This window comes from Danio rerio, chromosome 8 (genome assembly GCF_052040795.2).
Source record: "Danio rerio strain M-AB ecotype USA chromosome 8, GRCz13ab, whole genome shotgun sequence".
NCBI classification, from domain to species: Eukaryota; Metazoa; Chordata; class Actinopteri; order Cypriniformes; family Danionidae; genus Danio; species Danio rerio.
In genome coordinates this window covers 29,681,016-29,753,104 of record NC_141028.1, presented here as the reverse complement: position 1 = coordinate 29,753,104, position 72,089 = coordinate 29,681,016, and the positions used below count along the sequence as shown (strand labels likewise).

The 72,089-nt window shown below is 35.6% G+C and overlaps 2 protein-coding genes across 2 annotated transcripts; both read left to right on the top strand.

The window, feature by feature from the left end:
- The first annotated feature begins 14,075 nt into the window (after nt 1-14,075).
- mov10b.1 (Mov10 RNA helicase b, tandem duplicate 1) lies at nt 14,076-42,183 on the top strand. The gene is made up of 22 exons (NM_001044342.2): nt 14,076-14,250; nt 14,769-14,868; nt 20,164-20,366; nt 20,439-20,677; nt 20,828-21,071; nt 25,161-25,286; nt 25,829-25,988; nt 27,914-28,068; nt 29,745-29,918; nt 30,020-30,167; nt 30,329-30,496; nt 32,623-32,720; nt 32,810-32,907; nt 32,997-33,095; nt 33,177-33,279; nt 36,785-36,902; nt 39,297-39,488; nt 39,830-39,901; nt 40,851-40,976; nt 41,048-41,136; nt 41,224-41,342; nt 41,956-42,183. The coding sequence occupies exons 1-22, from the start codon at nt 14,102-14,104 to the stop codon at nt 42,015-42,017; spliced, it is 3,042 nt and encodes a 1,013-aa protein (NP_001037807.2). The 5' UTR covers nt 14,076-14,101; the 3' UTR covers nt 42,018-42,183.
- Nucleotides 42,184-44,661: 2,478 nt separating this feature from the next.
- Nucleotides 44,662-70,732, top strand: mov10b.2 (Mov10 RNA helicase b, tandem duplicate 2). The gene is made up of 22 exons (NM_001044340.2): nt 44,662-44,896; nt 44,984-45,089; nt 46,325-46,515; nt 50,484-50,722; nt 51,350-51,599; nt 52,803-52,937; nt 56,627-56,786; nt 56,867-57,021; nt 58,246-58,422; nt 58,506-58,653; nt 58,767-58,934; nt 61,789-61,886; nt 62,877-62,974; nt 63,099-63,197; nt 63,438-63,540; nt 65,053-65,170; nt 65,291-65,482; nt 66,655-66,726; nt 68,085-68,210; nt 68,580-68,668; nt 68,757-68,866; nt 70,671-70,732. Exons 1-22 carry the CDS (start codon nt 44,745-44,747, stop codon nt 70,730-70,732), a joined length of 3,048 nt encoding a protein of 1,015 aa, NP_001037805.1. The 5' UTR covers nt 44,662-44,744.
- Nucleotides 70,733-72,089: the final 1,357 nt, after the last annotated feature.

Below are 72,089 nucleotides of genomic sequence, written 5' to 3'. Positions count from 1 at the left end.
GTTGCCCATAAATTGTTGGACAACAAAATGTTTATTGCACTCAAATTTGACTTCAAAAACCTCTGGAAACCATTTATAAAAGGATTAATTCAAATAACAATCACTGGAAAAGGAGCAAGAGAGATGAGCTCAGATATATATCAACTATAATTCATTGTGCATGCAAAAAAGGGTCCGCTCAAGGACAGAAAACAGCTCAAATCACTGAAAGGGTTGTACACTCAATGGCAGGGATCAGATTATACTACTGCTACATAATTGTCATTCAGAATTTTATTGCCATTACTGACATATCAGCACAGTAATGGTGAATAGGATAAACTAAATAAGCGGTATAGGTGACTTGAATAAACGAAAAGCTGAGTCAATGAGTGTTTGCCAGTGGAAGAGGATCCACTGCATAAAAAAAACAAAAGCAAATGTCAGAGTAATTGGTGGTTCTTTTCTACTGTGGCGATGCCTGATAAATCAAGACCAAGCCAAGTGGGAAAGTGAGATATCTATATGGACAATGCCACTACCACTACACATAGTGATTTCGGCACTATTTGATCTGGTGTCTCCAAATTGATAGGTGGTACATGCTTACAGGACACTAAAGACAAAAGTCTCAAGAGCAACTCTAGAGGCAAGTTTACTTACACTGCTCTTCCTAACTGTTACACTTAACCCTTTAAGCACCATCCCCTTCCGAGTCACGGCACCAACATATCCCAGCCAGATCTACTTGTACCACTCCGGTTGGGACTCAAACTGCCATCTCGGGCATTGGATGTGGGCATGCAAACTAAGATGCTAAAGACACTCTCTAGTAATATTTGTTTGCGCGCCTGCTGAAGTTTCTACTAGCTGGCCTGAGTTGAAAGAGATTGGCTCTTTCATTGAATTTCTATCTATCATCCACTTATTTCACAATCATTAATATGGCTGTGCTCCATTTAGAAGAACTTATAATCAATTTGAAGGATTTACACTCCAGAATGAGAAGTTCAAATGGATTATGGGTGTAGAGGAGCAGAAAAACTATTCCTTAGAACAGTGGTTCTCAAAGTGGGGGTCGGGACCCCCCGAGGGGTCGCGGGGCAATGAAGGGGGGGTCGCCTGGTGATTTCCAAAAATCTAGTTATTTTTATTAAACCAAATGAATGAACATATTTTATCCATAACTATACTGAAAATAAAAATAGTCGTTTATAGTTACTATATACTATATAGTTACTATAGTAGCTTATAGTTATTAGTTCTATTGGATTGCGACCCCTGGGGTAATTACATTATATTAAAGGCAGCAATAGCGTCAGATGCATTTTGATTTTATAACATCAGGTTATACTTTCTGGGACATTTAAAGCACTGACACAAATTTAATTGGTGTGTCTGCATCATTGCATGCAAGGTTTCTGTATTTATAACCACCTCAGAGGATATTGGGGGTCGCGAGTCACTGGCATTGTTATTTTGGGGGTCGCGGGCTGAAAAGTTTGGGAACCCCTGCGTTAGAACACACCTTTACACTACTTGGATGTTCCGTGCAAAATTTTCACATGCACCATAAGAGACATAAAGGTAAAAAGAATCCATTACTAAAGTCACTCAATCCAAAGAGTCCATTGAGATGGTCAGGTTTGAAAGCTACAACATTTGGAAAGACAATTCCATTTGCTGTCATGGTTGACCTTCAGACATGAGTTTGGAATGCAATAATCAGAAGTGTAAGCTCAAGAAGAGTAAACAGTTCAGGCCACTATCACAGAGAAAAGCATCAGCACCAAAGTCAGAGTTACACAGAAGAAAGACCAGACAGACCCCCTCTTTGATCCATCATGGCTTTCTTGGGGAAGTGAAGTAGAAAACAGCTCTTAACCTTCTCATGACTTTCCTAGTTTTACAATCTGCAATATAGGCTCGCTCACACACAGACACCATAACCTGCCCATCACCACTTTGCATTCCTCAACAAACGCTCTTTTCCTCTTCTCTCCTCTCATCTCCCGCTTTCCCTCCTCCTTCCTGCTCTCTTTCCCAATACTCAGAGGAAGAATAGCTCGTAAACAGCGCTGTAAATAAAGGTAAAGCTTGTAAACAGAGATTATCAGTCCAAACAGTCTATAAAAATGGAGTCTTAAAGCATCAAAGTCTGAAAGAGATGGACATCTTTAAAATCCTAACATGACAGGAGACATACATCCTTCATTAAAGCATCTTGGTGTCCAACTTTTTTTCTATTCCCCATGATGGTTAATGACCCTCACACTTCAAAAAATTACTCTATTGGAATTAAGAACTTACTTTGAACCAGACCATGAAAAACACAAATTACAGCAAGAAGTATTTCTGCAGCCATGTGGAATATTATTCTACTGAAGGGAATGTAAAGAGAACATAATCTTTAAAAACAGTTTTGGATATAGATTTGTTCTTGATACAAATTTTATGTTAAAATAGCAAGTAACATGATGGATTTAAAAAAGCGCGAAGCCAAACAAAGCTCTCGCCATTCAAAGTCCATTTAAAACTGAGTTTCTCAAATAGAAAGAGGCTACAAATGCAGTTGCATATAACCACAAATTCAGTTCTTCCCTACACACACAATCAGACATGGACCACAGCACACTTGGCCTTGTCTGACATGCACACAGTAGTAAGACAACGGCTTATATGGCTGGAGAATTTCTCCACAGGTGGAGATAAGGGTATAACGATGGCGTGTTGGCCCAGCAGGGTGCACTCATCCTGGGGAGGGCAGGCAGCTGAAGTGGGGCTCTCCAGTCTGTCTGGGTCATAAGAGGAAAAAGCAGGAACTGATAAGAACCTCAAGCAGCCTCTTTACCACAGACAGACACACTCTTAACATCTATCCAGCCATATCGTCTTTATCACAGTGAGAGGCAGAGAGAGCATGCAGGGGGTAGAGAATAAATTAGGCTACAACACATACTCTCATCTCCCCATTTTAACTGCTTGGATTTTAATTGTACACTTGTTCACTATACAGTAGGTGAGAGTTCAAAGTGACTATTACCGCCGCGTCATATACCGCCGCCGTTTGAAATAGGAGCCGCTTTGTTTTTAGTGTATGACCGCAGTTTGTGAATGAGCCGCCAGGGGGCGCAAAGGGACGGGATGCGAACCGACAGAAATAGCCCACACAGCAGCCTTAAATATGCTATTGTGCTTGTAAATGAGATTAAACAATAAGTCAACGCCTTATAATTCCTTTATTAATCATTTAAAATTTGTTAACACGATTTATTGTTATTCTAAACTTTTTAAGTGCAAAGAGGATTCTTTTTGAAAAATAGAATTGAAGAAGTTAAAGACAACTAATATGAAAGCACAAACATTCAGTACAAATATTCTAAGTATGCCTAAATTAAAAAATTAAAGCAGTCTTTTAGCCTAAATGTAAAGAGATTTTCAGTGTTTGCTATTTTGGTAGGACTAACACAAGACCTTTTCATTTATGTTTTAATTTACCTTTTTATTTACATTTTCGTCATTGAATATATTACACTATTTAATTTTATGTCACAATTATTGTACATAATAATAAACGAATAATGAAAAATAATAAAAATAGGCCTTATGTATTTAAGGACATGTGGTGAAACACTAAGAAATGGTCAGGCGCATGGTCTAAAGAGCTTAAGTTGAATACTGCTTCATGAAATAATTTTGCCCCAGGACATATCTCGCAGGTTTATTTTTAATAATTTTCAGTTATTTTTTTTTTGTTTCAAAACAACAATGTTCTCTTTAAAGTTCTCTTTAAAGTATAACTGTTGTTTTGTTTTTTTTACTTAATGGCCCAGTATGTTTAGTATTTTAATTTCAATTTCAGTCACCTTGCATATGCATTTGAAATATAATGCGCGCATAACCGCGGAAAGAAAAAAAAAACTGTCAAAGGTTAGAGCTAATTCATCAAAATTAGCTATATTAAAATACAGCATGTAAGTTAATACAGGCAGAGTGTGAACAAACTCAAGGCTTAGATATGCGCTTGCCTTTTAATGCATTTAAAAAGATTTGCGGCCGTTTTATAGGCTACAGGCGACTATGGTGTATAATGTTTCTTTTATTATTTTTTATTTTGTATGGTAAAGAACAATGCACTGTATGTTATTAATATAAACTTAGGTTAAAATTTACTATTGATAAACGTGACCTACCTCAATCAGATCACTTAAAGTATAATAAAATAATGTTAACGTCAATGTTCTTCTTTAAAGTAAAATTGTTGTTTTGTTTTTTTACTTAATGGATCAGTATGTTTTGTATTTTAATTTTTTTATATATATATATATATTTTTTTTTTTTTAACTTTAAAACTTTAAAACAGATTGCTATTTTTCTAATGACATATGATTTAATAAATTTGTATTTTAAAAATTTCTCTTGTTTGAATTTTTTAACTGCACTTTTAAGGAAATATTTTAGTAGCCTACATCAAAAAGTGTGGTTATAATGACATCTGACTGGCTAATCCAGCAAAAAAGTCACTAAAATGTAGTATTTAAATCTCATAGTTAAATGGAAACTGAGGCGTATAACTGCAAAAAGGTCCACTTGAGAAAAAAAGAACCATCCCTTTCACCAGGCTGGCAACGGGCCTCATGTGTGCGCATGAGTCGATATGTTGCCTTTTTATAGTCTACATGCTACTATGATGTATAATAATGTTGTTATTGTTGTTTTGTCTGGTAACCTTAGGCTAAAACTTATAATTCATAAACGTGTTAGAAATAAAGCATGAAAAACACGTTAAAAACTATTTCTTTTGCGTATAATCGGGAAAAAAGTCATACAGTTGGTTAAGAGGATATATTTATTCTGAGGAAAAAAAGCAAATAGAAATACAAAAATAACTGAATGTTTTCTTTTAAGTTGTCTCTAATACTGAAGACGTCGGTGGGCGCTAACAGAGGTTCGTGTGGACCGTAGAAATTCCTTCACTCTGTCCTTTATGCGTTTGCTGTGAGCGCTGGTCAGGTATATATATATAAATAAACTTCACAGCCACAAATATAAATAACACAACTTGTACTAAAACTGGGCGAGGATTTGAAAGAATACGATGCTTGTTATATAATTTAAAATGTTTTTCCTCTTGTCCTATTTCTGCATACAAATTTTTTCACTCGCCACTCTGCCAGGAACTTCGTCGCTGGAGAGCACCGTCAACGATCTCAATCTTATGGCTCATTCTTCACGAATATAGAATTAAAATAATGGCGCGTTAGGTTTATTGTGCATCCCGCGGGCGCAACCAACAAGGGTTGTGCATTTTAGTTTAACTTTTTGAGCGTTATAAGCAGTTCGGTGTTAGTTTTTATATAAATATATCAAGCCGAAACTAAACAGCGCATTCTCTCCGCCTCCTCGTTCATAACCAGCTGGACACGCTACTGAAGCAAGCAGGAGAGATAGCCTACTCCGTCATTCATAATCTTAGCTGATGTATCCGAGTCGAAAGAATATATTAAAGAGGAATGTTCTTTTAACAGTCCCGATACATTTAATCTTTTTATTTTATTTTATTTTTTACTTTTTTTCCTGTAATTTCTCTTCATCAAATTATTTTTTAAGCTGCTTGATTATGTTAAAACAGAAAGCAGAGCCCGTCAATTGAGAGCGATGCATGTCATGTGTTGCATAATTGCCTTTTTTCCTGTGCGTGCGTGATCAATTTCTGATCCTTTTTTGCTTGGGCTCTCACACACAACCTTTATGTCTGCTGTGTCTTTAATATGGTGTGTAGATTATTATGCGTTATTGAAACATCAAGGGGGACGCAGCAAAGTAACTTATAAATTAAAATTGGATTATTTTATGCAACAGCCTTACATTTAAAAACGGAAATATAAGGGCGATTATAAGCAAAAAGACCTCAAGGCTAGATGTTTTCTTTCCTTTTTTTATTTATTTGTTTATTTTGGCGCATGTGTGTGATAGGAAAGCTAGTGTAATTAGGCAAGCCATCTTTCCCAGACTCGGGGCAAATTCCGCCTTTCCTTTCACTCCGTTCCGAAGCCCCAGCTGGCCCTCCTGCCATCCACTGCGTAAAACATATGCTGGATAAGTTGACGGTTCATTCCGCTGTGGCGATCACAGACTAATAAAGGGACTAAACCGAAAAGAAAATGAACGAACGAATGAATGAATAAATTAATAATAATAAAATAAAAATAAGGTAATAATCATTAAACACAAATGCCGCGTAAGCGGCCTTTTTACTTTTAGAGATGGTACATTTGAATTGCCTCTTCCCACTTCCCCCACCTCAAAATTGAAAGTTGCAAAGAGAACTATAGCTCATTTACACCTTGATGTAGCCTCAATAGCAAAGAGCATAGCCCATTTACATCTCAACACAGAGCAAGTTTAGCGGAAGAATGTCAAATCAGAATCATGCAGATGAAGCACACCAGCTACTACTTTCATGAAACTATTAAATGTGTATTGTCATAAATTTGCTTATTTGCAGCAGCTGTTTTTCGCGCAACAGAATTGCGGCGTTGGGAAGCCGTCAATGAATAAAAACAGGGTCAATAGTAAAATCGGCTTTGCATTGTATCCCTATTACCTATATCAGTGCATTGAAGGCCTTTTATGGTGTCATCACGATAGAATAGCCTAAGTTATATTGAAATAATTTAAAGAACAAAGTTATAAAAACTCACATTACATAAATAAACAATTAAAAATATGTTTAGGTTGTCTTTATTTAATTGCCCTCGTGATGATGGTGTGCTTTATCATTATGTGCGTTTTACTTATAACGTGATTCAAATGATGGATCTGCGACAGAGAAACTAGGGGTTTTGGGAAACATGCATCACTATATCCTTTTTTTCCCCAAACTGTGCATAGTTCAGCCTCAAGTTACTGTAGCCTACGTCTTTTTTTGGGAAAGCGCCCCATGTCCGCTAGTGCCGCGCGCCTCTTTCTCTGGGCAAAAGGGAGTTGATTTTTTAAATATTAAATATAGAACAAATATTTTAGCACATCGAAAGTAATTAAATTACCTGTCTTTTGATTAAAACCTTTATGCAAAAAGATCAGAAAAAAAGGCAATATATGCGACATGACATCGCTCTCATGCCACGATTTGAGGATAAATTCGCTTTTAGGTGCTGCTTTGAATAAAATAAAACTATTAAAAAGCACATTAAAGACACTCATAAAATAAAACATTAATAAAGGAGTATCTTATGAAAAAACAGCAATTGACGGGCTCTGCTTTCGGTTTTAAAAGAATCAAGCAGCTTTAAAAATATAATTTGCTGAAGAGAAATGACAGGGGAAAAAAGATTAAACATATCGGGACTGTCAAAAGAACTTTCCTCTTTGATATATTCTTTCGACTCCGACACATCAGCTAAGATTATGAACGACGGAGTGTCTCTCCTGCTTCAGTAGCGTGTCCCGCTGGTTATAAACGAGGAGGCGGAGAGAATGCGCTGCTTAGTTTCGGCTCGATATATTTAATTAAAAACTAACACCGAACTGCTTATAACGCTCAAAAAAGTTAAACTAAAATGCACAACTCTTGTTGGTTGCACCTGCGGGAAGCACAATGAACCTAACGCGCCATTATTTTAATTCTATATTCGTGAAGAGTGAGCCACCCGCATATGCTAAGTCAGTCCTGTTGGTTGGGACTCTCTGCTTTATAACTTATTAGTTTATTACAACAATCACACTTAGCTTTGCCATCGTTCTTCACCACATATAGCCACTCAACACATCTTGCGGTCCATCTTTAATGTTTAGATTATTGAAGGTGCTATTGATGTTTTGAGAAAAAAAATGAATAGTACTGAATCTAAATTATTAAAAATAAACTTGCGGGACTTCGTTTATGTCCTGCGGCAACATTATTTTTATTACACTTTAAGTGATCTGCTTGAGGTAAGTCACGTTTATCAATGGTAAGTTTTAGCCTAAGTTTACATCAATAACATAATGTGCATTGTCCTTTACCATACAAAAAAAGTAAAAAAAAAACATTTATTTATATTTTAAATGCATTAAAAAGCAAGCGCATATCTTAGCCTTGAGTTTGTTCATACTCTGCCTGTATTAACATAAATGCTTTATTTTAATATAGCTAATTTTGATTAGCTTTAACTGACAGCCTTTTCTTCTTTTTCCGCGGTTATGCGGCATTATATTTCACACGCATATGCAAGGTGACTGAATATGAAATTAAAATACAAAACTTACTGAGCCATTAAGTAAAAAAACAAAACAAAACAGTTATACTTTAAAGCAGAACATTGACGTTTTGAAACAAAAAAACGGAACTGAAACTAAATTATTAAACCTACCAGACTTAATTTATGTCCTATTTTCATTATTTATTTATTTTCATTATTCGTTTATTATTATGTACTGAAACATAAAACGAGATAGTAAAATATAATCAACAACGAAAATGTAAATAAAAACGTAAATTAAAAACATAAATGAAAATATCTTGTCTTAGTCCTATCAAAATAGCAAACTACATCTCTCTATATTTAGACTAAAAGACTGCTTTATTTATTTATTTATTTATTTAAGACTACTTATTTGTACTGAATGTTTATGCTTTCACTTTAGTTGTCTTTCATTTCTTCAATTCTATTTTCCAAAACGAATCCTCTTTGCACTTAAAAAGTTTACAATAAACCAGGTTAACAAATTTTAAATGTAAGTTGAGGTGATCGCAAGTTCACAACTGTGAGGTGATGTGCTCTACCGGCAGGATAATCTATATTATTTTGCTGTTTTTCATATGCGCACGTTTAAGATTTGAGATAATAACATTGCCATGATAGTCAAAGAAATCAAAACATTATTTTCACCCCAACGCAATTTAATCGGGCACTGAAGGCTAATAACTTAATTCTTATATTTGCTTTTTTACTTCTCACCATGTATCTATTCTACAGCATTCAGTATAGTGTAAGAGCATGTCTATTACCAGAAAAACTAAATTAAAATTATATTTTAATTGAACACATCACATCACACACAGTAAGCTACGCCTACAGAACAGTCTGTTTAGCATTGTGAAAAGGCAAAGCTGAATATCTGTGGTTAAAGTGCCACCCAGCGGTCAAATGCTGCTGGCGCATCAAGTACCGCCGTCGCCGCGGTATGAATGGCGGCACAAGGAACACATTGAAGTAGTAACATCTGTACAATCTTAATGTGCAAAATCAATCAGTGCGATTTAATTTGATTATGTAGATAGTGTTTGATAGCAATACATTACCTATACCCAAGGGGTTAAAGTTAAATAAAACCTTAACAGTTGAAATAAAATATTGCATATTTTGAAGGAACAAAATTCCCTATAGACAGGGTATCCGCAGGGTCTTTTAAAATTTTAGGCCTAAAAAAGTCTCAAATTGACAAAAAAAATTGTCTCGCAGGTCTAAAATCATTTTAAATGGGTCTAAATTTTTCGTTGTTCATGTAAAGCTATCCAATCAATCCAACACACATCCAATCACCAACAAATACACCTCAATAAAACATTTGTAACAGTCTGTTGTGCATACATTTAGTTTATAAAGAGTTTTTTATGTTGTTAATTAAAAATAGATATATAACTAGGGTATGCTTGTTTCCACACGTTATTTAAAATATGTGGCTTAGAAATAACTAATTAGTATTATAGGCAAATCATATTAGATATGGCAAGTACATTTTTTTTCCCTTATGGGCTATTAAAGAAATAAAACTCTGAAATTTAATTCTTCATGGTGTTTAAAAGTCTTAAATTTGACTTTGTGAAACCAGCAGAAACTCTGCTAGATGAGAAATGAAAATAATGTGAATGAAAGGACCTTGATACAGTGAATGCCAATTTAAAGACTGATGCTGGTTCTGATTATGAGACTGTATAAACACCCATAAACATTATTTTGTCTATTCCTCTTCGTCTTATTTTTATCTGCATTAAATTCATAATGAAGTTAAATCTAAATAAGGTCTATTCTTTCACAAATTACAAGAATAAATAGCACTTTAAAACCATAGACAAATTGAAACAAATCTAGAATATCAGGCGTACTGTATGTGGAAGACTTAAAGAATATCAATCAGTATTATAGCGCCACTCAGTGGCTGAATTCAGAAAGGACAACAGACCTCTGCCAAAATTTTATCAGTGGTTTATGCAGTTTATTAACTAGCACTGACCCTTAACTTACCCACCTAAATTTACAGTCGAAAGTAGAAAATGGTTTCAAATAGAATTTAAAGCACATTTACTGTAGGCTCAGAACCCATGCAGACTCTTTTCACAAGAAACGATCATCAGCTTCTTAAATCCTTTAAAGTTTTTAATATTTAGATTTTTAAAGTATGTATATTTACAGTTAAAGTAGGAATTATTAGCCACCTGTTTATTTTTTTCACCAATTTCTGTTTAACAGAATTATTTTTTTTTTGCACGTCTAATCATAATAGTTTTAATAACTCATTTCTAATAACTGATTTATTTTATATTAGCCATGATAAAAGTAAATAATATTTTACTAGAACATTTTTTAAACAGTTCTATACAGCCTAAATTGACATTTAAAGGCTTAACTAGGTTTATTAGGTCAACTACGCAAGTTAGGCTAATTAGACAAGTTATTGTATAATGATGGTTTGTTCTGTAGACTATCAGAAAAAAAAATCAGGCTTAAGAGGCTAATAATATTAACCTTGATTCTACCTGAAATAAAACAAATAAGACTTTCGCCAGAAGAAAAAACATCAGACACATTGTGAAAATTTCCTTGCTCTGTTAAACATAATTTCTTATATATATATATATATATATATATATATATATATATATATATATATATATATATATATATATATATATTAAATAAAATTAAAAGGGGGCTAATATTTCTGACTGTGTATGTATTACATAATTTTGCATCAATTTCCGCTTGTGTGAGGTGTTTGTAATGCAGCGTCTATGGGGGCAGGACAGTAAATTTGACGCTATTCTCTCCTCTGGCTGCCGTTATCAGTCTCCCATTATTAATTTTTTTAATCTTTTCTGAAAGTCTAGAATAGATAACACCATTGTGGACTTTTTCTTTTATTATTTCAGCAAATGGGATTGTAAAACTTAAATAGCCTATTTGTTGTACTCACCCATTCACTGCGCTCTAAGTTTATGATGACTTTCGCTACTGAGAAATTCGGAAATGTAAAAAGAGTCAAGTCACAGTTGTCATGTTCCAAAGATTCGTTTCTGATTTTAAACATTCGATTCGGGCTCTTATAACTTTCCTCTCTCAAGCTCAGTGTCTTGGCCGTCGAGTGGGGAGTCATATGCTTCATTGCGGCGTGTCTAGTTCTTTGCGGGTTTTTGCGTTCAAAACACTGCTCCGTTGAGCTGCCCGGTTTACCCTCTGAACTTCGTGGGACGAGGTGTCCGTGTGTGCTTTCGAAGTGTCTAGTACTTTCACAGAAACACAGAACACCGGGATCGACAAATGCAGACAACCCACCTCCCCGGGAAGCTCCATTGGATTATACTATCGGAAATCAGGTGCTGCATCAAAATGGGATATATGCACACCGACATTTAATTTTCACTTAGCCAGCCTGATCGCTTCCGGTGAACTGCCGTGCCTTTACAAAATAGCTGAGTTTAAGAGCTTTCTTTGAAGATCTGTGATCTTCACTGTCTGATTGATTACAATATAAAGTGCTTCTGGACATAAAGTACTGCATTAAATTAAACTGTTTCACTTTAAAACATGGAAGTGTTTTTTACCACAGTATTTTCAATGTCTCTGCGCTAGCCTGCTACTGATGGCACTTGCGTTTAAACGGACGTCTCGTTTTTTGCTTGAACAACTAAATGAATGCTTAAGTCTATTTAACTAATTGTATTTCAATTACATTGCAACATCAATGCTATAAAAGGAACCTTATGAAATTAAACGTTTTTTAATTCAATGTTTTTAATTCAATTTCTATACAATAAATCAAAAAGCTGGTTTATGAGGAAAACAGACAAACAAAGGGTGTAAAACTTGTTACAGTATTAATCTATTTGTTAGTTCAAGCTCTTTAAAAAAAAAATTAAAAAACAGAGACAACCTTTTACTTTATTTATTAATTCATTCATTTTTTTTCGGCTTAGCCCCTTTATTAATCAGGGATTGCCACAGCGGAATCAACCGACAACTTATCCAGCATATGTCATTATGCAGCGGATGCCCTTCCAGCAGCAACCCAGCACTGGGAAATACCCATACACTTTCATTCACACACATTCACTACGGCCAATTTCATGTTTTCAATTCTCCTATAGAGCATGCATTTGGAGTTGTGGGGGAAACCAGAGCACCCAGAGGAAACCCACGCAAACAAGGGGAGAACATGCAAACTCTGCAGACCTTCTTGCTGTTTGGTGACAGACAGCGCTACCCACTGTGTCGAAACGACTTGTTAATTGCTGAAATTAACATTAACAAAGGGTAATAAATATTGTGTAAACTCTCAGATTTGGTTAAAATTGATAAATAACTAATAAATGGTTTCAAACTATTTAAATCTAAAAGTGATTAAAATATTAAAATGGGTTTCCTCAAATATCCTGTTTAGTTCTGAAGACTGCAGGATTCCTGGCATTAGTTTGAGAGCATGAATTAAAATCATACATTTGGTCGGTTATTTTATATTATGTGAATTCGAGTTATTTGTGTGTGTGTGTGTGTGTGTGTGTGTGTGTGTGTGTGTGTGTGTGTGTGTGTGTGTGTGTGTGTGTGTGTGTTCTTCATGTGGATTTACAGTACATGATGCTGCCAAATAGTCAGACCATATATATCTGAGGGAAATGTGCATAAAACACAAACATATATATGTATGTACATATATGTATGTGTCCATTGTACAATTGCTAACACCACAAATCCCCACCCCGCAGGTTCTCAACTTTGTTGCTCAGTCTCTTATAAATCACTCGAGAAACTGGGACACTCCTCAGTAGCCTACAAATCATGGTTTCATCTAAAACTCTCTTTAAAACTAATTTAAAGAAAGAAAAATAAACACACATTCCTAAACTCCCACCTACACCATTTTTACATTTTTGGGGTGAACTTTGCCAACACTTGGTCAGGAACCATCTCAGCTTGCATCATAAAGGTTGCATCCAGATACTATAGCTTTTTTCCAGAGCCATTTCAGATTTTTTAACAACTGTACATTTTTAAAGAGCCATTGGGGGTGTGTATATAACAAAACCTTTATTTAATAATAAATAAAAAAACTTTATTTATGTTCTTGTACAGCTAAAATAAATAAATAAATAAAAATAAATAAATAAATAACTCATCACAATGTATGAACAAAGAAAATTTGTAGATTTTTTTTTTCTTTTTGCCATCGCCACTAATAAATGTTGTTTGATTTTTCACATGCGAGGTTACCATAGAAATGTAAGTTGCTTGCCCTTTGATGTCACGATTTAAGCAATTAAGAGCAGAATCACTTTGATTGAACGTGATTCTAAGCTCTTTAATTTTCATTGGTTAAAATGTATTTTATTGTAAACTGAGTTCTTATTCGTTTTGCAGTAGAAAATAAAATAAAAAGGGAATTGTTATTGTATTTCCAATAGGAAACTGACTTTCTGATGACAGTTATAATTTTTTTAAACTTTAAAATATTATTGAAGAGAGACAGCTGGAGAGCCACATACCTATTTTTGGTCAAAGAGTCACATGAGGTTCCCGAGCCTGCTTCTAACCTACAGAGAGCGCACTTGCCGCTCCGAGCACTTATTATTAGAACATTATAAATCATAATGATGCGGGGTTTTTGCATGTAAACTTTTTTATTTTTGACCACTAGTGCTTTGTACATGATCGACATGATTCTCTTTTACCAACAGATGTAAACGAAGTGTTTACCTTGTTGCGTTTTCAATGTAGAGGGATTTTACAGCGTTCGACCTTAGGTTTCGTTTCCTCCCTTCCTTTCACTTCCGACGAAACATCTGCGCTTCTTTCAAATAGTGTTGCTCATAGCTGTCCACATATCTGTAGGCTACATCACCACAAAACAACGCTTTCAAAGAACCATGAGCAGAAAATACAGGAAAAAACTCTCTAGAGATGATATTCGCGCCGTTGGCTTTGACTTTATAGAATTTCTGGATGACAGAGAGACGAGATCCACTACAGATAGAAACACTCTCAAGGAGATCTACAATGAGCAATTCCGAGACAGGTAAACAGCTGTTATTATTATTATTAATAATAATAATAATAATAATAATAATAATAACGTGATGTGAATGCATGTTAAATAGAACACTATGGTATTTACAAGAAAATAATAGTTTAAACAGATTATGACGAGTTCAGATGCAAAAAACTAAATGCTAATTTTCTCCTAAAATGAGCACTATTCTCAGCTTTCTACATCCGTCTTTAGTTTTTTCACTTTAAAGTTAATTAAAATAACATATTCATCACTTTAAAGGTAAAATTACTGATCAAGAGAAGTAAATGCTAATTTTAAAAGAAAATGTCAACTTTTTTGGTTTTTGCATCTAAACTCTTCATAATATAACTATAAACTCAAATATTTAATTATGTAAATTTACATTTTCAATAAAACGACAAAAGTTTGTGTGATAAAAAAAAATGGAAATTAATAGAGGATACAGATTTTATGATTTATTGTGAAACAACTTAGTTCTGTTTCTCTTTTTCTTTTTTTTTTTTTCTTTTTTTTGTCAACAGGGATGGAGTCAGAGATCCAAACTTCTCTTCAGTTCTCTTTGCTTTGACACGTTCCAGCAGAACTCGAGTCACCAGATCAGAAGTTTTCTTTGACAAAAAAGTAGGAAATTTTTATTTACACCTGGCTGACAGTCTGCATTGTATTGTTGAGGCCTATTCAGTATGTTTTCTGCATTGTCAGGGTGAATCTGCATGTGGGCTTTGGTAAAATGGAGTATATGTGGCACACACCCATAAACACGTAGTCTGGACTTGATTGCTGTTAGGGGTTTATAAAGTTGTTTAATTGTATTTAATTATAAGATTACTGAAATATTTTTTGCAATAATACTGTAAGGTTTATGGCTTATGCATAGAAACGAATGTGAACATCGAAGAGTATACTTTCATTTTCATTATACTGAAACCGTGAATCTGATTAAATTGGTGCTTTCTTGAGCTAATGATACTCATTTTATCAGATGGACATTGACACTGAAGTGTCAGTACTGACCCTTGACATGCAGCAGTTATGCAACTGTTTGAGTTGTCAGGTTCTTGCATTGCTTGTTTGGTGATTAATCTTTCAGGTTATTAATCCCACAGCTTACTATAAATTCATACCTGCATTGCTTTGTGTGACATCAAATTAATTTAGTCTTTATGGCTGTGATGTCTCAATTTCATAATAACATGATTTCAGATTTTTATGTATTAATTCCATGATAACTGTCATGTGCTACGATGCACTGTATTGAAATCAGTGTTGTAAAGTAACAAAGTACAAATACTCAAACTACTGTAATTGAGTAGTTTTTCTCAGGAATTGTAATTTACTTAGTAGTTTTAAAATGTGTACTTTTACTTTCCCTTAAGTACATTTTTAATGGAGTATTGGTACTTTTACTTCACCACTTTTCTTCAACCTGCAGTCAGTACATTATTTTTTCTTGTCTATGGGGATTAGAAAAGTCCAACCTAAAATCAACCAAATATCAACGTCTAATGATGCTACAGCTTAATTTTATGTGCATGTTACCATTATGACATCTATCAGATGTTGGATTTTAGTTGTACAAGTACCTGAAAAATAATTGTCAGTATTTGACATCAATATGACATTGTTTAAGATGTTAGCTTGACATTGGATTTTGGTCACTTTCTTAGACAACCTAATATCAGCCAAATATCAACATCATTTGACATGGTTATTAGACATCAAAATAACATTGTCTTTAGACACTGGCTAGACATTGAACACAACCTAAATCTAACCTTATGATGTGTGCCTGCTGAGCAATAACTTTTAAAAGTATGGTTTTTCATAACTCTTTCCACCACTGAATGTAACATTCAAGGTAATATTTTTTTCTATGGATAAGGCAGTGGTAGAGATGAGAGGAGTAAACCAAGATTACTCAAAACATCCTTTATCTCGGAACTTTTCTGGCTGTCTACTGAATGTTTATAGTATGTTGGAAAATTCTCCCATCTGTCATTTCAGACAAGGTCATCAGGGCCTCTGGAAAAAAGGATTCAAACCTATTGCTTTCAATAAAGAGACACAGTATAAGAGAAAGACATAACATCCATGCAGTTATTTAGAAAATAAGAATATAATGAAGATTAGGTGTGTTTAAGTATTGTGGGAAATAAAATGTCATAAGGTCAAATATGAGACATAACACATTTGTACAGAAAAGTTCATCTAATTATTCTGTACACATCAAAATAAGCAAATAATAGATAAACTATAGATAAATTATCATTTTATTTTATGAACTTTTTTATTATTGTTATACTTTTGACAAATGGGTAAAAAAGGGTTTGAGGTATAGTTGTTGATATGTTGTCAAACTAATCAATGTTCCTAAAGTTTTAGAAACTTGGTATTTTGTCTGATTAAAATACTGGAAGATACTCTAGATATTTGCTCTCTTTCGATTCATTAAGTAGAGGAAACTTCCCCTCAAGCATTCTTGTGTTTAAAAGACATCTAGATGTCTTAACATACAGTATATCTTGGCTAAAACAAAGGCTAAATTTGGGATTTCTGTGAAAATCTATTAGACGTTTAACAACAGACTGAAGATGAGGATGTATAAGATCTACAGGATGTTGCAATGTTCTTAAGACATCAACACAGTGGGGAATGACTAAAAGGACATGGTTGAGTGTCCATTCTAACACCTACACCATACCAATGCAAAAAAAAGTAATTGAGGTCTTCAAGGGGAATGGAATAATGTTTAATATAGTGCCCAATTTATGGAAGCATAGTACACACACACACACACACACACACACACACACACATACACATACTGTACACATACACATACACACACACACACACACACACACACACACACACACACACACACACACACACACACACATATATATATATATATATATATATATATATATATATATATATATATTTACATATATATATGTGTGTGTGTGTGTGTGTGTGTGTGTGTGTGTGTGTGTATATATATATATATATATACATATATATATATATATATATATATATATATATATATATATATATATATATATATATATATATATATATATATATATATATGTATGTATATATATATGATTTATTTACTTATTTATAAAATAGTTCTGTCTGGTTCTCGAATCTGGTTGCCTAATATCTGTGCGATATTCCTGTACTAACCACACTCATACACCCTCTCACCATCACTCCGCCCAACAGATCAATAAACTCACTACAGTTTGACAAATATTGCAGGTGTTTGTACTTTTGAGGCATTTAGATGAGAATATAGTTGTTAAGATTGCATCTATGTCGTTTATTTAAAAGGACAGGGCATTTTTAAATAATTATAATTTCGGAGATACAGCACGTTGGCATCCATTAGCCTGTCATACTGAGCAGAGCAAAGATGGTGACAGAGACCGCAATATAGGGATGTTCGGTTTCAGGGTTTTTGGAGTGAACTCTCCATCCCTACCACATAATAAGCCCTTAGAGAAGAAAAGATTGGCGTATTTTCAAACTAAAGCTGATTAAATCATTATAAAACTGGTAAGTGAGATTCTAAGTTGATCTCTCTCTTTTGTATGTTGCAGTGCTGTATTTATACCATGTTAATTGTAGTGTATTAAGTGTGAAATGGGACTCACATATGAGTTATACTCTTTGTATAACCCTAAGTTACTTTTTGGTTTGCCATCTGTTTGTTTCTAATGTGTCTCCTGTTTTCGTTACTGCAGACTAGTTCAGTAAAAAGAAAGAAGAAATGCCCTCATGTGTATTTCCTTCTCACAAACAGAGAAATACTGGGAACAATCTCTAGACTGATGGCATTTCATGCCATTCAGCTTTATAATCTTAAAATTTGAGTTAAATCACCTGTTTTGTCATCATTTAGACATTACGCTAGAGAGTCATTCAAATACTAGCTCTAAAATAACATTTGTAAATGAGCAACAGTTTCTGAAATGTGAAGGAATGGTGGAAGAAAGACACTAAGGCCTCCTACCAATGCTGATATACAGCCATATCACACTGCTACTCGTGTGATATTGCTCTTTTATATATATATATATATATATATATATATATATATATATATATATATATATATATATATATATATATATATATGTATATATATATATATATATATATATATATATATATATATATATATATATATATATATATATATATATATATATATATATTTTTTTTTTTTTTAGCCATAATTTAATTTATTATAATTTATTAATAGTTTTCATGTACAGTTTACTTATTTCGTTATGTTAGGTTGTGTACATTTGTTGATTACATCCCTACTTTTTTGTTTGCAATGGTTTGCTACACCTTTATTAGACAATTTCTTATATTATGATATAGAAAAGTGAAAGATAGAAAGAGCAACACAGTCTTTTGACTGGAGTTTGTTATGCTGTTTGAAAAATTCAATAAACATCTTTAAATTGAAAGAAACCCGAGTAATTGCCCAACTGATTTTGAAATAAATATATATAAAATTTCTATTATACTATGCTTCCATATGGGACACTATATTATTACTATGCCCCATACATGGAAGCATAGTATACTGGAATTTTTTATATACACTGTTGAAGTCAGAAAATTAGCCCCCCTTTGAATTTATTTTTTCTTGTTTAAATATTTTCCAATTGATTTTTAAGTAAGCAAAGAATTTTTCACAGTATGTCTGATAAAATTTTTTCTTCTGGAGAAAGTCTTATTTGTTTTATTTTGGCTAGGATAATATTTATTTATTTTTATTTTTATTTTTAAAAACATTTTAAGGACAATATTATTAGCCCTTTTAAGCTACTATTTTTTTTTCAATAGTCTACAGAACAAACCATTGTTATATCATAACTTGCCTAATTATCTTAACCTGCCTAGTTAACCTAATGATCCTAGTTAAGCCTTTAAATGTCACTTTAAGCTGTGTAATTGTCTTGAAAACATCTAGTTAAATGTTATTTACTGTCAACATGGCAAAGATAAAATAAAAATAAGTTATTAGAAATGAGTCTATAAAACTATTATGTTAAGAAATGTGTTGAAAAAATCTGCTCTCCACTAAACAGAAGTTGGGGAAAAAATAAACGGGGCTAAAAATTCTGGGGCTAATAATTCTGACTTCAACTGTATATATCTAATTATTATTATTTTTTGTATTGGTATTCTTCATGAAGCTTAATTGAAATGCATGCATTGTTGTGGTTATCAGCTTTTCTCTTAATAAATCAAACTCAGTCTGAAGGTTATGAATATCAGAAGAATATACTTTATTTGTAATATTTTCCAAAAAAGCAGAGACAGCCTGGAGCAGACCCATCTCAGTCTCTCCCCAGGACAAATCCAATGTCCCTCAAGTTTGCTATACCCTTTATCATTGCTTCCTCCCACCTTTGTGTTTTCTCAGCTGTTTACTGGTTCAACAGGCCTCTCCCAGCTCATACTCCTTTACGACCCCTATTTAAAGCCCCCTCTTCTTGATGGCCCTTATAATGTACATATCTAATATATTCATCACTGTTTTTCCACATACAGTTCGGATTTGGTAATCATGACTAGTGTTCATGTTTTCAAACATCTAAACTGGATACTTCTATTCCATACAGTTTGTGTCTTTTCAATTATACATTTCATGCTTTTCTGACACAGATGGTTCTCATTGTATGCCCAAGTCCTCTCTCGTGCTCTTTTATAACCCATTTGCCTTAACCTGTTACCTGTTTTCAAAGACATATAATGGCAGATTCAAAAGGCCCTCCACTCACCCAATTAATTGTGTTTTCACATAGGTTTAGTAAATAAAATAAATCTTCTTCACATTTGCTTGGAATATCCAGAACATTAACAACCCTATTGTGGAATTTATAGATTCGAGTGAGGCAAAATGATCAATGGTCCAGACCCTATCGCAGCCAACAAAACCATGCTACACCCCATCTTAATGATGCTATTTCACGACCATCCACTACCCGTGTTTCAGACCCATCATCAGTTCCAGAGCCAGAAAATAGAGTCATAGCAAGAAGAAGGCTGGCAAAAACCATCATGCGCCAAGGAAACAGCGAAGACATGTAAGGTTGTAACTTTGAACGTTGGATACAAACCATCAAAATGATCAAAACTAACAATGTTTTCCTTCTCAGGTCTGTGTTTTTTGCTGATAAATATGGTGTAAGGGTGTCCTCAGAGCTGCAAATAGAGGATGGCAAGATTCATTGGTGTGTGGAAGGGGCAGAGGTTCATGAGCTAAAGCTGTTTGTGGAGAACACGGGTCAGGAGGCCATACTTTTCACATGTTTCTCTGCTCTTCACTACCTACAGTATTTCACTCTCGACGACAGCCAGAGAGTCAGAAAGGATAATCCACACCGTCTGGAGCCAAGTGAGTCCATTTAAACTGTTTAATACAGGAGAAACTGGTGCTGGTGTTGTTTGGGGCATTCATATGTTAGCATGCTTTTGCCCTTGAACATATTGGGCTTCAGTACTTATGTGAAACAAACTTGTTGTCTTCTCTCTTGATGTTTTAAAGATGAGACATATGAAGTGATCTTGAGATTCAAATCAGATCAGATAGGAGTTTATCCAGCCACTCTGGCGTTTGAGTTCAAGGAAAACCAAGACACCCGTCCTTTCCACATTGTGCGCTTTATTGAGGCACAGCACAGGTCCGAGCTCACGGCACAGCTGGGTCCTACAGAACCATTCAGACCTAAGAGGCTTGACACCAATCAACCAATGAAGTGGAGCATAGATGAGGGCTTTAAACCTGAAAGGTGAGAGAAATCTCTGCTTGAGTTTTCAGTTCATTTATACACTTCTTTTCTGCTTCATTTGCTATAGCTGTTCATCAGGGCCCGGTTTTTCAAAAGTAATCCACTAGGATTTTGGATAAGGGATTGGATCAAATCTTGAAAATGGGTTTTTCAAAAGAAAAAAACGGATTACATAATCGGATTAGATCACGTAATCCAATCTTGGTTTTGATCCAGATCAAACCTTTTGTAGGAACTCATCGGCATATTACAGTGGTCAACACAAGTTGAATCTGAAATCTTGGGCATCTCCAATGGTCTCATTCATTGAACTAGCTTGAGGGCTTATACCATCAGGATAACAGAGCACCAATTGATTTCGGGCTCCTCTGACCAGTACTTCTCCGCAGATGTTCTAGTACCCTTCGGCTAACTAGCCAATGATTAATTAAATCAGTTAAATTAAAAACAATGGCCCTTATAGGATCTTCAGCGGAAACCATTTTACGAGACTTTTAAATGACTCCTGGTCATGTGCTCGCCTTGGGCACATCCTGCTAGATGCACAATTTCGTAGAGACAAAGAGATCTCTAGAAACATTAATGCATATGAATAAAAGCTAATCTCTTAATGTTAGAACTAAGGCAGATGTATCTTTGAATAATATGCCATAATGTTCCTCATATGCTGTTTATTCCAATCAACTAGGTTAATCAATGTGTTGTTTTAACACTTATAACAGAGTAAAATAATCTGTATGTGTCTGAAATGTATGATGTCTGGTATTGGACGAAAGCTAGTGACATTTGCAATGCGTTGGTGTAAATGAAAAACTAGTAGTACAAACAGTATTCATCTTGTAACGTTTGATGTAAGATAGTTTCAATCTTGCAAGAGTTCTACCACGTGAAATCTACATGTAGTCTGTTAATTTTTGACCTTTCCTACGTCAGTACGGGGCGTGGCCCCGCCCTTTATGCCAACTGCTCATTGGCAGACAGTGCCATGGGGACGAACCAGACCAGGTCACTTAAAAAAGCCCTGCGACAAAGAAACTTTGCTTTTTGCATCAGCTAGCTTGCGCATGCTTTTGCTCTCTGCCCCCTTTCGCCTGCCCGGACACCGCGCCACCACGCGATTGGGTCACCACGAACTTCCACGCAAACCTCTTAAGTTTCGGGACTCACGAAACTGCACGAACTTCCGCAAAACCGACGAGAGGGTGCTCGCTGCAGAGCCATTTGAGCAGAGCTGAGCTCCAGCGAGGGGGAGCATGAGCTCTCGCTCTGCCTCCTGTAAGCTGTTTTAATGCGTACACCAACCCCACCCCTAATCCTACCCCCAGTGACATCACTCGTAGAAGAAGTGCAAAAAAGGTGGAGCTCAAGCTCAAGCTCCCCCTCGCTGGAGCTCAGCTCGCCCAAATGGCTCTGCAGCGAGCACCACTTGAAACTGACTCTCAGCAGTCCGTCACCTAGGTAACCCAGGACAACAGCCATTCACGAGCGCGTGCATCCTCTGAACTGCCTCTGTGTGTATGTGTGAATGTGTGTGTGTGTGTTTGTTTGTTGTTTGCTTATTACGTAGTTAGTTTCATGTATCGTAGTGTAGCTCAATAAATCTTTGTACTCATTTTGTAAGAACTGTGTTCTTGTTTATGTGCTACTAAGTCATTGCCTCGAGCTGTAGATCTTGTTACCTTGCTAAAAGTTAACCCAATACTGTGTTATGTTATGATCGTTGGCCACGTAAATAATATAAACAAGATTGGTAAGATACGATGTCTTCTATTTGCGGGACAAATGGTAGATAACGTGTGAATCTTTTGATCTGATTCAATCTGACTCATTTGAGTCGAATCAATGATTCGAATCTTCAGGATCCGATTCATTGAAATGAGCTAATTAATCCCTGATCGATATTAAACGTAGGTTGATCCCCTACATATTAGTTTGGGTTTTTCAGACCTTTTTTGTAGGATTTGGATCACTTTGATCCAAAAAACCTGGATTAAACTGATCCCATCAGAAGGGTGGGTTTAGCGTGGATTTCATGCCCAAAATGTAATGAAAACTTTAAAAAATTATTAAATAAAACTATATTTGGATCATGTAGTATCTTACGAGATATACTATTTATTCATAAGGTTTTAATTTTATTTGTTCATCTGTCAGGCTATGTATAGTGATTATTGGCTTTAACGTATTTAGCCTTTCAGTATAGGCCTACAGCATAATAGAAAGAGTTTGGCCTCATAAAATAATCCCCCAAACAGCAAACAGCTGTCAAAATTTACCAAAACAATTCATTTTATTCTGTTACAAATTGATATATATATTCATCACAATGGAAAGTATTTTTGTGTTTAGAATATTTATTAGTGATGCATGCAATGATTACAGAATAACAAAAAATTCAAAGAATGGCAATGCCTGATTTTTTAAATCACTTTCAAGAATTGCAGAAAGAGACTGGGCAGAAATATCCTCAATGTACAGTGTTGTAGATCTCAGATGAGCGGACTGCTGGAAGTGGATGGGGTGGGGTTTTTCTTGCTTTTATTATTTATAAAATTTTCTTAGTTTTCATTTCAAATAAAAATAAAGTTATATTTACCCCACACTGGCTATTCTACTTGTTGCTCTTTACATAGGCCTATCTATCCATCTACATTGTGATTGAGCACTGGTAATCCAGATTTAGTGATCCTGAAAAGTTCCTATCCGGATCAGATTGATCCAATCCAATGTTGCTTTGAAAAACTGACTCAAAAAGTAAGCTGGATTACGTGATCATGGATCGCAAAAACAGGATTACTAAATCTGGATCAATTTTATCCGCATTAAACCTTTTGAAAATCCGGGCCCTGATTACTTGTCATTGTCAATCATTGTATTTAGGCATTGAAACGTGATCAATATGATCTGCTGAAGTTTAAACGGACCATCATAATGGGGAAGAAATTTGACTTTCAATGTGGTAGGGTTGTCAAACAGGCTAGTCTTAGAATTTTTTGACACTGCTGATCTACTATTTTCACCCAGAGGCATCTCTAGGGTTTAAAGAAATAATATCCAGTGAGTGGCAAGTTCTTGTTGATGTCAATGGAGAATGGCCAGACTGGTTAAGTTGATACAAAGGTAACAGTAACTCAAATAGCCCTCCTTACAAGTACAACCGTAGACTGCAGAAAGCCATCTCTGAATGCACAAAACAGGCAGAAGCAGGAGGGCTTTAACAACTAAACACTTGAAACTGAGGCAACAATGCTCACAGGCTCAAAAAAAAATGCACTGTAGAATATTGGAAAAAGGTTGCATGGTCTCGTTTTTTTAGGGAAATGTGCATGGTAGGTCAAGAATTTTAGTGCAAACAACATGACAGCATGGAACCATCTTACTTGCTATTTCAATGGTTCTGACTGTTGTTAGTGTAAAGGTGTTGATAAAATTTTCTTAGCACACTTTGGACCTCGGTAACAATTAAGCATTCTTTAGATGCCACAATTTATAATCGCTGACTCTGTTCATGTTTTATGACCACAGTCCAGAAGAGCTCCTTTGGGATGTGGTAAGAATGATACACTGTAAACCCAACAATCAACTTTATCAAATGAAGTGAGTGTAGTTAACTCAAAATTGACTGAAAGTTCATTCTATTCGTTTGAAAAGAGTTTTGAACTCAGTGTTGAAGGTAACGAGTTAATTAAAGAACTCATTACTTCAACTTAAATGGAGCAAGTTCACATTACTCGTATAGATTCGTTTTTTAACTCAAATGGTTTGTAGCAATCGGTTTCCTCAAACGATTTGAGTTGCCTTAACTTATTGGGTTTTACAGTACTCAGTTGGTTTGAGTTCTCATCATTTATTGAGGTTTACTTTGCTGAAATTGCTTCTTTTACTCAAATGGATTAAGTTCACATGGATGTGCATAGAATGCATGATGCTACTTTAATGAATGGTGCAAAGAAAGAAAGAAAAAAGTTAAATCTAGTGCTATTTAAGCTGTCCTATAGTGGCTATAAGCTACTAAGGCTACTATAGTGAATTGTGTGTAAACTTATGCTGAAATCAGTCTTTTGCCTTGTTTTTCCCTCTCATCTGCAGCTCTTCTCAAAACTTCCTGAAATTTGTGGTGCCACTGGACAACTACAATTGTCCTTCTTACACCTCTGCCTTAATTGAAGTCCTGAAAGGCAACCGTTCTTCTGGAAAACAGCTTCAGGAACATCAGTGAGTGGTCGATATTTTTTGTTTAAATTAGATCATACTGCTGGCTACTCAGTAATACTAGGCATAGACCGGTATAAGTTTCTGATGGTATAATAAACTTTGATAAAAATATCACGGTTTCACAGTTTCACGGTATTGAGATTACTGCTCTAAAATAAGTTCTTTTTAAGAAAAAACAACATTATTTTTCACAATTGACCACAATGTATTTTATTTTAGGAAACAATTAAATATATTGGTACTGTAAGCATGTCAGGCTAAATAATTCAAATAAATCATTGACTTCTGCTATGTTTTTTTTTCAGTTTCAGAAACACAGATTTCTTTACAACACATTAAAAAACACATTACAAAACTTACATATACCTTAGGCATGCTATAACAGAAAGTATTAGCGGTTATAAAACATTCACTTTTCCAAACCGTGGTAAACCTTGAAACTGGTTATCGTTCCATACCTATCCAGTAAGAAGTTCTCTGTATGAACATATAGATTAAAAAGCCATTGCTACTGTTTTATTTGTGCATTTGTTGATTTGTAGGTTAACTCTGGAGAGTGATTTGAGTTTTAATAACTATATGGACCGCTTTGATTTGCTTCTGTACCTGGAGGAGGATCAGATGCGTATGGACATCAAGAGATATAACAAAAAGGATGTGTCTATGGTGAGGGATCGAGATAAAAAACTGCTGGTCTTAGAGGTGAGGGGCAGTCTCTTACTGTTTGTTATTAAAGTGTGGGTTAGTGTGTTGGTTCAGACTGCACAATTTTTTTGTCATAGCCATGTGTCATTTTCTGTTCATGTCACAAGAAAAGAGCATAAAAGTCCAAATGCATTCCTATAGTAAATTTAAAAGCAACCGAGTTGTGCCAGAGTGCTTTACAAGAAAAACACAAGAAAAAAACACATGCATCATATGAAAAAAAAGAAAACAATGAAAAAAAAACATTATAAAATTATAATTGACCTTAATCAAAAGCCAGAGAAGACTTGAAAAGATTTGAAAGCAGTATTAAAACTGGCCAGCAAATGTACAAATCTCAGAGGCAAACTATTTCAATTAAATGTAACAATGATTTCTTACATTTGTCTGAACCCTGTCCTGTTGGAAAGAGTTAAAAGGGCATCCATGAGAAGCATATAGATTGAAAAAAAGAACTTGACCTAAAATGGACCCTTGGGTCACACCACAATGAGAGAGTGTTTCCCAATGCTTACTGAGAAGCCACAAGAAAAGTCACAAGGCACAGACAACAAACATGTCTGATTAAACATTACCTCCTAACAAATCTTTGCTTCTGTCTTTAATCACATGCATGATGTCATGGAGAAAGTGAAACTAATGGCTAACTTCTGTAAACAAGAGTGTACATGAGCAGTGGATACTTAAATGGTGTGGTTTGTTCAATCTTGCAGTTTAAAGACCCAATATGAAAACAGTCAATTTTTCTTCTCCTGTGTTGACACTTTTGCTAAAACAAACAGCCTGGACAGAGTTATCTTATTCACTAATAGACAGATTCAGCATGCCTAATAAGCCAAAAATCCCCTGATAATGGTGTCCAACTAGTGCACAAACTAAAATGAATTACAATGCAATATTTAGTTTTTCTGCAATAGATCTAGTAACTCTATTTGGAAATAAATATTATATTTTGGGTCATTTTGTAGGGAACTGAATTTGCTTAATAACAGCCAAATTACATTTACAATAAAACAGAACATTTTTTGTTCACAAATGAATCTACAGTTGATGTCAGAATTATTAGCCCCCCTGAATTATTAGACCCCCTGTTTTTTTTTTTTTTTCAAATTTCTGTTAAACAAAGAGAAGATTTCTTGAACACATTTCTAAACATAATTGTTTTAAAAACTTATTTCTAATAACTGACTTATTTTATCTTTGCCACCATATCAGTAAATAATATTTGAGTAGATATTTTTCAAGACACTTTTATACAGCTTAAAGTGACATTTAAGGGTTTAACTATGATAATTAGGTTAACTAGACAGGTTAGGGCAATTAGGCAAGTTATTTTATAATGATAGTTTGTTCTGTAGACTATTGAAAAAAAATATCTTAAAGGGGCTAATAATTTTGTACTTGTGTTTAAAAAAAACAAAAAACAAAAAAAAAAAACGTTTTTTTTTTTCTAGCCAAAATGAAACAAATAAGACTTTCTCCAGAGAAAAAAAATATTATCAGACATGCTGTAAACATTCCTTGCCCTGTTAAACAATTTGGGAAATATTTTAAAAAGAAAAATAAAATTCAAGGGGGGAGGGGGCTAATAATTCTGACTTCAACTGTATGAGAAGAATGATGGTACTGAGACAGTTGATGGTAAACATTGACTCCAGCTGTATAAATTAAGTACTATAAAAGTGGGTTAAAAAGTTAAAAAATGGGTAACATACAGGTACAGTGTTTGGTTACCGACATTTCTCCACTGGTGTTCAACAAAAGGAAGAAACTAATACAGGTTTTAAACAATAGGAGTTTGAATAAACAATTCAAATTATTATTGTTGTATATATTTTTAAACGAACATCCCTTTAAGTAGTGTCATAATTGTTGGAGATGCTAATGTTTTGAGATCTAATTGTGTATATCTTGTGTTAAAGCTCCCTGGTGTCTCAGAGAACAGGCCTTCAGTCCTGAGAGGAGATCACCTACTTCTTACAAAGAGCGAGGAGCTTCAGAACTCAAATGTGACCAAATACAAGGGCTATGTCCACAGAGTAGAACTGGATCAGGTCAAACTGGGCTTCTCCAAAAGGTATGAGGTGTGAAGATTTTATGACCGGTGTCATTAGAACAAAAGAAAGCTAAATTTTAACTAAAAAAATGAGAAGAGCGGTCAGCCTATAAACATTTAGAATAATAACAAATAATAGACAAGTTTAATTTCTATTGCCTATGTGTTGTTATTTATATACATTTTATGTCACATTGTGGCAAATAATTACATAACTTGAGTAATTCAATTACTTTTGAAAGCACATTCATTAAAAATGTCATCTTAATTCAGTTATAATGATGTAATTCGTAATTCATTACTTTTTTGATGTAACTTACCTAACACTGATTGTTTCAAATCAGCTTTACAGAAAATGTTTTTAAATTACACTCAAAGGTGCAGTAGGTGATTGTCTTCAGAAACATTTTTGTTGTGCTGGTTAAAAGTCTCTTCACAGTCCACTAGTACTGATTAAAGTAAGTGATCTAAATGTGTTTTTATGTACTTTTATATTCGGGGTAAGGCATAAAACTAAAAAATGTTCATCCAATTAAATATTTTCGGGCCAACATCTTCCTGTATGCTGTATTGAAACTTTTGAAAATCCTGAATCAATATTGGAGTAACTTTTGCATGCTGGAGTAAGGACAACACCATAGCTGAAATATTGCTGTTAGACAGGTAATGTTATGTTTTAAAAACTATTATAGTCAGGCTAAGCTTATGTTAGATTGTGTTGTTTTATAAATGGCTTATACGCACAGACGTGTTGTTCAGCCAATGAAATCTCCCGGCGAAAGATTGATGTGATTTTTTTCAATTTTATCAGGGACCTTTGACAGCATCGATGATGTGGATTTTTATTTAGTTTAACAACAAAACATCAGTAAATAGCGCTATCCTGCCTAACCTGCTTTATTGAGCTGAAGTTACATTTATATTCACATTAATTCATTTTTGAACAAGGACAGCCTTTCTATACTGTTTACCACGCTACTCTGAATATTCGCTCTGAAATAGCATGTAAGTATGGCTTAGTAATAAATGTAATTCCTGCACGTCGCCGGCCAAACACTAACTAACTGTTACATTTCTAACTGGCAAATGACATGAACCAGTGGGTTGTCTGCTATTGTGGCGCATTGCGCGCATTTGCGATTTCAGGAGGCGTGGCTTTGAATCACAGTCCCTCCCCTCCATCCAAAGGTAATATGCTAAGCAGTTAGCATTTTGGCAGATCACCTACTGCACCTTTAAGTGAAATTCTCTGAAATTAAGAGATGTCACTGAACTACCATAAATAATAAATCCCTTCAACACTGCAAATTAGAAGAAATAGACACGTGCACCAGTACATATCAGTACAATATGTGAAGGATCGTTTGACTAGACTGAATACTGACTTGCCATTGACAAATATTTGCCATGTTCATTTGGATATTTTGCATTACTTTAATTTGTTTACAAAACATTTCAATACAACTATATGTATGTTATGTACACTCAAAAATAATTTTTGCAGCTTGTTCAAACAACTTATTTAAAATGAGCTAATATAACACAATTTTTTTGATTTTTGAGAACTTAATTGTTTTATTTTCGATCCAATTTGTTAAGTTAACTTAATCGATTTGTGTTGAGACAACATGAATGAGTTGTGTGGAACCCTGCATTTGTTTTTAAAGTGTATGCATGTGTATGTTCTCTGTGTAAAGGCTGCTTGAACGATTCATAGACAATATGAAATTCAGTGTGGAGTTTACAATCAACCGTCTTCCATTGAGACTGCAACACAGAGCAGTTCATATGGTGGTCCAGCACCACCTCAAAGATGTGCTGTTCCCTGTGGCCTCAAGACGCCTGAACCCTGTGTCTCCATCGGCTCTGAGGTCAGTAAGACCTATTTGTGCTGAAATATACTACAAAATCGTATTTTGTTCATACATTATGGAGTATTTCAGGTTTTATACGTGTGTTTATGTGTCTCTAGACTCTTTGATCAAAAGCTTGAAAAGAACCCTGAACAGAAGACTGCAGTGTGCAACATTGTGGCCGGTACATCCAAACCAGCACCATATTTGGTTTTTGGACCTCCTGGCACTGGTAAAACAGTCACGATAGTGGAGGCCATCAAACAGGTAATACTGGTTATCATAATGCAAACTCCAAACACGCACTCAAAAGATACACCTGCATGTAGTAGATCATCTCGTTGTGTACAGTATGTGTATTGTATGTGTACTTACAAAAGATAGCATCTTTTGTGATTGCTTTTTGCTCTGTATTTTTCATCTCTCAGGTGGAGAAGAATACAGGTGGTGCCCGTATTCTTGCTTGTGCTCCATCTAACAGTGCTGCTGATCAACTGGGTGAAAAGTTGATTACTAGTCAACATGTTGATGCACGGAACATATACAGAATCTACGCTAGCTCACGCAATCCAAAAGAGATCCCTAAAGTACTAGAGGTTAGTGCTTGTGTGAATTAATGAATTATTAAAGGTACATGAACAAAAAAGAGATAATCTTACAAAATAACTCACAATAAAGGCCCAGATTAGTATCCCAAATGTATATGTTAGGAGAAAATATTAAACAAAAAATAAAAAAATAGCAAAAATCAAGAGATACAAAAAAAATTTCTAATTTTATAAAGATTTTGTAGTTTGTGTTTTTTTTTTTTGCAATATTTTGCTTGAATTTAATTGTATTATTTTTCTATTTCTTAAAATGCTAGGTGAATAAAAAAATATATTTTGTATATGATATATATGATGTATTGGTACTTTTACTTGTGATTTTCCTTCAAATTGCATCCCTACTTTTTTTTTTTTCTTGTCACCAACTTGATTTTACCAAGTAATCCAGTTCCTGGATTAACATCTATGTTGTTCCTTAAACAACATTCCAATCAGCCAATCAAAATTAAGGCATACCGTTAGTGCTTAATTTGTGAATTGTGAGGTCCCAGAACAGATTGTGGTAATGGATTCGGCATGCTATCCTAGGATGTAAAGGTGTTGTGGACTAAAGTGAAGAGTGTTGGGGTGTCTTGGAACAAAGTGAAAGTGAAGAGCGGCCGGGGGAGGAGGGCGGGTGAGGAGGAGGATTGGTAACATGAAGTGCCGGATCAGATTTAAGAGGTGCCAAATCCGGAACCGGCGTGCTCTGATACAAATTAAGCCCTGGACACCATTTATGTTAAGTTTAGGCTTATAGTTAGGGTTATGAATGTCTACATGGGAATTATTTACAGTTATAGTTGGGTTTAGAGGTAGGGAATAGCTATGAATTACATTTTCGAACACAAAAATGATGTTCCAGGATCAACATAGATATTAATCCAGGATCACATTGTACTTGGCAAAATCATGATGTGCTTTTTTCTTGTCTATGGGGATTGGCTGAGAAGAATTGGACCTGAATTAGATTCTTGTCCAATCAAATCACACATAGAAACTAAATCGCATCCTACTAAACAACCTCGAGACATGGGCACTTTATAGAGTGTTTAGAGTGCATGTCACTGATAACTGAATATGATAACTGAAATCACCAAATGGCCATATATACACACACACACATATATATATATTATATATATATATATATATATATATATATATATATATATATATATATATATATATATATATATATATATATATATATATATATATATATATATATACATACAAATAATAGTAATTAATTATCATTTAATCTTTATGCTTATGTTATGCTTATGTTTTATAAGCATATTAAAGTAAAATTTATATATAGTCAAATATAAACACAAGTAGTAAAATTATATTTTTGAGATTGGATTTCTTAACTCATGAGTAAATTATAATATCATATATAAATACTGTAGTAATCTACTGTATAAGTTAAGTTCACTTAAATAAAACAAATGTACACTTGTTTTATTAACAAAATTTTTTACTGTAGTTTATGTATCAATTCTTCCGATTACCCTCTAAGCTTATTATTAAGATGTCTATGGTTTGTTTGTACTTATGAAGTAATGAACTAATACCTTAATAAAAATTAATAAACCGCAAATTAGTTTATTGAAGTCGTAGTTAATGGTTTGTTAATAGCCAGAATTGCACCTTTAAGTAAAGTATGACCAAAAAAAGAATATAAAAATATAATAAAAATACTGTATATTGAAAAAACTATACTTGTAGTGTAATGACAGTGTATTGAAAACTAGTGTACTCAAAGTTAACTATTATTTTACCTAATGTGCTTTTAAAAGTATGCTTTTATAAATGTAAAAGTAAGCCAATTTCCAAGCAGTATTAAAAAAGTATATAAAATATACTTAAATGTATACAGGGTGGGTAACTTATTTAATGACTATCGAACTTGTAGAAATCTTTAACAAATATAATAGTAAATATAGTAATAGGAATATAATAATAAATAGGAATAAATAGGAGTTATTCCCATTTCAACAGTACAGGAATCAGCTGTGAAATGCAGAAATGTTTTATTACCGTTTTAGAATACTTTATTAAATGAACCACACATTTTGAGAAAACAAAGTTGCAAACAATTTTATGTTTAATGTGTTGTTTGTGTTCAGAACAACAGTAATGTGGAAGGAGAAAATATTATTTTTCCATGTAAAGAGGATCTAATGCCCTACAAGATCGTGGTCTGCACTCTGGTCACTGCCGGCAGGTAAAATGCTTTGTCTTTCAAACACACTAAAAGCTCACTCTCTCTCGCATACTGTACACATCATAGATAAAGTGCATGCTTGTTGATAGGCTGGTTAGTGGAGGCTTTCCTGTAGGCCATTTTTCTCACATCTTTGTGGATGAAGCTGGTCATGCTGTGGAGCCAGAGATCGTCATCAGTGTGGCAGGTGAAACCCCAAACAATATACAGTAACATCAACACCTAGAGTTTTTTTATTTGAGATAAGTCATTTCTCTGTCTTATCATTGTTTGTAGGACTGCTCAATGCTGAGACTGGACAGCTTGTTCTGGCTGGAGACCCCAAACAACTGGGGCCAATCCTGAGATCTCCCTTTGCCATTAAATATGGACTAGGTGAGATCAGTACATACTTATACAGCAACACATACAGTACACACTCCGTAAACTGTACATTATAATTTGACATGTTTGTAGGTCTTTCATTGCTGGAGAGGCTGATGACACAAAATGAACTTTATCAGAAGGGTGATACAGGGTTCGACAACCGTTACGTCACTAAACTGCTGCAGAACTACAGGTAAAGTGAATAAGCTATAGAACACATTTACTAGACTTAATTGACTAATTGTATGACTCATTAAAGGCACAGTATGTAAGATTTTTTATTACAATATTCAAAAACCTCTAGACTCATGTTTCACCAAAGTGTCACGATGGCGCAATGGGTAGCACGATTGCCTCATAGCAAGAAGGTCGCTGGTTCAAGCCCTGACTGGGTCAGTTGGCATATCTGTGTGGAGTTTGCCAGTTCTCCCTGTGTTTGCGGTGGTTTATCCAGGTGCTCCGGTTTCCTCCACAGTACAAAGACATGCACTATGGGTGATTTGAATAAACTAAATTGGCCATAGTGTATGTGTGTGAAGAAATGTGTATGGTTGTTTACCAGTGTTAAGTTGCAGCTGGGAGGGCATCCGCTGCGTAAAACATGTGCTGAATACGTTGGTGGTTCATTCCGCTGTGGCAACCCCTGATTAATAAAGTGACTAAGAGGAAAAGATAATGAATGAATGAATGTTTTACCAAATGTTTTGTTAAATGTTCAAAAGAAAGTAGCAATGAATGTAAGCAACCTTGTCCTGTGTCTCTATGATAATTGCATTACATACGCTCGATTTCCGATTTGGTTTGTACAGAAAACAGGCCAACACCAAAAACAATTTTAGCAAATTGGACTTAAAATGGTTTATAATTCCTAAAAAATGATATAACAGTGCTGATTCTTCCCTTTGTGGTCATGAGAGGAAGTGGAAATGGTCGACTGTGTCATAATAAATGCTCTGCTGCTTTTGTACTGCGTCACGCTTATCTTTCATAAACAATTGTTTTAATTGTCTCGATTCACTTCAGTGGTTTTCAGCTCTACTTCATACTACATGATGGTCAGCTTTGAATGCTACAACTCATGCACTCCATGAACTTGATGGGTGCATCCAAAATTGCATACTTCTATACTATATACAGTGCATCCAGAAAGTATTTATAGCGCTTGACTTGACCACATTTTTTTATGTTGCAGCCTTATTCCAAAATGGATTAAATTCATTTATTTCCTTAGAATTCTACACACAATACCCCATAATGACATTGTGAAAACAGATTTTTTGAAATTGTTGTAAAAAAAAAAAAAAAAAAACTGAAAAATCAGATGCACATAAGTATTTACAGCTTTTGCCGTGAAGCTCTAAAATGAGCTCAGGTACTTTCTGTCTCCACTGTTCATTCTTGAGGTGTTTCAGCAGCTTAATTGGAGCTCATCTGTGGTAAATTCTGACTTGATTTGAAAAGGTGTACCTCTCTATATAAAGTCCCAGGTTTGACAGTGCATGTCAAAGCACAAACCAACCATGATGACAAAGGAATTTTCTGTAGACCTCCGAGACAGAATTGTCCCGAGGCACATGGCTGGGGAAAGTTACAGAAAATTTTCTGCTGCTCTGAAAGTTCTATTGAGCACAGTGGCATCCATCATCCATACGTGGAAGATGTTTAGAACCACCAGGACTCTTCCTAGATCTAAGCTGAGTGATCGGGGGAGAAGAGCCTTAGTCAGGGAGGTGATCAATAACCTGATGGTCACTCTCTCTGAGCTCCAGCGTTCTTCTGTGAAGAGAGGGGAACCTTACAGAAGGACAACCATCTTAACAGCAATCCACCAATCAGGCCTGTATGGTAGAGTGGCCAAACTGAAGCTACTTCTCATCTGAAATTTGCCAAAAGGCATCTGAAGGGCTCTCAGACCATAAGAAACAATTCTCTGGTCTAATGAGACTAAAACTGAACTCTTTGGAGTGAATGCTAGGCGTTACATTTGGAGATAACCAGGCACCGCTCATCACCAGGCTAATACTATCCCTACAGACCTAAATCCTAATTGACATCTCTAGTGAGATCTAGAAATGGCTGTACAGAGTTGCTTATAATTTTATAAATTTGCACCAATTTCAAAAAATCTGTTTTCACATTGTCATTATGGGGTATTGTGTGTAGAATTTTGAGGAAATAAATAAGTTTAATCCATTTGGAAATAAGGCTGTAACATAAAAATGTGGAAAGAGTGAAGCGAAATAAGTACTTTCTGGATACACTGTAGTTCGCTAAAAACAGTATGTGAGCCGAGTTGTATTTCTAAGCTCATAGTATTCAAAAAAACATATGTGAGAAGTACCTGGAGAACCTAATTCCAGGGAGATTCTGACCTGCGCATCCAATGGATGCTAATTCTATCCCATGATGCCACACGAGAGGATTTCTGAATTGGACTGAAGTGATGCAACTGACAAATGGCAGATGTTGTACTTCCGAGCCGAGTTCCATTCATACTCGCATTCATATCATATAGAACAGACTTTTCTTACAGTCGTGTCAAATTCAAATGTAGTACATACGCAAGTAGTAGATTTTGGATGCTAACGATTGTGTATGTGTGTGATTGAGTGTGTATGGGTGTTTCCCAGTGACTGGTTGCAGCTGAAAGTGCATCTGTTGCGATAAGTTGGCGATTCATTCTGCTGTGGCGACAACTGATTAATAAGACCAAGCTGGAAAGAAAATAAATAAATGAAAGAATGAATAGTGCTTATGAATTGCTTGTTTATTAGATAATAGTTATTATGCATTAGATTTTTGTACTTAATCATTAAAAACTAGTTACTCTTTATTAGATACTAGAACTTATTTAATAGACGCTGTAAGAACAGCTTGACACAGTACAACTCAACATAAGTACAGGGGCCCCAAGGTTTTCTCATAAATGTAGGAAAAGATTTCATCTATAGAAGAAGTTACAAAAATTCCTAGACCAGACTGCAAACGGTTATTTATGAGACATACCAGAGTCATTTGTCTTTTTGATTTAGATGTGTTGACTTGAATTGTAGCCAGGATTAGTACAAAAAAGTTGCTTAATTTGCTTGGCAACAGTGATATGTATTGCAGGTATGAGAAATAGCATTGAAATTAAATTCAATGGCCTGGCCGCAAATTAATATGGGAAGAAATTGGTGAGTTTTTTTTTTTATTTATGACTTAATATATAGTTTGGAACATTTAAGTAAAATAGATTGGGAAAGGCCAAATCCAGAATAGTCACATGTAGAAATGTCTGACATTTTAAATGACAATTCAGTGTGTAAATATGTTTTAGGGCCACAAAATAGTGATCTAGGGCAGCTCATTGGTTTGCACTGACGCCTCGCAACAAGATGGTTGCTAGTTCGAGTTACTCCCACAGTCAAAAGACATGTGGTATAAGTGAATTAAATCAACTAAATTGGCTGTATTGTATGAGTTTATGTGTGTGAACATGAGAGTGTATGGGTGTTTCCCAGTACTAGCTTGCTGCAGGAAGGGCATCCTCTGCATAAAACATATGCTGGAATAGTTATCGGTTTACTCCGATGTGGAAACCCCTGATAAATAACTATGCTGACTAAATCGACTAAGCCAAAGGAAAATGAATGAATGAAATAGTAATCTAGCCATATCTCTAATTCCCAATTCCATCTTTCTTTCTGTTTCTCCAGATCTCATCCATCCATTCTGAAGGTTCCTAACGAGTTGTTCTATGATAATGAACTGAAGGCATGTGCAGATGAGATCAGCTCCCGTCAGTACTGCACGTGGGAACACCTGCCTAAAAGAGTATGACATATCCCATACACACAAACATGATAAATCACACAAGATTGTCAACACATTACTCTAAGCTAAGTTGGTTTATTCACCCAGAACAATACAATAATGGAATTGGAATGTCTTTATTGTACCCAAAGCGCAACTAGGTTTGCGGCAATAGCCGACAGTTAACAGTAACAGGTCACACTCGACAACATAGAACTAAAAGTAAACAATAAAATTAATCATAATCAAGTAAAAAATAAAATAAAAAAAGCATACAACTTAAAGCTTGGTAAGTAACTCAACAGCAGTTGGAACAAATGAACGAAAATATCTGTTGGACCTTGTCTGTCTAGAATAAGTATACCTTCTGCCTGATGGCAGGAGGCAAAACTTTGAATAAGGTGGATGGTTTTCATCTGCTAAAATGGACATAGCCTTCTTCATGACTCTCACCCCATACACATGTCCAATACTGTTAAGATTTGTGCCCAAAATCTTTTGAGTTAGATGAACAGTTTTTAAAAGTCTGTTTTTACTTGTCATCCTCAAATTACTACACCAGCATATTACTACAAAAGGTAAAAGAGACTCAATAAAAGAAGAATAAAATGTCCTAAGAAGAGGCCTATCCAAATTATGGAATGTGTTGAACTTGTTTTCCCTATGTTTGATCCCTTTAAAGACACAGATTATGTTTGATACTCTGCCCTTTGCCTGCAAGTTTATCATTATAAAGAAATGCATGGTAACCTGGCTGGGTGATTCATTGAAATGAAATCATGAACATGATTACGCAGAGCTATGATTGTCTTGTACTTCTTGCAGTAGTAAATCTGTTCCAAAAGCCATTGGGTGCCCTCAAACAGAAATGCTTTCAGATTAAGCAGCAATTACAACACAGATCCATAGACTGCATCCAAATTTTTTACACTTATACTTTAATTTGTCCTAAAAGTATACTTTCTTGTTAAGAAAAAGTACATGCTTTTGAGTGTGTAGAAGAAGAGTACGCATGGGGACATACTGCTTCCTCATTAACAGACCGTTATGTTGCTTAGTTACGTCCCCTGTTAGTCAACTCGACACATCATCCACATTTCCTTCACATTTAACTACCTACTTTATTAGAGAAGCAGCACCAAGATAATCTGCCATTCGCAAGTCTTTCATGCAGAGAAATCTCCTCAGGGTTTTGGCTGATTATGCTTTTAAAAGTTAATTTCCAAACATGTCTTTATATAAGTTTACATTGTTGTTGTAGATAAAATATAACATGTAAAATGTGATTGAAATATTTTCCAGTTGTCCACATATTAATTCATAGTCATTCAAACAACTTTAACAAAGCCTCTCTACTTGATGGTTGGCCTTGTGTGTCCACCATGTTTGCAGTTTTTCAAAACTTTTTTTTTTTTTTTTTACCAGAATTTTGTAGTTCTAATTGAATTCACGTCCAACACACAACAATATTGTGGCCAGTATTAGCAGTTAGATTTCACAGATTGAATTTCTACCTAAAGTAGTAAACCATCCAGGAACCTTTGGCATACTCTTTTCAACATACTATGGTTTGGGATGTACCAATTCTATTTTTGAATACTATTTAGAATGGAAAGTATGCGAATAGGGACACAGCAAATAGTTCATCGTAGGACTGGGGGATATAACAAAAAAAAACTCATTATATAATCATCTAATATCCTGAAAACGATATATACTCACCGGCCACTTTATTAGGTACACCTTACTAGTATCGGGTTGGACCCTCTTTTGCCTTCAGAACTGGCTTTATCCTTTGTAGCGTAGATTCAACAAGGTACTGAAAATATACCTCAGAGGTTTTGGTTCATTGTGACATGATAGCATCACACAGTTGATGAAAATTTATATTTTCTATTGTGCTTACCACTTTAGTGAACTTACCAACGAGTCTCATTTTCTCTGCAAGTCATTGTCACATTATTCTTCTCATAATATTTATGAAACTAACTTCCATTTCAAGTGTTTTTACTGTAAATGTGGGGCTTGTTTTTGTCTTAATATTTGTGAATGAGGAAAAATTAGCCCTCAATCAAGTCAACCTCTTGCCCAATCTAAACTCTTAAACTTTTTGAGCATTTCTAGTAAGTTAACTCCTTCTCATAGGGTGTCAGACAGCAGTCACTAGTCTAAGTAATGTGAAGGTCAGAACTTTCAGAAGTTTCTTTGTGAAGTTAAACTTGGTGGTAGTCAATGGTTACATTGGACAGTTTGGGATTTTAGAGGTTTTCGTGAAGGCATTGTGTCTTGTAATTCTGATGTTATACCAAGGCCCCTTGTTGATCGTATTATTGCATTTCCTTAATCATTTTAGCATGATTTTCACCTTTTTTGTTTTCAGGAGATGACACATTCTGCTCTGTGCTGCATTTTCAGGGCTTTCCTGTGATTTTCCATGGAGTGGTTGGAAAGGATGAGAGAGAGTCAACCAGCCCATCCTTTTTTAACACGTCTGAAATCGACAAAATCATGGACTACCTGAAAAAGCTGCTCCTGACACAGGCCAAGAAGGGGATTGCAAAAATCTCCCCCAAAGATATTGGCATCATCGCCCCCTACAGGAAACAGGTGAAGATAAAAATACCTTTTTAACAAATCTGTTTAATTAAAACACCCCCAACCCAACAGTTGAATTAAGATGTCATTAAAAATATTAAACCAACCATTGGGTTGGTCTATATTTTACCCAAAGTTTCCAATATTTATATTTTTTTTATGCAGAGATGCTCTCTTGTTCAACTATTGGGGTCAGTATTATTGTGATGGTGATGGTGTATATCTAAGAAACAGTTTGTACATATTATTTTTTGAAGTACAGAAACATCTATTCACAGTTCTTTTTCCAGACAAGCTTAAATTTTTCTTACAGATTATCCTTACTGTAATCTTTATTGTTTGTATTTTTAAAGGTGGAGAAAATCCGGCAGGCCATCAAGATTCACAGGGAACTTAAATCTCTCTCAGGCATTGAAGAGCTGAAGGTTTGACTCTAAGGGATCTATTTTAACAATCTAGGCGCAAAGTCTAAAGCACATGGTGCAAAAGCATTAAGGGCATGTCCAAATCAACTTTTGCTGTTTTAAGGACAGAAAAAATACGCTCTCCGCCCAGGCCAATGATCTAACAGGGTCGTGCTTATTCTCTAAATGAGTTATGCATGAGTTTTGAGCATAATGTGCATTGAAGTCTCATCTCCCATTTCCTTTAAGAACCAGTTACATTATGCCATGGCATATTTACTATTTACCTGGCAGAATTTGTAAGTGGAAAAATGCTTCACTAGCTAGAAAACAGTTAAACAGATCATCTGCAGCTTGAGGATAAAAATTAAGCCTCCTCCATTTGAACTGTTTACTTTTTCTTTACTTCCCTTTTACTCTTTACTTCTTTACTTTCGTGAATAAGGAAACAGTTTGGTTCACACTCCATTGAAGACATCCAGTAGCCTACATATTTAGTTTCAAAACTATTTGTAAATTCAGTTTTAATTTCCAGCAAACAAAATAAAAGAACAATAATAATGAAATTTGGTGAAAAAACTGAGCTATATCCAAACACAGGTTCTATTCTTAATGCCTGATTTTGGACCGCATAGGTGCATAACTAACGCACTCTGTGCTGGACTTTAGACAAGCTTTTCAGTCTATTTCAGTTTATTACAATAGCAACACACCAACAATGCGCCTTAAAACACCTCATTTTTAGACCGGAACACCCATGAGTCCACAAAATGACGCAAATGGATTTGCTATTTAAACAACATGGCGCAAAATGTGAAAATTAGAGTTGCGCTTGTCTGAAAATAGCAAGAAATTGCACCATACATGTCTTGCACCTCGCTGCGCCGAGTGTATGATAGATCCCTATGTCTTGTTCACACTCTCACACTCATAAGCAAAAAATAAATAAATAAAATAATGCATTTTATAGGTTGGCTCTGTGGAGGAGTTTCAAGGCCAGGAGAGAAAAGTGATCATTGTGTCAACCGTTCGCAGCAGCAAGGAGCACATCATTTTGGATGACAAATTCAACATCGGGTTTCTGAAGAATGAGAAGGTGCAGTAGTATCTCACACACTGTACAACACAACAAAAGACAAAAGAAAACAAAGTCTTTCTCAACTCTAGAGATTCAATGTGGCGGTGACAAGAGCAAAAGCCCTGCTGATCATGGTGGGAAACCCTATTATTCTGCGGACAGACGAAATCTGGGGCAGGTACATGAACTTTTAAATGAGGTATATACATGGATGATATATTTATCATATGCATTTTGAACTCATTGCATATTGTTATACCTGTAGGTTTATGAACTACTGCATTCAGGAAAGAGGCTACACTGGATATGATATTACCCATTTGGAAGAAACAGATGTGATTGCTGAGCGTTTGCTCAGTCTTAACATCAGACAGGAGATCACTGGTAAGACATTGACTTAAAAAAAATAATAACTTAAAGTAAATTGTTTGAAAGAGATAGCAAAAACATTTATAATGTTTCAAATTAGTTCTGTTCCTTTTGAATTGTAAAAATTGTCCAAATTTAACATGAAATGTTTCTTTAGCACCAAATCAGCATATTTGAATGGTTTCTGAAGGATCATGTGACACTGAAGACTGGATTAATAATGTGGAAAATTTTGAATTGCCATCACAGAAATAAATTACTGACTAGATTTTAAAATTAATAAATTAACAATTTTAGTGTTGGCGGTTCATTCCGCTGTGGCAACCCCTGATAAATAAAGGGACAAAGCCGAAAGAAAATGAATGAATGAATTTTAACACATTTGAAAATAGTTTTTTTTATATGCAATAATATTTTATTTGATTTGTTTTATGACTTTATTTCTCATCAGATAAATGCAACCTCGCTGAGACTTTTATTCTAAATATTGGAACATTTGACTAAGTCCAAACGTGTTTTGTTTATTTTGGTCTTCTGTGGACAGCTTCTGTGCTTTTTTAATTTGGTTTAATTTTGTAAATGAATCCTGTAAATCAAGCACTCACTATCATGTTCTTTCTCCCTCTAGTGGAAACCGAGGAGAGTGTGGTCCAGCAATTTCTGAGTCCTCCATGGAGACATGAACATTAAAATAAAATGTCATTAAGGCCCATCCCGATAAGTCTTGCATTATTATAGCCATGTTATTTTAGAGTGTTTATTGAGAATTATAATTTAAACATGAAACTGCACATGGTATTTAAACATTGCATTAAATTTGCAATTAAACAGCCTTAAAAATAAAATTCAAATTTCCAAATGCTGTATGTCACTCCGGCAAAACAATGCATAACCAGATCGGTGGGTGAGACTAAAAAAGTCATTTTCTTTTACCCTGTTACCTGATTGCCTCAGGTCATAGACATGGTTTGGTTTAGGCTTTAGGTAATGAAGATAATTTTCAATTTTACTGCATGATTTAAAAACAACCACCATTTTAAAAACATAGACAAAGTCAGAATTGCCCATATTTGCTCTGCAGAAAACTAATTCTCCAAGATTCTAGTGAGCATTGAAACTGTTGAAAAACTAGTTCATGTATTCTGTTTGGTCATTGATCTTCAAGGAACAGGTTTGGACACCATTGATCTATGCAGTAAAAACTAGAAAGGTTATTTTTTACTTATTATTTATATATATATTTATTATTACCAGGGTTTTATGACAACAGGAAGTTGAAAAGCTGGAGACTCACCATAATGCTGCCATTTTGTAGAAGCTTGGGATCTTTTAAAAGGTTTATAATATATTTTTGAAACTGCAGTGCCTCATTTTTTACACCAGTGTGTTTTCAATGTACCAAATTCATGTATCAAACTCATAATTTAATTTAATTAAAAAACTTTTGGACTGAAGTAATTGCATGTTAAATTGAAAATAAGTGAAAAATCAGGAGACATATTAACATGATTCTTATATAAAAAACAGATATCTGCATTATAGATACTTGAAAATCATGGTTCCACAATCAGGCAAACTTTAAATATGCTGCATACCATGGCATGCTACTTAATTTACATTTAATAACCTTTTTGATTAATATTTCCTTGCTAAGAAATTCATTAATTTGTTGTTTTTCTTGAATATGGTCAATTTTGTCACTAAACGCATTGTATACAGTGTCTGTTTCAACCAAAAATAAAACATGAAAATGTTAATTTTCTTGCTTATTTTAAACTTTTATATTTAACTTTTATATACTTTTTATTGCATCACGCACAAAGAAAAGTGAGATCTTTCAGCTGAGGATCTGGTGTTCTTTCCAATGTCAATCTTACATAACTTCAAGATCAAAATTATTTTTACCCTTAGGTTACGAATAATTTCAGGCTTGACAGTATACAGTGTTGGGGAGTAGCTAGCTACAAATAGCTTTGCTACTAGCTTAGCTACATTTTTGAGTAGCTCATACAAATGTAGCTTTTCCAGTATCTAGCAAGCAGCAGAGTAGCTTGACAACAGCTACTGTACATTCCATTTTGTTATTCTGCAATGGTTTATAGCAGCATCTTAAAAGATCACACACACTACAATGAAGAGTCTATTACTGCTTTCACATTCATTTATTTATTACTGTTATTCTGCAAATAGTATTTTTCAGTTAACAGTTGAAATGCAGTCTATATCATAGTCTAACGGTTGACAATTAACCTGAAGTAAGAAGGTTGTGTGAGGGCTTCAACAAATTTGACTGCTGACAGTGACAAATTTGTAGTAAAACCTAATTGTATTGCACAGTTTCAAGTACTTGTTTTTATATATATTATGTTTATTTTACCAGATAAAATACGATCATGCATTGTTTTTTATTTATTTGACTGTAAGGTCTAACTTTACTTAGGCAAAAGTCTTGTCACTTAACAGAAATAATGTACAGTACAGAATATAGTAATGGTGTAGTGGACTCCCATGAGCCTGGAGGGCTGCATCCATACATCTCTGCAATGACTCTAATAACTTATTAATAAAGTCATTTGGAATGGCAAAGAACGCATTCTTGCAGGACTCCCAGAGTTCATCAAGATTCTTTGGATTTATCTTCAACGCCTCCTTCATCTCACACCAGACAGGCTTAATAATGTTCATATCTGGTGACTGGGCTGGCCAATACTGGAGCACCTTGACCCTATTTACTTTCAGGAACTTTGATGTGGGAGCTGAAGTATGAGAAGGAGCGCTATCCTGCTGAAGAATTTGCCTCTCCTGTGGGCAGCACAACTGTCTTGATACCTCAGTCTGTTCTTGGGTCCATGCGGGTTCCAGCAGGTCTTCTGCAGTATTTGTGATGATTGGGATGCAGTTCAACAGATGATTCATTGAAAAAATCTACCGTTTGACACTTTTCCAAATGATCAACTAGAAGTTATTAATATTATTTGTTGCTCTCACAACTTGGATTGACAACAATAATTTTGTCAGGCAGTGTATGTAGCCTAGCTGGTGTGTGTGACCGTCTTTTGCTGCTTATGTTTTCCGTATAGGGGTCACTGGGGCTTTGTACCCAAAGGGTAGTGTCCTTTTGCTATAGGCTATGGTAGCTTGGTTACATCAACTGAAGTGCAAAAATAACAGGTCTACTTCAATTGTCATATTAGCAAATGAGGCTACTTATAGAAGGACTAGACTAATACACATAAAGCACTGCATATCCAGCTTTATCTCTGGTTTTATCCATAACCCCCCGCTTAAGTATCGGTTTCGTTTTGTCAGCTTTATAACTTTTCCGCAGAAAGAACTGCGCTCGATCATATGAGAGCGTGCGGTTATCGTTCAATCCGTTTCTGCGATAGACAGATTCAATAGGAGCTTTCAGACAGTATGAGCAGAAGAAACAGGAATAATTACCTTTCTATAGCCGCTGTGCGGACAATTGGATTGGATTTTATAGAGATGCTGGAGGAAACAAACAGGAGATCCATTTCGGACAGAAATACTCTGACAGATATCTACAACACAGAGTTTCGAGATAGGTAAAACTGTACAATTCCACAACATATCACTTCGTGCTTGTATTGACATACAGTAATACGGACACAATTTTGTATGTGCCTTTTCAGGGACGGTGGAGTTAAAGATCCAAACTTCTCTCGAGTCCTCTATGCGTTGAGAAACGCCAATAAAGCGCGCCTCTCAAGAACAGGTCGTGTTTACTTCAATACTAATGTGAGACATTTTATTTCTACCAAGTAAGCAGATGGTTTTTGCATTTGATGTGCGATTTTTTTCAAAAGCCTAAATTAAAGTGTATTTTATAAGTTTAGGCTTGTAAAATACATAAACACTACAATGTGTATATGCTTCTATGAGTGCAAACTTGTGATTTCCTGTTAACCCGTTGAAGCTATGTAATTTTGCCATTTACCGCACGTTTTATGTGGACTATTGAAAATAAACTTCACAGATATGAGCTCAGAAAAACCTAATAGTAAAAAAATCGTAAAAGTATTAACTTTAAAAACTGCCAGTGGAATAAAAACGCATTTTAAATCAAATTTGATGCAATATCCTCAATAAAACCCACAAGTGCACAAAATGGTGATCACATGGCATTTGTTAAAGCTAAAATATTTGAAGTCAAAAAGTCAAAGACCAAGTACTTTCTTCCAAATGTCAATTTAAGGGATAGTTGACCAAAAACTAAAATTTGGTTTGATTTTTCTCTCTATTCACTTGTTACAAACCTGTTGTTACAAACCTGTTAGTATCTTTTCTGTTGAAAACTAATCTTATTTTGAAAAAAAAAAATGTTGGAAACCTGTGACAATTGACTTTTATATTATTTGTTTTTTCCTACTATGGAAGTCAATGGTTACAGGATTCCAACATTCTGCAAAATATCTTCTTTTGTGTTCAGCAGAAGGCTGATCTCATAAAGGTCTGGTATCACTTGAGTGAATGGTTAGTACGTTATCATTTTGGGGGTGAACTATCTCTTTAAAAGCAAGTTGTAACTTGGTATTTTTATTTTTTTATTTGGCCTACAACAAAATAACATTTTATGTCACTGTTTATGTTTATTGTTTTATAATTATTTTAACTTTTATTTTACTCTTCATTAATATGCTAAAAATCCTATTTTAAGCCTAACATTAGCAGCCAAATAGAAGCAACTGTATAAATTACAGCGATAAAAGTGTAAAATATTAATCAAATATTATCTTATGTATTATTATTATTATTTATATAAATAAATATTATAAATAATATATATAAAATATTACAATAAAAGAGAACAAGAAAAGGGAACATTTCCTTACTGACTGGAAGTTTTATATCGAGAGCTTAATATGTTTTTTCAACAGCTCTGCATTTGATGGGCATTAACTGTGTTATGTTTGAGATTTTGAAATATGCTATGCAACTTAGACGTAGTGCACTCATGAAAACGCTTCATCCAGGTAAGAACGGGGCTGCACGATCAATGGTTTCGGCCACGTCGAAGACAACAGAACCAAGCTAACGCAACTCCAGGTAATGTTAGCTCAGTGACGCCTTCTAGTGATCAGGGGCCCTCTTGCCCAGAGAGTGGAGTCAGAGCAAGGAGAAAACTGGTAAAATACATCCTACAGCGACTCAACACTACAGACAGGTGAGTCCGTAACCTGTAACTAGTATGTACAGTAAGTTTCATTGGGATACTATTGTAGTTGTTATTATAAATGAAAACCATAAAAAGTTACATTTACAAAAAATTACATTTAATTATCTAGTCGACACTTTTAGTGGGGGTCATCATGGTGGCACAGTGGGTAGCACGATTGCCTCACAGCAAGAAGTTTGCTGGTTCGAGCCCAGGCTGGATCAGTTGGCATTTCTGTGTGAAGTTTGCATGTTCTCCCTGTGTTCGAGTGAGATTCCTTCTGGTGCGCCGGTTTCCCCCACAGTCCAAAGACATGCGGTATAGGTGAATTGGGTGAAAAGGTGAAAAGTTAATTTGTCCTTAGTGTATGTGTGTGAATGAGTGTGTATGGATGTTTCCCAATGTTGGGTTTCAGCTGGAAGGGCATTCGCTGCGTAAAAAAGATATGCTGGATAAATTGGCGGTTCATTCCGCTGTGATGACCCCTGATTAATAAAGGGGCTAAGACAAAAAGAAAATTAATGAATGGTAGACACTTGTATCCACATTGAATTATAAGTTAGGTGAGTGTTTCTCAACCCCGTTCCTGGAGGACCACCAGTTCTCCTTAACCAAACACACCTGATTCAGATTATCTGCTCATTATCAGAGAAACCTGTAATGGGTGTGACAGACAAAGGAGACAATCAAATTCATCCAAATCCAAAAGTATGTTGTTGAGAAACCATGAGTTATGTGAATAAATAGCAATCAGGTGAATAAAAGTACAGAAAAGAGATTGCTAAAAGATTATTAAAAAATATTAAATAAAATAGATAGGTAGATAGATAGATAGATAGATAGATAGATAGATAGATAGATAGATAGATAGATAGATAGATAGATAGATAGATAGATAGATAGATAGATAGATAGATAGATAGAATTAGACAGTTAGGAAGATTGTTAGTATAAGAAAGTTAAGAAAATGTGATTACAAACCTATTCATTCTTGTATTTGTTTCATAGTTTACTTACAAATGTAGATTTTGTTATCATTTATTCATCCTTCACTTGTTCCAAACCAGATTGATTTTCTTTTTTCTGCTGAACACAAAGGAAGATATTTCAAAGAAAGCTGGAAACCTGTAACCATCGATGTCCATAGGAAAAACTAATACTATGAAAGTCAATGGTTACATGTTTTCAGTTTTCTTTAAAGGGTCACAAAACACCAAAACACATTTTTTGAGCTGTTGACAGTCGTATATGTGTCCCACACTGCTAAAAACACTATTAGGACACATATATCTCACTAAATAGTGAAAATTGGTGAAAAAAGCAAAAAAAGTGAAAATTGAAACTTCCGGTTTGAAACAAATTTTTGAAGCTGTGTCACGGCCATGAGATCTTAGCGTGTATTTCAGCATGTAGACTGGAAGTCTGTACCTGGGTGTCCCATATTACGTCTCTGCGTGTGTTGCATTCATTCATGAGTAAGGCTTGGTTCAAGCCAATCAGCGCGCTACATTATGTATGTGCTGCAACTTCATTAATATGCATGCTAGCTTTCTTAGACTGTAAGACCTGAAACAGTGTTCAGACAGCAGAGACAACACACGTCGTGTTGCCAAAAGTTGTGGGAAAAGAATAAGAATTGTTTGGAGATACGGGTCGCCAGTGTTGCTTTCATAATGTGAAGGTTTTGTTTCATTTTCTCTCTATGAGAGCGCTGCTGGACTCACGTGTGGATCCATGTATGTGACGCGCGGCAGAAATGCGTTTGTTTGGAACATTTTTTACTCAAGAGCATTTCTCATCAATGGTCAGATCCGGACTTGCTGCTCGTCTCCTTTAAAAAAAAAGATGCAGGTCCAGTATGTGCTGATTGTCCTGTCTGCAGATTCGGTAAGTGTGTGCGATCAGTGCCCTTTCTTTGTTCATTCAGATGGCAAAGTTATAGTTCGTATGGTCAGCACTACTCTTTCAGTGTTTACAGACAGACCTTAGTCAAAATGATTTTCAAGTTACTTCGTTTACAATACGTTAATATCACTACAATATTAAAAGATCCGCTGTAAATGCTGCTCTCTTGAGTGTAAACACGTGAACACTGTAAGCAAACTTTTGCCGACTGTCATGTTGAATTTTCGTCGCATTTTGTGACAGGATAGTCTACACACACATGGCTTTCTGACCAACTGAGTGCATCTAAGTTACAGAGAAATGCAGAGGCTTTTTTCTCTTATACGACATGTGGTATCAAACATTTCACCATCATTAAAGAGCCCATATTATGGGTTTTTGAAAATTCCCCTCCATGTAGTGTGTAACACAGCTCTAAGTGAAGTAAAGTATCCAGCTAAGGCTTAAATCTGTAAGAATACAGTGTTTAAAACTGTTGATTCATCTATAAAAGAGTCGACTCATAGTGCTTCAAACGAGTCGCCTTGATACCGATTCATTAGGTGTTTCGCCATGACGTACGAACGAAACCAAGTTATTCACGTGCACGCGCAAACCCGGGAGATTTCAAACCTGAGGCCCTGCCCTCTGACGCAGAAACCCAGACACACACACACACACACCCACAAACACACGCACACACAAACATGCCGGTCGATTGAAGTCACACTGCAGATGGATATATTGAGTCTCTACCCAAAGATGAAACCTCAGCATTATAGCCAAGCAGTTGGAAACTACTGGAAACCTCTGGAAACTACATGCTACAAAGAATACTTCATCAGCGTTTGTTAAAGGAAGGATCAGTAAAGAGTAACTTACTGATGGACGTCAGGATGGATTTTTTTTCCTCCATTTCTCAAGTGTAAGTACGTGCGATTAAAGTTGCCTCGTTTACTCTAGCTTGCAAATGTATTTAGTTGTGATTTGTTACTTGTAACCGAGTGTACTGTATCAGGTTAACTGGCTATATTCTCTTATCGCGTGCAAAGTCACGTTAAAAACGCGACGCGTGCTGCTTTGTTAACGGAGCTCCGTGGACGAGGAGAAGTGTGTGTGTCTGTGTGTGCGTGTGCGCGCGCTGTCGTCCGGAGGTGTGTGTGTTTGTGTGTGTGTGTGTGCGCGCGCGCGTTGTCGTCCGGAGCAGGGTTAAGTGCGTGTGTGTGTGTGCAATATGTGTGTGTGTGTCTGTGAAAAGAGCAGAGTGAGAAGCTAGGAGATCTCCTCAACTGTTTTTGGAGTTTTTGCTCAATAAAATAGTTAGTCGTCTGAATTTTCAAGTCCATAGTCTGTATTTGCATTGACCCACTGGCAGCTAAAATCCACGCCTACACTATCGAGCGTGTATGAACTGTGATTACTTTTATATTGCTGATTAGCTGTTTGGCTTTTCACTCTCTGACTGAAGGCAGTCGACCAATCGCAACAGGCTGTCATTGGTCCAATCAGCGCAGATTAGCTTCGTGCTAAGGAGGGGTTTGGGAACAAATGAATCACTGGACGATTCATACGGGAGTCGCTGTGATAATTAGGTAAAAATAAATGCAGATTATAAGACCATAAAAGTGTTTTTTTGACCTTGCATGCATATTAAACTGTTGTTGGAGACCCTTACAACCAAGATATGACCCTATTTCATGTATAATATGGGCTCTTTAAACTCACTGTCTTTCTCCCCTGTGTGTGTGTGTGTTTGTTTTTCCTTGGTGCCCAAATTGCAACTCCTATTTTTATTCAAACCCTGACCATTTTCCCTCCACCAACATTCCCACCCAAACAGAGTTAGACACACCCACTTTCCTGACTTTTTCCAAACTAGAGGTGTGAAAACATCCTGCTGAAACGGGGGGTTTCATGGCCCTTTAAAATATCTTTAATTTTGTTCAACAAAAGAAAGACAGTTTGGAACCACATGAGGGTGATTAAATAGTGAGAAAATTCTCTTTTTTTGGTGAACTATCCCTTTAAATATAAAATTTGGAACAGAAAATGAAGTGTGGAGTGAACACATAATGCTGTTCTTCTTTCCTCAGGTCTCATTTTATAGCTGATAAGTGGGGTGTGCGGGTGTCCTCTGAGCTCTATATAGAAGATGGAAAGATTCGGATCAGTGTGGATGAAGCAGAAGTTTATGAGTTGAAGCTGTTTGTTGAGAACACTGGTCAGGAAGCTGTATATTTCACATACTACACTGCTCTTTGCTGGCTGCAGTATTTTACTCTGGAAGACAGTCGGAAAGTCACACGCAACAATCCACTCCGTCTGGAGCCACGTGAGTCATCTTACACTTTATACCAGTGATGCCCAAACTAGGGCAAATTTGCCTCATTGTAACCTATGATTTGGCCCTCCATCCCATCTGAGAAAAAAGGAAGAATGATGTTTTATTGGTAAACGCTAACTGAAATGACATGTTTCAATTAAATGGCATAAATAAATCAGATTTTGTTTAAATGTACATACTGTCAATTGACAATGCATGATGGTTGAGGTTGATGAAGAATGATGGGGATGTTGCGATGTTCAGCATTGAACTCCACTGTGTTATAAATGTGATTGTTTATGTTTTTATTGCATTAAGTTATACTTTTAAAAAGTTATCCTGCATTAGATTATATGGTTTAAAGGAATGTTTTCTATTTATTTTGAAATAATATTAAATAAATTAGGAAATTACCCTGCAACTTTAATGTAATTTAGTTTGGTATATTTAACTTTGACCCACAGCTCTCAATGATACTTGGTTTTTGGCCCTACGTAGGAAAAGTTTGGGCAACCCTGCTTATACACTAATTGAAATGCACAATGCTGTTTGGAGGTTACATTTGTGTAATGGATTTAGACCTTTAAAATTATCTTTCTGAAATCAATATAAACTCTGTGTTTTGGAACACTGTAGGTGAGAAGTATGAGGTGATTGTGAGATTCAAATCCAGTCATGTTGGAGTTTATTCGGCTACTCTGGCATTTGAGTTTAAGAAGAACACCCAGCCCACCACACGTTCCTTCCACATTGTGCGCTTCATTGAGGCTGAATACAGGAGTAAACTTGCAGCCCTGCTGGGTCCTACAGAGCCATACAAGCCCCTGAGACTCAACATCTCTGAACCCGAAAACTGCATAATAGATGAGGGTTTTCCACCTGATGGGTGAGAGAAAAAGCACACACTTACTGCTTTGATCTAAATATAAATCAACCCTGATTATAAGTCAACATTTCTCCCCGCCAAATCAAGATTTACCTTTTAGAAAAAATCTTGCTTTTACTGTAAAAATCATTTATTTGAACATTTTAATATTGCATATTTTTCATACTTACATTTTTGCATTATAATTCATATTAACAAGTCACATTTTAAATTAATGTATGAGAGAGACCTAATTTTACACCTGTTTGGCACTACCTATTGTTTAGTGTTTCTCAACCACATTCCTGGAGAATCACCAACACTGCATGTTTTGGATGTCTCCTTTGTCTGTGACACTCATTATAGGTCTTTCAGGCTCTGCTAATGAGCTGATGATCTGAATGAGGTGTGTTTGGTTAGTGAGACATGTGCTGCGTCTCAATTTGCATACTTATACTAAGCCCTAAAAGTATGTACATTTTTGTGAAGGAAAAATAAACACTTTTGAATGTGTAACTGAAGAGTATGCAAGCTTTGGGACAAACTACTTCCTCATTAACAGATTGTTATGTTGCTTAGTTATGAGCCCCGTCAATCATCCACACATCATCCACAGTTCTAACATGTTTCATTTCCTATCTTATTGGAGAAACAGTAGCAGGTTAATCTCCCATTCACCAGTCTTTCATGCAGAAAAAAATCTCCTCAGGATAATTATGCATTCAGACATTAATGTCCAAACACGTCTTTATATAAGTTCAGGATTGTTGTTGCAGATGAAACATGACACAGAAACACGATTTAAATAGTTTTCTTGTTGATATTAAGTCTAGATATTAATTAACAGTCATACAAACATCTTCACCGAAGCCGTTCTACTTGACGGTTGGTCTCTGGTTTAGGGTGTATTATTGACATGCAAAAAAATGTAGACCCATGATATTAAAATTATAATTAAATGTGGTTATAAAAAATAATACATAAATTTTTTGTAATTATCATTAGATATAAAAATGTAAACATTTATTGATTTATATATATATATATATATATATATATATATATATATATATATATATATATATATATATATATATATATATATATATATATATATATATAAAATACATTTTTTTTATGTATGAAGACATAATTTTTTTGCATGCTTTTGTTCTATTTGATTCTGGCTGTACAGTTATTTATATGTGTTTCTTTTTCCTGTAGTTATCTTCAGAACTTTCTTGTAAATGTTCTGCCCTTGGGGAAATACATTCCTCCTCCTGACACCACTATACTGGCCGAACTCCTGAAAGAGGACTGTTCTTCTCGGATCTTCAGGGGGAAACTTAAGGATCTTCAGTTAGTAAAAGTTTATTTTATCATAAAATGGCCATTTTCAATATACAAATCTTCAAAAGTGACTACTCCAGTCTTCATGATTACATGATCCTTCAGAAACATTTTCAATTTTGGCATTTCGAACTGATCTGAGATCATTTTATGATAAGCAATGCAAACAGGGAGATGTGTCTGTTATAACAGACACACCTGTTTGTATTGCTTGTACATTTCATTTTGTTTACAGTGCAGCAGACCATGCACTTTGGTCATAGTTTGCCCATACACCAATGGGCAAATTTTTTTAGGCTATTCCACATGTATTTTTATAAGATATACCAAAATTTTTAACCCATGACCCTCAAAATAACAATGCCAGTGACACAGAAGCCCCACTACTATCCTTGGAGGTTGTTAATACAAACGTTGCGTGCAACAATGCACACACACACACACACACACTAATAGGCCTATATAAACATAAGTATAATGACAACACAACCGAGATCATCCTCCACATTCAGTCATGACCTGTATTTGTTTTGAATGTTTGTGAGCACCGAAAAGGTGAACGTTTAACATGGTGCTGTAAAATTCATCTGTTGCAACTGGTGTGTTTTGGTGTTATTTCCATGTTGTTGTTGTTTTTAATGTAACTTTTATTTTGTTAACTACACTGTAAAAAATCTGTCAATTAACAGTTTCTGTATTTTGTGATTCACAAGTGTTTTGCATTTATTTACGGTTGTGAATTGCATTATGGGACCTTGATCTCTGCTCTATCAACTTTTGGTGTTGAAAATTCAACTCTACAGTTTAACAAAGTGGTGAGGCAGTGGCGCAGTAGGTAGTGCTGTCCCCTCACAGCATGAAGGTTGCTGAGTTGCTGGTTCGAACCTTGGCTCAGTTGGTGTTTCTGTGTCGAGTTTGCATGTTCTCCCTGCCTTTGTGTGGGTTTCCTCTGGGTGCTCCGGTTTCCCCCACAGTCCAAAGACATGCGGTACAGGTGAATTGGGTAGGCTAAATTGTCCGTAGTGTATGAGTGTGTGTGTGTGGATGTTTCCCAGAAATGGGTTGCAGCTGGAAGGGCATCTGCTGTGTAAAAACTTGCTGGATAAGCTGGTGGGTCATTCCGCTGTGGCGACCCCGGATTAATAAAGGGACTAAGCTGACAAGAAAATGAATGAGTTTAACAAAGTGACTTTTATTGACATGTTAGTAGTTTGAAAAAATATAATGTATAAAATTATTATGTAGAGAAAGAAGTCTGTAAAATAATAGACCCCAGACAATATAAATATTATTTAACTATTAAAAATGTTAATAAAAGTCACTTTTTAAAAAAACTTTTCAAGGTTAAAAAAGTTATTTCTAAGATCAAAATCCCATGATGCAGCTCAAAAGCATTAATAAATGTGGAAAAAAAATGAATCACAAAATACAGAAAACTTAAAAGCTTGACCAAAAAGATGTGTTTTTATATGTTTTTTTTTTTTAAGTTCAACTGATTCCAGAGTTCTCAGTGCTAGAAGGAGTGAGTTACAGAGCCTTGGGCCACAAAACAGAAGGCACGATCACTTTTAGTCTAAAGACGTGTTCTGGGAATGGCTAAAAGGTCTTTGCCAGAAGGCCTCAGAGACTGACCACAGGAGTGACCACGTAAAAGATTTTTATCAGATAGGGCGGCCTGACCATGCAGACATCTATATGTAACTACTACAATCTTAAAGTTTACTCCAAAACTAATAGGAAGCCAATGAAGAGACTTGAGCACAGGAGTAATGTGCGACTTCCTGCTAGTGTTGTTTAAAGCCTCACAGTTGCATTCGACACAACTTGCAATCGCTATATAGAATCTTTGTTCAGACAAGTGAAGAGAACATTTCAATTGTCCAACTGTGAAGAAATAAAGGCATGGTCAAGCATCTCCATTGCTTCCTTTGAAACAATACTTCTGTTTTTTGCAATGCTACTCAGATGGAAAAAGCATCCACGAATAATAGACTTAACATGGCTATTAAAACAGAGCTCTATCAATGATGACACTCAGATTTCTAATGTCACTGCAATGTTTCCCCCTGCCCCCCTTCCCAACAGTTATCCCAACTTTGGAGATCACTGAGATATTTTTGTGAAAACCACTGTTGCCATACTTGTGTAGACTTCAGAATTTCAGAATAATCTAGCCATCTACTGATTTTATAGCATATACAGTTAAAACCAGAAGTTTACATACACTGTATAAAAAGTCATAACCATTTAAAAAAAGTCAGATGTTAATGTGACTAAACTTTTTCTCTTTTAGTTTAAGTTAGGATAGTTTTAAGTTAGGATTATCAAATGTGTTTCTAATATGCTTAATAGCAGAATATTGAGAGAGCGATTGTATGTAAACTTTTCTTGAAAGTCAAAAGTTCACATACAATAAGATTATTATGCCTCTGAAAAAGCTCAGATGATGGTGTCAAGGTTTTGGAAGTTTATTATTGGCTAATTGACAACATTTTGAGTTAATTGGAGGCACAACTGTAGAATAGTAAGTAAAACCTCAAACACATTGCTTCTTTGTGTGACAACATGGGAAAATCAACAAGCTAGAATCAACAACAACAACAAAAAGCCAGATTACAATTAGCTAAATTACACTGGGAAAAATAATATTTTTGGAGACATGTTCTGTGCTCTGATGGAACTAAGATTGAACTGTTCGGCCATAATGACCAGAGTTACATTTGGAGGAGCTTACAAGCCTAGGAACACCAACCCAACTGTGAATTATGGGGGCGGCAGCATCATGTTGTGGGGCTGTTTTCTGCAGGAGGGACTGGTCTACTTCACAGCATAGATGGCATCATGAAGAAAGAACATTCTGTAGAAATACTGAAGCAACATCAGCCAGGAAATTTAAACTTGGCCACAAATGGTTCTTCCAAACAGACCATGACCCTAAGCATACTGCCAAATTAGTTAAAATGTGCTTTAAGGACACCAGAGTGAATGTTTTGGAGTGGCCATCATAAAGCCCTGACCTCAATCCTATAGAAAATTTGTGGGCCGAGTTGAAAAAGCTTGTGCGAGCAAGCAGATGGTCAGATACACCAATTCTGTCAGAAGGAACGGGCCAACATTCCTTCTAACTATTGTGGGAAGCTTTTGGAAGGAAACCCAAAACATTTGACCAAAGCTATACAATTTAAAAGCTAAAAAAAATATCATGGAAATTAATGTAAACTTTTGACTGTCTAGAAATTAATTTAAAAAAAGTCTCAAAGAAATTCTCTCAGTATTCTGGCATTTAGCAAATGCAAATCATTTTGGGAATCCTAACGGATCTAAAATAGTAAACGTTTAGTATGATTAAAAATGATCTCATTTGTAAGTCGCTTTGGATAAAAGCGTCTGCTAAATGACTAAATGTAAATGTAAATTTATCCATCAGACATTTATTTAAAAATGGTAATGTTCCTTTTTTTAAAGTGTATGTAAACTCCTGGTTACAACTGTATATGATTGTCTGTATATTGTTAATTTGTACGCTTCATAACACAATTGAAGTAAAATTATTATTTTTTGTATGGCTTGTCTAAATGTTTCACTTTTATGCATTGTATGATGTGGCATGTGTAAAATTGTATGAATAATCCAGAGGACTCAGGTATATTCATATTTGCTTATGGGAAACAGTGATCACTTTCTTTGTTGTTCTCTAGGTCACTTTTGCAGAGTCCGCTGACCTTCGACAATTATGCAGAACGCTTTGATTTACTGCTGTATCTGGAAGAGTGTCAGATGCACGTGGATATCAAGAGATACAATAAAGACAGTGTCACCTTACATAGGGACCGTGACAAAAGACTGATGGGTTTAAATGTGAGTTGAAATGTTGATAAAGATTGTTTGTTGGATGTTTTGATTTTAATGGTTTGTGGGTCTCTTTCATTGTGTTAAAGCTCCCTGGTGTCTCAGAGAACAGGCCTTCAGTCCTGAGAGGAGATCACCTGCTTCTTACTAAAAGCGAGGAGGTCACTTTTTCAAATGTGACCAAATACAAGGGCTACGTCCACAGAGTGGAACTGGATCAGGTCAAACTGGGCCTCTCCAAAAGGTATGAAGGATCATCAGTGAGATTTAGGATGTGTTCACACTTGGGATGTTTGTTCAGATTAAAATAAACTTTGATGTACTTTCTCTTTTTTGAATAAGTAGTTTGCTTACTTGGAGTAAAATACAGTTGAAGTCAGAAGTATTAGCCCCCCTTTGGTTTTTTTTTTCTTTTATAAATATTTCCCAAGTGATGTTTCACAAAGCAAGGAAAGTTTCACAGTATCTCTGATAATATTTTTTCTGCTGGAGAAAGTCTTTTTTCTTTTATTTTGGCTAGAATAAAAGCAGTGTTTAATTTTTTTAAATACCATTTTAAGGAGAAAATTATTAGCCCCTTTAAGCTAAATCTTTAAGCTAAAGCTAAGTCTACAGAACAAACCATTGTTATACAATAACTTGCCTGATTACTAACCTGCCTAGTTAAACCAATTAACCTAGTTAAGCCTTTAAATGTCGATTTAAGCTGTATAGAAGTGTCTTGAAAAATATCTAGTCAAATATTATTTACTGTCATCATGGCAAAGATAAAATAAATCAGTTATTAGAGATAAGTTATTAAAACTATTATAATTAGAAATGTGTTGAATTTTTTTTTCTCTCTGTTAAACAGAAATTGGGCAAAAAACAAACAGGCGGGCTAATAATTTAGGGGGTTAATAATTCTGACTGTATGTCACATCATTAACGCATGATCATATTGTATTGCTTAATGAAATTATTAATGAAAGTATAGTTTCTAGAATATAAGCTGCAATGTCAAAATTACAATAAGAGAAAAAGAGTGTAGCTTTTATTTTGTAATAAAAACGGTGGTTTCAGATGATAATAATAATAATATAAATCATTCTCTAGAAAATACACTTATTTCTTACTAATTTTTTTAAGCTAATTCCAAAATTTGCCTGTGTTTCTCTGGTGTCACTTTCTAACAATATTTAATGTCTATTTATCACAAAAAAACACTCACAGCCATGATTCATATCCTCCTCTGAGTCAGGTTTGAACTGTTTGTGCATCTCTCAGTCCCTTGACACATGTATGACACTATTTTTATCTGCACAAATATAGCTGCTATGTGAGGGTTTTAATGACTAATGTGACCAATGTTTAAACTCTTATTTGATTTTTTTTTTTTTAAATAATCAATTATTGTTGCACTTTAACCCTAACCCTAACCATTAACAGACATTGACTGAATGTGTTTTTGTTTCCCTGGGGTGTTAAGGTTCCTTAAAGATGTATACATTGATAAGATGAAATTCCGTGTCGAGTTCACAGTCAATCGTATTCCGGTAAGATTACAACACAGAGCGGTTCATATGGCGGTCCAGCACAACCTCAAGGATGTGCTGTTCCCTATGGCCTCAAGAAGTCTGAATCCTGTGTCTCCACCTGCTCTGAGGTCAGTAAGACCCTACTAATATGCTATTGAACATTTAGAATATAAAAATGATGAGCATTTCAGGTCAATATTTTTGTCTTTAGGCTCTTTGATCGAAAGCTTGAGTACAACTTTCAACAGTACAGTGCAGTGTGTAACATTGTGGCCGGTACTTCCAAACCTGCACCGTATCTGGTGTTTGGACCTCCTGGCACTGGTAAAACCGTCACGATAGTGGAGGCTATCAAACAGGTAAAACTGGTTATCAGTAAACACAACATTTGTTTGCTTGTATGAAAGACAGAGGAATAGCTTTTGCAAAGTCATTCCTTGTGTTTCTTTCTCTTTTTTTCAACTTCTCTCAGGTGGAAAAGAATATCCCAGATGCCTATATTCTAGCTTGTGCTCCATCTAACAGCGCCGCTGATCAACTGTGTGAAAAGTTGATCACTAGTGAACATGTTGATGCGCACAAAATATACAGACTCTACGCAAGCTCACGAAATCAAAAAGACATTCCTAAAATCCTAAAGGTTTGTTCCTTGAAATTATTTTTCTTTAAGTGATTACAGAAAAACTGCAAGCTGGGCTCCTCCTGGAAGACAAGATTTCCTTGAGATCTTCTACCACAGGGTATTCTAGAATGATTAAAAGCTGAAATTTTAGGAATGCACTGGATAAATGCCAGTGAGAGAGAGAGCTTCTACCCTGGCACAGAAAATGGGCTATGCAACATGTCTGAGTTCATCCTTTGTCGTGGAAGATGAGAGTAGCATTCAGCATTCAGCTCTCTTATCCTCTCCCTTTTTTCTGTTGTCATTATGTGTCATCCCAGGACCCCCATCTCTAAAATAGTTTGCTGTCCATGCTTACTCCTGATCATAGCAAACAAGGGCATTGAGCCCACAGCTGCCATAACCCTAGAGGTAGTGAAGCACAATATCAATCGCTGATGCAGAGCCTGCCTGAACATCAGCAAAGCCCCTTTAAAGCAAGTCATTTTACTCGACGGCCAGCTTTGAAACATTTCTCGGGCAGTATGATCAGGCATTCTGTCTGAATGGGGAAACATCAAATTCTCCAAAACTGCTAGTCAAGCTTACGATTACACCAAATATTAGGAATCACCAACAAAATTAAACAACAACTCTCATAATTTTCGTTTCTAAACGTCAAAATCAAACAAAATCTGCATATTTTCAGGTTGCCCAAGCTAATCGGCATACACACTCAAAAGGAATGAAATCAGGACACCATCCTCATTTATGACCATGTTACACATTATCATCTTCTGAATAATGATCGTTTGGTCACGCTGGTCTTCTGAAGTAATACACAACTTGGTCTTGATGGCCGATCTCCTCCAGAAATGATAGCGACTCTTTGTTTACAAGTTTGTGGGTGTTTGAGTAGTTGCTGTCATGTGATGTGCATTTGACATGCTGTACTGTACCTCAAGTACGTTTCATGCAGATTACAAAATCAAAAAAACTTTTGTTTTCAAGAGCACTTGGTTTATGTAAAAGCACAGATTTCAAGCTTTATGTGGGTATATTTCTTAGGTCTGTAAAGCAAGTTTTCGCTGGGATTCCAGTGCCTTTGTTGATCACCAAACTGTTGTAAAAGCACACATCTGGTTCCTGGAGAAACGTCAGTCTATTGAGATTGATGATTGGCTCCTGTACTAGTAGGAGGTACTTCATTTGCTATATTGACCGTTACACTTTTCCCTATTCAAAACTATACGAGTGACATGTCTTGTGTATTCTATAGTCTTTATAGGAACTCTATAGGAACCAGAGCCTGCTGCAGTGTCCTTCTATACAAAGTTAAGTTAGGAGCTTTAGACTGGGCACACACTGTAAGATGACAGGCTGATTTTGAGCCGATTTCTCCCCTTCAAACAACATTAGGCGATTTTCTGATTATCATAGTGGTTCTAAGGAGGTGTGTTTAGAGTGACTTAATCTGCTCGGAAGAGCGCCGGAAGGACTCTGATCGTGAAACTTATATGTTCAACTTGTTGAATATTTACAATCAGATATCCTAATGTTTCAGAGGAAGCCTGAGGACAAATGCGCATTTGAGCCAGAGTCATTAACACATGAAACAAAACAATATCCAATCAGAAAACAAGCTGGCAGATGACGAACACAACCATGGCGCAGCACAAACTGAATAGATTTGGACAGCAGACAGTGGATCAGTTTGTTGATTTGTGCCAATAGCACAACTGTTTATTCGTCCACCATGTTTATTCTCAAGTCTTGAGGGTCTCTATTGAAAGTCTGTTGGTATGTGGTGTGCTGTCTTTGTCACATTGCGGCACGCCACAAGCCATTCATTCATTTTCTTTTTGGCTTAGTCCCTTTATTAATCTGGTTTTACCACTGCGGAATGAACCGCCAACTTACCCAGTATATGTTTTAGGCAGCAAATGCCCTTCCAGCTGCAACCCATCTCTGGGAAACACACTCATTCACATACCCTTTTCACCTATACTGCATGTCTTTATACTTGTGGGGGGAACAGGAGCACCCAGTGGAAACCCATGCGAACACAGGGAGAACATGCAAACTCCAAACAGAAACGCCAGCGACTTTCTTTCTGTGAGGTAACAGCACTACCTACTGCGCCACCGCGTCGCCAACCACAAACTATTTTAAGCAAAATATATTTGTCATCAAGTTTGTAGTCTTTACCATTTAGAAAATTTTAACAAATTAAAAAAATCTTTGATGTGTACCCGGCCTTACATAGGCTGGAAGTTGGATCAAGCCCCACTCTTATTTCCGACCATAAAACCTACTTATCCACTTCCATCTGGTTTAATGTTCTGGTCTCAACCTGAATCCCTCCTCCCCCTCTGTTATACCTTCTTCTTCACTCATTTCACCAAACCGTAAGCTACTTAACTCAGCTGGTTCTGTCCAGTTCTTAAATCTCAAGCTGTTCCCACCATGAAAGTCATCTAGACCCCATCATTGTTACTGGCCTTTCCAGAACCTTATTTTTTCCCTCAACATGGCTTTAAACTCCCTAGCTATTTAGATCGTCTGTAACCTCTATCTGTAAACACATAGGCTCCACAGTAGCTCTTTGGTCCCTAGTCTTCTGAGTGAATCATTATCAGTTTTAACTTTGGTCAGGCACCACCCTGGTTCTGCTACAAGTGCAAAACCAGAGCATCTGGTCCTCCCACCTCCAGCATTAATGTGGCATTCTCCACTTCTCCACCTCAATGCCTTCTTATCTGCCCCAAACCCATCACTCACACTCAATGTTTGCTAACGTCTATGGGATTTTAATGCCAGTTAACGCAAGGGGAATTCAATGAAATGTGACCAAATGTCTTATAGTTTTTACCCTTTTAATGTTTGTGTTCAGGACAACTGCAATGTGGATGAAGAGATGATTGATTTCCCATGTAAAGAGGATCTAATGTCCTACAAGATCCTCATCTGCACTCTGGTCACTGCAGGCAGGTAAAGGAAGTCATCTTATACAAACTCAATTAACTCTCTCACAGACGTTGAACACAATTTACAGCGGTCAGCATATATTGTAATATAATGATTTAATGCGGCCGCCATTCTAAAAGTGAAATCTAAGCTACGGTCACCTGGAGTCAAGCAGGAATGTTGTGTACCTGGCTGTATATCTTGTCAGACACAAAATTATAAAATTGACACAAATTTATAATTTCACTGCCTTCCAAGTGACCCGAAGGTCCATTTTGAATAGATAGTAAAAATAAAAAGGGAAATCAGACCTCATTTTCAGTTGAGTTAAAGGGAAATGGCACTAGTTAGCTAACATTTTCTTTCCCAAACACGTTTCAGATGCCGATTCCTGACACGTTTTAGATTAGATTTGTCACTAAACTCAATTTCAGTACTGAAATAGGGAAAAAAAAAAGTTCCTAATGTCACCTATGTTTTCTTTATGGCCAATCTCGGTAATTTCTGTTGAGCACTGGTGAATACTCTGGCTAATCAGCAGTATTTAAGAACGCGCTCAACTGGCACTTACTATAAATGTTAGTGGGAAAGGACGTTTTTAAAACTTCCTTAGTTTTCAGTATGGGACAACACTATTACAGACAACTTGAGGGCGTGCTATATAAGACTGCATTGTTTTATTGCTCACCAGTTTACATAGGCTGAAGCAGGGAAGCATCCCCACTGTGTTTACTTGGTGCCATGAACTGAAGCCTAGGCTTCTTTGTTTGATGCCTAATATGCTTTTAATTTTTTTAAGTAAACTTAACTCTATGATATTAAAGGGATGTTTACCTCATATCTGCACTTAGAAATCACAGCAACAGCTGGAGGTTTGTAGTACACAGCATGTTGTTGCAATGTTTACAATGCTGATCCTATACTTCCGGGTTTCTTCCCACCGCAGCCTCGCTTTCGTTTTTTTTTTTTTTTTTTAAATGGCGACCACAAGAAATAACCATATTATGTTGATAGGCTGGTCACTGGGGGATTTTCTGAGGATCATTTTACTCACAACTTTGTGGATGAAGCTGGACATGCTGTGGAGTCAGAGACCATCATCAGTGTGGCAGGTGGGCAACCACTTTCTTAACCTCCAATATTTACTGTAATAAATGAATTAAAGGATGACAGTAGTGGGATCTGTCTTCCATATCAAGCTGTTGTGTTATTGTGTGTGTGCTTGCATGCGTGTAGGATTGTTGAATGCAGAGAAGGGACAGCTTGTTTTGGCTGGGGATCCTAAACAGCTGGGGCCAATCCTGAGATCCCCACTTGCCATTAATCATGGACTTGGTATGATGCACATATACTGACACAAACTAGCCAGTGTTAAAAATGATTCATATTTTATGAGCCCAAAGAATTACTATTTTAACATTTAATGTTTTACAATAAGTGAATCATGACTGTTGACTGTTGTAATGAATAGTTGCACAATGGCTCGGTAGTTACAAAAGTGCATAAGTACTCTATTGTGTATGAGTATGTTTTATTTTTATGTATTGTCATCTATAGTTGCATGTGTTTTTGTAGATGTCTCTTTGTTAGAGAGGCTGATGACACAGAATGATCTTTATAAGAGAGGTGACGTGGAATTCGACAACCGCTACGTCAGCAAACTTATTATGAATTACAGGTAGGATGTGCCAGTCTGTTTTTAAGTGTTAAATATTATAGTTTTTTTTTTAGTTTTTTTTTATGATAACCTATAGACAAAGCCAGTAAGTTATGGTGCTTATTAAAGGATTAACATATTGAAGAACTACTCATTTTTGATGATTACCTTCAACCCTTAAATCTAAATTGGTGTTTTCTGTGTATATATTTACAGAATCAGTTAGGGCTGCACAATATTGAAAAAAAAAGTTCATTGTGATATTTACATTTTCTGCAATTTATATTACGATTTTTCTCAAAATAGCTTAGGAATTATTAATAATTTTAGATTGATCAGGATGATTTAGATGATTTTGTAGGGGAGTGCATAAAATATAATTAACAAATTAGGAGCAGAGATAGAGCAAATATACAAATGATACAGAAATAAAACAATCAAATGTACAATAAAGCTATATATTCTTTAATATGTATAATAATGAAACACAATTAATCTTTGTTAAAGCTACAAACTAATTTTTCCTTGTGCCCAAATGCTTTAAACTTACTTAAAATAATTAAACAGGCCTTAAAAACACAAGCAATTAACCCTTTGACTGCCCACTCTAACAAATGGTTGACCACGTTTTTACTGTTATAAATAATGCATGTTATAGTCATTTAAAGAATGACTGTTTTAAATAATGGCTTACACACACACACACACACACACAAACACACGCACACACACACACACACACACACACACACACACACACACACACACACACACACACACACACACACACACACACACACACACACACACACACACACACACACACACACACACACACACACACACACACATATACACACACACACACAAAGCGTTGTTGGTTTCCAAAAATGATTTGGGTTTTATTGTGAAAAAAAATGTAAATAATAAAAAAGAAAGAAATCATGTTAAATGAGAATCTAAAATATTTTATGGCATACTTAATACAAAAATAAAGATGATCTAGTATACAAAAATGTTTTTTTCTGTATATTTATTTATATACCTTGGTCTTACAATTTATATTTTCAGATTTATTATAGTACATGTATTAAGTCATGTACTTTTACTGTAAACTGAGATATCAACCATTTGGTACAGGCTTATATTTCAGAAATTATGGGATGTGTTGGAAAAAAAAGCATCGAGTGTGTTACTAGCGACATTAGGTGTTAGGTGAAATTTTTTTTTTGGTGGGGTAGTTAAAGGGTTAATACACTCACTTTATTATGATTAAACTGAAATGACTTCAAAATTCTCATGTGTTCTAAAATGTTAATACTATAATCCTGACTCCACATTGCACATCCTGCGATGCGACTATTGCTTTTTCACACATTGCGATATCGGTGCTAAAATTATATATTGTGCAGCCCTTGAATCAGTCATCAAAATCTCTTCAATTTTAGTCATAATTTCAGTCACATTACTCACTGTTCGGGGCTCTTGGAAACATTCAAATCTAGAATCAATTATAGACATCTCTCACTCCAGGTCTCACCCATACATTTTGGAGGTTCCTAATAGGTTGTTCTATGATGGGGAACTGAAAGCATGTGCCGATGAGATCAGCTCTAATCAATACTGCATGTGGGAGCACTTGCCTTCAAAGGTATGCGACATTTTGAACAGCAGATTAGTCTCTTTTAATTATAGTACCTGGTTTTGCTCAAACATACTTGGGTTGCAATTGCGAGATTATTACACAAATATTTACAGTACTTTTTTCCAGGGATTCCCTGTGATTTTCCATGGAGTTCCTGGAAAGGATGAGCGAGAGTCAAACAGTCCTTCTTTCTTTAACATCTATGAAATCAACATCCTTGTTGACTACTTGAAGAAGCTGCTTCTGACACAGCCCAAGAAGGGAATCTCAAGAATCTTCCCCAAAGACATTGGCATCATCGCCCCCTACCGGAAACAGGTGGAAAATAGTCTTGAACAGACATTCTACACCAGTGTTTCTCAACCACGTTCTTGGAGCACCACTAGCTCTGCACATTTTCCATTTCTTCCTAACCAAACACACCTGATTGAGATCATCAGCTTATTAGCAGAGTGAAAGACCTGTAATGGGTGTGACAGACAAAAGAGACGACCAAAACATGCAGTGTTGATGGTCCTTCAGGAACATGGTTGAGAAACACTGTCCTACACTACCTGACAAAAGTCCTGTCATCGATCCCAGTTGTAAGAGCACAAAATAATAACTTCTAGTAAGAAAAGTGGCAGAAGGTAGATTTTTCTAATGAATCATCTGTTGAACTGCATCCCAATCATCACAAATACTGCAGAAGACCTATTGGAACCCACATGGACCCAAGATTCTCACAGAAATCAGTCAAGTTCGGTGAAGGACAAATTATAGTTTAGGGATACATGGAAACATCAGCAGCCTGATGTATCAGGATATTTGTGCTTCCCATTACATTACAAACCACAGGAGAGGCAAATTCTTCAGCAGGATAGCGCAACTTCTCATGCAACAGCTTTCATATCAAAGTTCCTGAAAGCAAATAAGGTCAAGGTGCTCCAAGATTAGCCAGCCCAGTCACCAGACATTTGAGCATGTCTGGCGTAAGATGAAGGATGAGGCATTGAAGATTAATTTAAATAATCTTGATGAACTCTGGGAGTCCTGCTAGAACTCTTTATTTGCCATTTTTAGATGACTGTATTAATAAGCTATTTGAGTCATTGCAAAGATGTATGGATGCAGTCGTCCAAGCCCATGAACCTCATTCACAATAACAATTATTTTTCCACTGCACCATGACTTTACATTCTATACTTTACATTATTTTATTTAAGTGACAAGGCTTTTGTCTAAGCAAAGTCAGACCTTACTGTCCTAATTAAATAAATAAAAATCAGAGCATAATCATATTTAATTTTGTAAAATAAGCATAATCTAGAAGGCTTTGCCCTTCATATAAGCCACTTCTGATACCAAATGATCAACTACAAATCAAGTTATTATTTGTTGTTTCTAAAACTTGGATAGGCGACAAGACTGTCAGGTGTTATAGTCAAGAAAATAGCAGCTACAGTAGAACTGTGAAATAGTCTTCTAATTTCTGGGGTTGGATTTTAAAGGTGGAGAAGATCAAACGAGCCATCGATGCAGACAAGGACTTCCAAGATTACATGGGCATTGACAACCTGAAAGTAGGTTTGAGAATACTTGTAAAAACTAGGGATAGTTCACCCCAAAATGATAGTGTACTCAGTATGTCCATTCCCTCAAGTCATTCCAAACCTTTATGTCTTTTTTTCTTCTTCTGTTAAACACAATGGAAGATATTGTGAAGAAAGCTGAAAACCTGAATACATTAAACTTTCATAGTCTTATCTTATCTCAGTTTTGTCTGCTTTTCCGGGGCCGGGTCGCGGGGGCAGTAGTCTTAGAAGAGAACCCCAGACTTGCCTCTCCCAAGACACTTCCTCCAGCTTCTCTGCTGGGATCCTGAGTTGTTTCCAGTCCAGCTGAAAAACATAATCTCTCCAGCATGCCCTGGGTCTTCCCCGAGGCCTCCTTCCAGTGGGACATGCCTAGAACACCTCCCTAGGTAGGCATTCCGGAGACATCTGAAACAGATGCCCAAGCCACCTCTGCTGACCTCTCTCAATGTGAAGGAGCAGGGGCTCTACTCTGAGCTTCTCCCAAGTGACGAAGCTCCTCACTCCATCTGTAGGGGTGCACCCTGCCACCCTGTGAATGAAGCTCATCTTGGTCACTTGTATCAGAGTTCCTGTCCTTTCGGTCGACCCAGAGCTCATGACCATAGGTGACATTAGGAACGTAGATTGACCGGTAAATCAAGAGCTTAGCCTTTTGGCTCAGCTCCTTTACCATAAAGGACAGATAAATCAACCGCATTATCTGCCTTTCCATTTCACGTTTTTATCCTTCCCTCACTCGTGAACAAATCCCCAAGATACTTGAACTCCACCTGGGGTAAGGACTTTCCTCCAATCTGGAGATGGAAAATCACCTTTTTCCGGTGGAGCACCATGGCCTCGGACTTAGAGGTGCTGATTCTCATCCCAGCCGCATGCCACTCGGCAGCAAACCAGTGCACACTGAAGGTCCATGTTTGATGAAGCCAACAGAACAACATCATCTGCGAATAACAGAGATGAAATCCTGTGGTCGCTGAACAGGGCCCCCTCCAGCCCAAGGCTGTGCTCTAAAATTTTATCTATAAAATAACAAACAGAATTGGTGACAAAGGGCACACCTGCTGGAGGCCAACATGCACTGGAAACAAGTCTTACTTATTGCCGACAATGCGATCAAAACTCCAACTTTGTTAATAGTAGGTAAAACAAATACTATAGAATCAATAGTTACAAGTTTGCAGCTTCCTTCAAAATGTCTTTCTTCTGTTCAATAGAAGAAAGTCAAACAAGTTTGGAATAAGTAAGGGATGAGTAAATGATGACAGAATGTTCAGTTTTGGGTGAACCATTGCTTTAAATTAGAAGTGTAATATGATAGCCAACTTCCTTTGTGTGTTGTGTAGGTCGGTTCTGTGGAGGAGTTTCAGGGCCAAGAGAGGAAAGTGATCATGGTGTCGACTGTTCGCAGCAGTGTAAAATACATCAGTTTGGATGAAACATTCAACATTGGGTTTCTCAAAAATGAAAAGGTATAAAGTGGAGGTGTTTGGAATGATTTCTGAAGGATCATGTGGTATTAAAGACTAATGTAATACTTACAAAAGAAGGCAAATTTATTAGTCTTTCTGTGAAATATAAATTTTTTAAATAAGGTGCTGTTTAACAAAGAGATTTAGTTTTAAACACATTTTAAATATGTGTTGAAACTAAAAGAAACAACTTTGTCCTGAATTATTTGACAGAAAATCTGGGATATTTTCCTTGATTAACCATCACTTACAAAGTATTTTTAAAATAATTAAATTTCCAAGTGGCTAATAATTTTGCCTTTAACTTTATATTAGTCTTGAATTAGTCTAGGCTCTATAATGAATTTGATCTCAATGTATTTTCTTTAGAGATTCAATGTGGCGGTGACAAGGGCAAAATCGTTGTTAATCATGGTGGGAAACCCCATGATTCTGCGGACAGATGAAAGCTGGGGCCGGTATGCTGGACATTCAAAGAAAAATATTCCTTTTTAAAATCCTGTCGGGGTACTCCCTAAATTACGTGTATCTCTTGTTTATTAATAGGTTTATTGACTTCTGCTTGGAGCGGGGTGGTTACACTGGGATTTCCATTACCAGCGTTGAGAGAATAGATGATGTTGAAAGTCGTCTTCTTGCTCTTAACATCCAGGACGGTGAGACAGGTTTTAATTACATTCTAAATCTCAGACAGTCACAACACCTTGTTTGACTTTATCAACAAGCAGGCATATAGATAAACCCCAAGTGGTGCTCAAGCACTTGCTGTTTTGGATTAGCCAGCACTGTAAAAATGCAGGGTTCCACACAATTGCTTTATGTTGCTCCAACACAAATAGATTACGTCAACTTTGTTTTTACAAATTGAAATAATTGAACATAAAACAAATAAGTTGTCCCAAAAAACCTTTAAGAATTGTGTTGATTGAGCTCATTTAAACAAGTAGCAAAAGCAACTTTGTGTGTGAGCTTGAAACAATTAATCGAATGAATGATTCTTTAAGTCACTTACAGTATTCAAAGATAAATTTACCCACAAATAAAAGATCTAATTATTTACTTACTTTTATGTCGTTTTAACTCCCTGAGACCTTCGTTCATCTTTGATTTTTTTAAATGATTTCTGAGAGCTCTCTCGTCCTCCACAGACAGCAGTGATACGGACTCAAAGTTCAGAAAAGCAACCAATAAGCATTGTCAAAACGTTTCATGAACTTCAGGGGTTTATAAGTAATCGTGTAAAACTCCAAAAACACTTTTGTTTGTCAAAAAAAAATAAATTTCAAAAATCAAAGGCAATAATTGAGTAACCGTTAAATGTTTATCATTTTGATGGCAAGGACATAAAGTGAAATTTAAAACACACAAAGATTACAAAAAATGTAAAATAATAATGATTGTAGTATAACCTAAAATTTGGCTTTTTTGGTGGGTTTTAAATACATTTAGAGGGTACATGGAACACAAAATGTGGTTGCTGTTTTAAACTAAATCACACATTAACAATTTACTTAATCTCATCGGTATTGTATTTAAAGTTCCATTCATAAAACTCACATCAGTCATTCTCTATACTTACTATGGGGAATACAACACATATTGTTATTGCAATACAATCCATATTCTAATGCTCACTGACAAAAAAAACAACAACAAAAAAGCAAACTCGGGACAAACAATTTGGTAGATAAACATTTCAAAGGCAATACGTCACCCTGACCTGACGCAAAAGAGTGGTGTGATGTAGCGAACACAGAGCAGATCCAACACCACAATAAAAATAATAATAATAAAACAATCCAAACAACTGACTGGATACTTTTCTGGACTTCTCGGGACCATTGCTGGGAGGATGAGAGAGTTCTCAAATTTAAAGTTGAAGTTAACAAAATATACAGTAGTTAAAAATTATTTCTTGGGGGTGAAACGGTGGCTCAGTGATTAGCACTGTTGCCTTACAGCAAGAAAGTCACTGGTTCGAGTCCTGACTGGGTCAGTTGATATTTCTTTGAGGAGTTTGCATGTTCTCCCCATGATCGTGTAGGTTTACTCCGGGTGCTCTGGTTTCCCCCACAGCACAAATACATGCGCTATAGGTGAATTGAATAAACTAAATTGGCAGTAGTGTATGTTTGTGTGTGGATGCGTGTGTATGGGTGTTTCCTAGTTGCAGGAAGGGCATCCGCTGTGTAAAACATATGCTGGATAAGTTAAGGGTTCATTCCGCTGTGGCGACCCCTAGGGAATAAAGGGACTGAGCTGATGGAAAATGAATGAATTCTCAAATAAACATAGGAGTATATTGTTTTAATAATTAGCTCACGCACAATTAGAACATTTACCAGCATCTTTGTTACAATTTCTAATAGTAAATAATATACCGTAATAATATGCTAATAAATGTTTTACATAATAATGTTAATAATAGTTTCATAAAACCTCTTTTTTTTCACCTTCTAGAGGAAACCGAGGAGAGTCCAGTCCAGCGGTATGTGGATCCCGAGTTTAGGAATGATTACTAATGCTGAAGATCCTTCATCTCAAGCCCATCTTCTGTAAAGCGGTGCAACATCAACACTTTTAATCCACATATTGTAGCAAAGACATTGTACAACATCAAACTTGCACAATTTGTATGTTTCTTGAATTTACAAGTGAATTTTTAAAGTTTACTCTGATTTTTTGATACAGTTTAGCTGTTATTTTAAGCGGAGAACAGAAAATATTTGAATATGTGAGGACATGGACCACAGCTTTTTGATAAAGTGTCTTACTGCAATGTGTAATTAATAATTGTTGTAAAACAGATAAACTAACAGAATATATATATATATATATATATATATATATATATATATATATATATATATATATATATATATATATATATGTTGTTTGTATAAAATGAGACTTTGAAAACTATTTTTAAATCAGAAAATACATTCCAACTGTGCTTTAATTATTCAACTACAAACATTTTAACTCTTTTTATGGCACTCTCATCAGAAAAACCCTGGAGAGTTACTCTGGGTTATTACAAGACTTTCATTACTTCAATAAAAATTATGATATTGTTATCTGTGTCAATAAAGTTAACATATATAGTTGATCCTCACCCAATAAAGGGTTAATATGTTTTCAAATGATTTCAGCATAATGACAACTGAAAATCGTCTGTGGTTTGGTTTTATACTGTTTCCCCCTTGTGGTTTTTGTGTGTACTGCTACACACATCACGGTTGCAGTGATATATATATATATATATATATATATATATATATATATATATATATATATATATATATGTTATTTTATATATGGCAGTTACTGTTCTATAGTCGAATAACACACTGCTTCACTTAAATTTAAACCAGTTTGCTCTTAACCAAATAACCACTTATTTACAATAACTTGCTGGACAACAATTATAGGGACAATGCCACAGGGAATTTTCTTTTTCAAGCACACAAAATAGATCTTAACTCTTACGTCTTCTCTACCCCACAATTAAAGACTTATTAACAATGTCTGGAAAACACTTTACTTTGAAGTCATCGCCCCAAACAAACACGCCCCTCACTTCTGCAGGATCCACAGGAAAGTTGGTAAATGATGTGTGCAGGAAGGAATGGGAGGGTCGAGATATAATGGTCACACTTTATAATAAGGTTCTATAGTTATTACTAGGGAGGGCATTTACTATGAATGAACAATAGCAATTATTAATAGTCAAAGTTGATGTTAATTTCAACATTTATGCAGTATTCAAATTTCAATAAAAGCTGTGCTTGTTACGTAAGGGATTATCTTATAACACAATAACATTACAGTAATGAAGGCCTCACCAAATAGCCAATAACACCAAAAATCCATGGTATC

Bases quoted from the DNA above. Each gene is read 5' to 3' on its own strand.
- mov10b.1 (NM_001044342.2), top strand. From the start codon at position 14,102: ATGAGCAGAAAATACAGGAAAAAACTCTCTAGAGATGATATTCGCGCC. The intron at 25,287-25,828 runs GTGAGTGGTCGA...GTTGATTTGTAG, and splicing joins AAACAGCTTCAGGAACATCA to GTTAACTCTGGAGAGTGATT. The intron at 28,069-29,744 runs GTATGAGGTGTG...CTCTGTGTAAAG, and splicing joins AAACTGGGCTTCTCCAAAAG to GCTGCTTGAACGATTCATAG.
- mov10b.2 (NM_001044340.2), top strand. From the start codon at position 44,745: ATGAGCAGAAGAAACAGGAATAATTACCTTTCTATAGCCGCTGTGCGG. The intron at 50,723-51,349 runs GTGAGTCATCTT...GGAACACTGTAG, and splicing joins TCCACTCCGTCTGGAGCCAC to GTGAGAAGTATGAGGTGATT. The intron at 62,975-63,098 runs GTGGGCAACCAC...GCATGCGTGTAG, and splicing joins GACCATCATCAGTGTGGCAG to GATTGTTGAATGCAGAGAAG.